The sequence below is a fragment of the Melanostigma gelatinosum genome, assembly GCF_949748355.1.
Source record: "Melanostigma gelatinosum genome assembly, chromosome: 13".
NCBI classification, from domain to species: domain Eukaryota; kingdom Metazoa; phylum Chordata; class Actinopteri; order Perciformes; family Zoarcidae; genus Melanostigma; species Melanostigma gelatinosum.
The window spans coordinates 7,263,525-7,335,613 of record NC_136646.1 but is presented as its reverse complement, the minus strand read 5'-3'; the positions used below and the strand labels follow the sequence as shown (position 1 = coordinate 7,335,613).

The 72,089-nt window shown below is 41.3% G+C and overlaps 2 protein-coding genes across 3 annotated transcripts; both read left to right on the top strand.

Moving 5' to 3' along the window:
* The first annotated feature begins 23,469 nt into the window (after positions 1–23,469).
* Positions 23,470–30,919, top strand: nags (N-acetylglutamate synthase). 2 transcript variants are annotated; one of them, XM_079281800.1, is made up of 8 exons: positions 23,470–23,934; positions 25,042–25,322; positions 27,176–27,389; positions 27,473–27,653; positions 27,829–27,868; positions 28,028–28,159; positions 28,266–28,448; positions 29,244–30,919. In XM_079281800.1, the coding sequence occupies exons 1-8, from the start codon at positions 23,566–23,568 to the stop codon at positions 29,401–29,403; spliced, it is 1,560 nt and encodes a 519-aa protein (XP_079137926.1). In that variant the 5' UTR covers positions 23,470–23,565; the 3' UTR covers positions 29,404–30,919. The 2 variants fall into 2 exon arrangements, with proteins under 2 accessions (XP_079137926.1, XP_079137927.1); XM_079281801.1 differs by having other exon boundaries at positions 28,266–28,335; positions 29,244–29,384.
* An 8,942-nt stretch (positions 30,920–39,861) lies between these two features.
* On the top strand, positions 39,862–42,287 carry coa3b (cytochrome C oxidase assembly factor 3b). Its single transcript, XM_079281402.1, has 2 exons — positions 39,862–40,042; positions 41,700–42,287. The coding sequence occupies exons 1-2, from the start codon at positions 39,874–39,876 to the stop codon at positions 41,804–41,806; spliced, it is 276 nt and encodes a 91-aa protein (XP_079137528.1). The 5' UTR covers positions 39,862–39,873; the 3' UTR covers positions 41,807–42,287.
* The last annotated feature ends 29,802 nt before the right edge of the window (positions 42,288–72,089 follow it).

Sequence of the window (72,089 nt, the reverse complement as noted above, 5' to 3'; positions counted from 1 at the left end):
ATTAATTTTCTCCCGAGTAAGTGTCGGCATCTTTCCTTTCCTGTGTTGTAAATGTACACCACTTCATGTCTTCTCGTGGATGTGTGTATCTGGCTTGTCTGTGTAAATGGGGTAAGTGGGGCGACCGTGGCGCACTGGGTTAAGAGGTCGTCTGGGAACCGGAAGGTCCACGGTTCGATCCCCGACTGGGATGTGTCACGTGTCGAAGTGCCTGTCATTGGCTGCCCACTGCTCCCTATATACAGGGGTGGGTCAAATGCAGAGAAAAAGTTCCCCCTTAAAGGGATAAAGATAGTATCTATTCTAAATGTAACCATTTCTCCTATGCAACCGCATAACCCAGTATATGTGCATCTGTGTGTGTGTGTGGTTTCTCTACATAAATGTTAGTGTCTCTCAGTTGCGCTGTTGTTGGCGCAGCTTCTGCTAACCCACTCTTCAATTTGGCTTTCGGAACTCAACACGCTGTCCTCCCATGTGCAAATCAAACCGGAGCGCTGTTTATGCCGCACCCGCTCAAGCCACCCAGATGCTACGACAGTTTACAGTGTGTTACAGCAAGTAGGTGTGGACGAAAAGACAAAAGTCTTAACAACCACATGATAGAGAAGAAGTACTTTAGCATGTCACTCACGGGTAAAACAAAAGAGGACGGTCGTGATATATATATTACTTTAATTTGTGCACTGTGAAATGGAACCAGGCTAAATAAAAATAAAAAAGCAACAATTTCAATCTGATTCGGACTAGCCAAATGGACGACTAAATGGTGACCATAGTGGAAGGTCTAGCAAACTAAAGGGCCAAACTAAAGGGTCTGGTTACTTTAGCGGCAAGATAAAGGAACGCGACATAAATGATGGCACAAGTGCACTTACGAAACAACATTGCTAATGTGAAAGCTGAGCGGCTGGGGAGTGGAGTAATTGTACTCAGGCGCGGTACGAATCAGTCATAGCTATGTATAAAACGCACTTAGTCTTGGGGGGTGTTGGCAAGCTGTACGAGTCTCTGCGACTTAAACTGGGCCGACACTGAGAGGATTATGCCCGATTTTCACCTCAAATTGGTCATCCGTGACTACTTTTAGAATCGGGCCGAATATGGTTGATTTGTCTTTATTGGAATGGTTAATATAAAAAAAAAAAGTGAATCTTCCTTGCAAAATTTACATTCATGGAAAACACCTAATGATCACACACTCGTACAAAACTCCCGCGCTCACATAAAACTCCCTAGAATACCAGAATCCTCTACATGACTAAATTCTCAAGAGGCCCTGGAGCTGAGTCACTAGTTTCACTCCAGCATCAACAAGCTTGCTCATGATTTAGCTCCTTCTTTCTGCTGTCTCGCTCTCTGACTTTCTTTTGGTCATCTCTCCCACTTCTGGTTTCTCTGTTTCACTCTTTGCCTTCTTCACTCTCTTTGCTCCAGTGTTCACACGCTCGTTGGTCACGACTGAATCCCAGAGTTAAAACTCTCTCGCTTGGCTTGAGATATGAATCAACAGCCAGTTGTATCATAACTTGTTTGTGTTGCATGTCTAATTAACTGACTCACTATGTGAGCAGGCAGCTGAAGACAGCGCATTTGCCAACAATTCCACTTTCAGCATGAAGGAGCTGGCAGTCTTAGTAGCATGCAGTAATCACTGTGTGGTACAGTGGCTGTAATGTTGGGGATTGTTATTAATATCATTTTTGTGCATCTGGAGAAATCCCGTTAAAATAAAAAAAAATATTATTGTGGCAAATACACATATACGGTACATTTGGTTTTTAGGATCTAAAGATGATGGGGTCCCAACTTTGATCTTTGAAGAACGTCGATGTGCTCACACCCTGACTGTGTCAGAATCTAAATTCCTCCGCGCAGGTCACTGAAGAAGATCTGAACAGATGGCTGATGGGTGGAGGTGGTGAAACTTTGTTTGCATGCGGCATGCGGGGGTCAGTCAGTCAGTAAGTTGAGGGGGAAAAAAATAAAGCCTTTCACGTGATATCACTCCTCTCTTCAATGGCTCGCTACAGCTTCTCAGGGTCGAGCCCTGATAGCACGCTAGCAGCTCCGGGAGGCTGTTCGTTGGCACAGTGCTGCTGTTAGCCAGATGCTGACACGCTAACACACTCAGTTACAATGCTGATGTTTGGCAGGTTTACCATGTTAGTCTAGCCTGTTAGCATGCTATCATTTGCTAATTAGCGCAAGGTATGGCTGATGCTGATGGGAATGCCATTAGCTTTGCAGTGAGGTTGCGTGCATGCTAAACAAAATAGAGGGAAAGGAAGTGACACAGAGCAAGACAGCCAACATCTGAAACCAGTAAGCGAGGGGAGATGTTGCCAACACAGGTAATGAAAGTTCCAGAGAAATGAACGGTGAAAAACTATGTTGTGTTCTAGGATTTGAGAAGAGTTCTGCTTTGGACTCTGTAGACTCCACACTTCTTTGGCCACTGATCCCTATCAACCAAACAGACGGCTGGCGCTCAGTAGCTCGGCTTCCGCAGCAATTACCTTTTTCCCTCGAGACAGCGGGAGAAACTGAGAGCATAGGCAGCTTCTCTGTGTGTGTGTGTGAATGAGTGAGAGTGTGTGTGTGCAGTGGGGTGTGATGTGTGGATGAGATGTGTGTGCATGCTTACAGTATGCAATTTTTGCGTGTGTTTGTACATATCAAACACGTTCCTGTGCTGAATCAAAACCCCAAAGCGGCCGTGTCAGAAAGTCGAGCTTACCCGCATAACCGAAAATACCCATAATCCCTCTGTGTGCCCAACAGGTATTTAGTTTCCCTCAACCAACGGTCCCCAGCTCCCCGCTATTTGAGGACTGAAAGCTGATGCACTCGGAGGTTAAGCCAGTGAGGCAGCGACCAGTGTCAGAAATATTTGATTTGACATAATCACACTTTTCCTCCGTTAGCCTTGCACAGTGGACGGGGCCAACCGGCTGGGCCAAGCAAGCCTCTTGATTGGTTGATTATAGCTAATTTGCCCGTAGAGTAGATCTGTCTTTGGCTCTGCTGTTGTTTGAATCCTGGCCATTGAAATTCAAAGAGTTTTAGCATGTGATGCACACACCCACCTGTATGTTCGCACATATTTTTAAAAGTAGCACATTTTAGTTCAATAAATTCTAGACTTCTTAGGGTATAAAAGTAAGAAAGTAAAATACAAGTCATGTTTTCTCTTTTTATTTGCCCATCAGGCGTCTTTCAGAAGGTAGATAAGAAAATTGATACCGCTTTCATGTTTGTATGTCAAATGTGAAGCTACAACCAGCAGGAGGTAGCTTAGCATAAAGACCGGAAAAGGGGGGGGGAACAGACAAAAGGTATCCAACTACAAGCCCCTCCAAAGCTCACTGTTTAACATGCTGTATCTTTTATGTTTATTCTGTTTATTCTGTACAAAACCTGCATGATTTTGCACGGAATTAAACCCATTGGCACCAGTGACAATCACTATAGAAATAGCCAATTTTTTTACTGATGGTCTCATAGGTCATATAGAGGCATCAGGCATCAGTTATGAATTGAGACTTTTTCATAACCAGTTAAAAGTAACTTCAAGCTAAAAACCCTACACCAGTTTATTAAAAAAAGTCTCAACCTTGTTTTCATTGCATATCTACTTCGTAAAAAAAAACGTTTTCATAATTATAGAACCACAACCTGCCTTGTTCATTCTTATTTAAATGTGTAAATGCACTCCAAGCAAATTCAAAACTGGTTGATTTCACTGCACAGTAAGAGTTTTAGAACTCAATTATAGACAGAAATGTCTTTCAAAGACTGAGGTTTTTGCAGATTAAACTCCACTTTATAGAATTATATATAGATATATTTAACTCTGACATGAATAAATCAGCTCCAGCATGCATCGCTGGTAACAATCCTATAATATTTATACACTGCAATGGCAAAAATGTTTTGCAAAGACATTTTTGCTTAAAATATCTGAATGCAGGACTTCTAATTGTATGGTGGAGTATTTTTAAATTGTCGTATTGATACTTTTATTCAAGTAAAGCTTCTGGATACTTATGGCCTGAGGCATTTTATTCTAAAATTCTAAAATAAAATGTTTACTCTCAGTATTGATTCAGCTGTGGATGGAACTCATGTTGTGCGAGTGAAAAATGTAGTTTTATGTAAGTGTGTATATGGTGGGAGTCAGTGGTGTATAGTAACGAAGTAGAAATACTTTGTTACTGTACTTAAGTAGTTTTTTTGGGTGTCTGTACTTTACTACTTATATTTCTGTTGACTTCTACTTTTACTTCACTACATTTTGCAAAGAAAACTGATACTTTTACTCCGATACATTTCCCCTGAAACCTTCGTTACTCGCTACAAAATCAAATCTATCTTGAGAAACAAAATGAATCATGAGACCAACGTCGGGACTGTGGTGGAACACAGACTGCAAGCAAGCAGGTTTGGTGAATCAGTGGTCCGAGCTTGCAAGTTAAATCATTGGTTAGTCACGTTAATGCACAATTGCAAACAAGTGCTCTCAAAGCCGCGGTGTTTTGATTCCCAGTGATGCCCAGGATGCTACATGCTATAAGCTAGCGGGCGACGACATGAGTATAATTCCACTCTACGATGACTGATTTCATGGTGGAAGCAGAAATGGAAGCACCTGCTACTCCCGCAACAAACGACGTTGGTGGCGAAGACCAACACCAGTGGATCGCTAGCGAGTTAGTGAGCTGAGGAAGTGTTGACAGTTGTGCAGCACTCGTTGGCTAACGTTAGCTGTAGCTAGCCACCACACCATAGGATTGACGGGAGCCGAGAGAGCGCAGCGTTAGCATTAGTGTTAGCATTAGCATTAGGGAAATCCTTCGCAGCTGTGCGCAAGCTGTCTGTGACGCTGAACACACCTCTACCTGCCTCAGCGGCCTGTGAAAGGCTATTTAGCATCGCAGGACTCGTCTTCAGCCCAAGAAGAGCGAGACTGAATTCTCGCAATTTTGAAAACCAACTTCTTTTGAAGATGAACAGGACATTTTTCAGTTTCAAGTAATGACTGGGTTGTTACTTTCGGTGCTGCTTTAGTGTTGATCATGTTTTGATATTTGAGTCATTTTGTGGATGATCAGATGGAGTTATGATGGTAGCAGTCGCCCAATTGCAGATTCAGCTTGAGCAAAACCTTTGTCTATTGTGTTCAAATCAGGCTCACAGGAGTTTACAAGGCAGGTGTCCTTTCTCTAAACACTGACCTGATGCATCAAGTGGATATTTTTTGCTGAACATAATATTATGCATTGGCCCTCTACATCCTGTAGTCGGAATGAGCAGACTTATAAACGCACTGTTACAACTCCTCCATAGTGTCATATTGCTTTTCGGAGAATTATGATGATAAGTTCATAGTAGATGCAAAAGTATACTTATGTACAATATATTATGTTGAACATTGTTGCTCCTGAATGGATCACAGCCAACCCAATTATGTTCAACACAGCTCCATGTCCTTGGTCATGGTGCCACAGCACTTAAAAAAATAAACTTCATAATTCTCAAAATGCTGACCCTTTGCTTTTTTATTGACAGCATTTACTTGTACTTTTACTTTCAATGAACAGGTTATGATGTTCATTTAATGTTCAGGTTGTGATGTACATTTAATATCAGAAAATTACTTTTGATACTTAAGTACTTTTGTACTAAAGTACAATAAATATCAGATACTTTAAGACTTTTACTCAAGTAGTATTCTAATAGGTGACTTTTTACTTTTACTGGAGTAGTTTTCCAGTAAGGTATCTTTACTTTTACTCAAGTATGGCTTTTGAGTACTTTATACACCACTGGTGGGAGTGCATATATTCCTGCATACCTACTGTATATCAAAGCATGTGCGTGCACTCCAGATAAAAACAACTAAATGTACAACTTGTCCATGCATGAATGCGTGTATATGTGCGTCCATTCACATGCAGAACTGTGTGTGAAGAGCATCTGTGTGTGTGTGTGCGCGCGTGCATGTAAGTGTGTTTTTCTTAAACTAATTGGAGAGAGCTCGGAGGCAAGGCTCAAGGATGAGATAAGATTGCAGAAACCAAATACTGCTGGGTTTTTTTCATTTCTGTGTTTTTCTCCCTGCGAATGTTTCGCTGTTGTTTGTTGTGCAGACTGAGACTCGTCAACCCCCGAGGTATTTTACTAAATATCCATTGCGAAAATTTCAAAACTGCATTGGCAAAAAAAGCATTTCCTTTTCCCGATCCCGAAAGACAGACTGACTCTGTGCAGATACGTGTTTTTTTGGTCCGACAATAGCGAGACGCATCTGGTAACACTTCTGTGTAATTGCTGCTGAGAAACCCTGAAGATCTGAGAGGAGGAAAAAAAAATTCCAACATGTTTTTCCTTCGTCCTTCTCCTGCCCTGTTCGCCTCGTGTTGGAATTTCACCAGAGTTTAGGCAAAAACAAAAGAGACGGGTGTTCTGAGTGTGTAAGAGAGAGAGAGAGAAAGAGAGAGCGAGAGAAAAAGGAACACTTGGATGAAATACAAGGAGGGCGTTTTCGGTGACTGTGTGTGTGTGTCTGAAAGGTGTTTTCTAACACAAAAAAGGTTCTTAAATGGTTCTTTAAAAGGCAGTGTGGTTCCATGAAGAACCATCCCCAACTAAAGAACCATTTTATCTATTGGATGGTTCTACATGTTTTTCATGTGGTTCTTTGGGATATTAAATGGTTCTTTGGGATACTAAAGGGTTCTTTGGGATATTAAAGGGTTCTTAATTCATGTTTGAGTTGTTGAATCGTGGGGGATGGGATAAATTAGAAAAAAAACTACATTGCATGATCTGGGTGTGGGGTAGTTCGCTGCCAGCTGATACGTATATATATATATATATATATATATATATATATATATATATATATGTATGTATGTACGTATGTATGTATGTATGTATATGTATGTATGTATGTATGTATGTATGTATATATATATATATATCTATATATATGTGTGTGTGTGTGTATATGTGTGTGTGTATATATATGTGTGTGTGTGTATATATATATATATGTATGTGTGTGTATGTATATATGTGTATGTATATGTGTATGTATATATGTATATATATATATACATGTCGGTGAATTGGCCCTAAATAGCCTCTTCCCATATTAATAGCTGTGTTCCAGAAAATTCGAAGGGGAAAGTCATGAATGACAACATAAACCACCAATCACGATCATGAGATATCTGTCCGCCCCGCCTACTTCCAAGTGACAGTCGTCCATCTGTCTGACTGACCACCAACGTCTTGTCAAACCAGTCGCCCGTAACTAACAGTGGTCGTTTAAGGTAAGTTGGAAGCTTGGTTATTACAGGCAAATTATTGCTCTTTTTTTGTCATGTCACAGCCATCTGTTGTCAGAGTGTCTGAATAAGCTAAGGTAATGTGCGACTTTTAGTTTCAACAATCCTTAGGTTGTTGAAACAGTTATGAGTTCATTTTAAAATAAAAGCCCCACAGAATGAATCCTAACTGAAATGCTTGTGATGAGCCTGTCATTTAATAACCGGTTTGTGTTTATCTAACATTATGATTCTGTCTCCTCTCCCCTTCTCCCCCACACCCCATTTCAAAATAAAAGCCCCAGAGAGTGAATTCTAACTGAACTGCTTGTGATGAAGCCTGTCATTTAATAACCTCTGTTTATGTGTCAAACATGATGATTATGTCTCCTCTCCCCCTCCCTCCCCCACCCAGTCCCACCCTTTCAAAATAAAAGCCTCATGGATTAACTGTATTTAAACGTTTCGCTCAAAATTAGGCTTTTTTGTTGAAATAATGAATGCTCTTACTAATACTGCAACAACTACTACGACTGCTAATATTTCTAGTATTACCACTACTACTACAACTTTTGCTGTTGCTACTATTACTACTACTGCTACTGCTATTACTGCTACCATAAATATTATTACTACCACTACTGCTATTACTACCACTACCACTACTATTATTACTGATACCACAACTGCTAATACTGCTATTCCTGCTACTACCAGTACTAATAACCAGTACTAATACTACTACAGCTATTAGTACGACTGCTGATACTACTACTTCTACTACTTCTTCTAATTACAAATACTTCGACGACAACTTCTACTACTACTGCTACTACAAATATCACTACTGCTACAACTAGTACTTATTCAAATGCTACTCATACTTATACTGCGAATAATACTTCTACTACTACTACAACAAATATCACTACTGCTGGAATTCTTTTAAGCTACAGAAACCGTTCGAATATCAAAATGTTCAGCTCTTTCAGGAGAGGGGTGATATAACTTCATATTTGTAATCTTTCAACTTTTTGAATTATTCAGCTTTTTGCATTTTTTTTAAAATTGGATATCTATTTTCAGCAATGTTTTTGAGATTCATTTCAGCTTTCAGCATTCCAACGCATTTTCAGCAGGAAATGCATTTTCTAGTTTCAGTTAAAATTCTAAAGATTTACTTGTCTTGTTTTTGGTCGTTTTTTAACTTGTTGGCTTAAATTAAAATCAGATTTTCCTCCCCTTTAGCGGTGAAAGTGAAGCCCCTGTGAGTCAGAGAGCCCTAGCAGCCCAACCAATGATCAACTGCCAAGTCCGGTTTCCTCCAACAGTCTTCACGGCACTGACCAACAAGGATGCAGCTCTGTTTGACCATTTGAGCCAAGACACAATGTCAGTTTGTGCCATAATAGAAGATGGCGACAGACACCAACACGTGTGATGCGTTACATCATGTAAGCAAACCATATACCTATCAACTGTGTGCTCCAGATCAGACTGGAGACGTAACCTCAAAAAACAAAATGTCTCAGTAGTACTTGCTATCTGGCATTTTCAAAGCATGTGACAGTAATATAAAACGGTGTCCGACAAAAGTTCAGCTCTAAACGGTGCACAGCGCAGTACCACTCGCGGCCATTTAGGACACGGTGTCATGGACATAATGAACAACAAAAGATATTTGAATAGTTTGAACTTGTTGGCCAATTTTGACAGCCGTAATGTACAGTAATGACATGTTATCTGCCTGTAAAACAAGTTTCCTTATTAATCAAGTTTTAGTTTTGTATGCCACAGTGAAAACTATGCATCATGATGACAAACTACACATTTGCAGACCTTTAACTGCTCTCTCTGATCATTTGAGTTCAGTATCTGTTTATTGTGCTGATCTGGAATGTCAATCTTGTATAACGCCTTGTGTTTTGTTCCTTTTGAAAACGTACAGGTATCCGTCTCATATTCAGTACGTGCAGCTCTTTAAGTCTGTTCTGCTCAACTTCCCTTTTCTGAAGGAAAGTTATGGATCTGGATATGTAAGTATTTTCTGATTGACTAAAAGAGTAATGGAGACAAACTGAATTTTATGCTTCATACTTCATGCTCCAGCTCAGTCCTAATTGTGTCATTATTTATTACTTAGCAAACAGATGCAATGGATGCTGGGGACGACGAAAGAAGTACGAGCCACCATAGTGCAACAATGAAGCAGGAGTGCCAAAAGACGAGGCCCAACTTGGTCATCATTCGCCAATGCCTCCAGAGAGTACAGAAGACACTGTATTCAACAACACTCTACTGCAGAGGTCTTAAAAGAATTCCCCTGCTTCTCTATTCCAATCTTGGTGAGTGTTTTATCTAATATATAACACGTGGTCCAGTGTTTCCCACAGGATTTTGTGAGACTGTGGTGGGTGGACCTCAGACCCTGAAATGGACAGGCACTGAACCAGAACTTAAGACAGAGGGCAATTTGGGAACAATTAGCTATTGGTTTGACAACGCATATGCCCCCGGGGGAAAGGGGCTATATTTCTGTGGTTCCAGTGTAGCCGGCAGATATCCAGGCCAGACTTCCTTTTCAGTGCGCTGTTTGTTTGTTTACAGTCTGATGAGCAACTTAAGATGTGAGACTGTGTACAACAAGATGGTTTTATAAGTAGCCAGTTTACAAATAATTTCAAACCAATAAATTGCCTCATGAATCCATTTTCCCTTTAAGCCTTTTAGAATATCCCATACACTGTGTTTTGTGTGGAAGTGCTCTAAAAAGTTGACTTGACGTTTACCTAGATACTGTTATCCAAATCAACACTCCTGAGGAAATTGGTATGACAGTCTCAAAACTTTGCAGAATCAGAATTGTGACATTTATTGAAAAATGATTTGTCATTTGCAGGCCAGTTGGTGAATGCAGCCATACTCCTCCTACCATCGGTCTTCAAAGAAAATGCATCACAGCTCTTTGCAATAGATAAGGTTAGTCATTTGTGTTTGTGGGGGGCAACTTGAATTAGTTTATTTAAAAAAGGGAAATATATTTTCAGAAAATTAGGATTAATTGCAATTTCATAAATATGACAACTAATCTCTACAAACTAGCATTTTATGTGCAACTAAGCATATCAGAAAGCTTTGATCTTTAAACATTACAGAATACAGCTTTAAATTTCAAATGTTTTGTTTCAGGAACTACTAAGCCCAACACCCACAATTGTCCTGAGCAGCAGCGATGGCAAGCCCCTGAGTGACGGCACAGATGTTTTTGTAGCAGTGGATGGACAAAAAATGATGGTTGACAATGAAGACACAGACGGTTCATTGGCCGTGGGTGTTGTGTTGGCCCTCTATCATCTGAAAAAAACATTTTCATTTTTGGAGGCATTTATCCTGAAGCTGGACACACGGTACCTGTAGCTGTGCAGAGAGTGGCAAATGCTCCGAACATTTCTTAGATAGGACACTGCATGTAGCACATGGATTACATTGTATAGAGTTGATTTCTGACAATAAAGTGAAGTGCAGTACATCTACAGGTGTTTGTTTTATCCAAAAATCTATTTGCCATCATTTCTGTGCATGTAAATGATGATTTTATAGATCATCACAGAAAGGTTCCTGGAATATGTCTACAAAAGAGTAGGAACCCTGATTCCATTGTTATGCTGTTTAAATGTAAAATCAGTTCTTTGAAGAACCATTTATTCCTTGGAAGAACCATTTCTAGCGAAAGAACCATTTGAAAAGGGTTCTTTATGGAACCATTTGGGACCATAAAGAACTTTTTTGAAAATGGTTCTTTAAAGAACCTTTTTTTGAAGGTTCTTCGAGGCACCTTTGTGGGTTCTTTAAAGAACCGTTTAAGGAAATGGTTCTTTAAAGAACCCTGTTCGGAAAGGTTCTTTGTGGAACCAAAAATGGTTCTTCTATGGCATCACTCCGAAGAACCATTTTCGGTTCCAGATGGCACCTTTATTTTTCTGTGTGTACGCCTGGATCCAAAGTTAAGCCGTGAGGGGAATTAAATGGGTACCAATTTCTTCTGGAGCAATCACTGCTCCTACCAAAAGACAGCGCGCTAACTGAAAACAAATGATTTTTAATGAATAATTGCCCCAGCTTGAAGCGGTATTCCACAAGCTCCATGTCTTTTTCTATTTTGGCCACTATTTTGGCGATAAGCGGCTGTGGAGTTTCTGCACTTCAATTCCCAGAGATCACCTGTCATTCAAAATAAGAAATAAGGGGGGTGGAAGTCTGACGTTTTTTTTTGACAAATAAAATAATAAAGCATGATGACTCATAAATGATGACACTCACTGATATTAAAAGTTACTGTGAGGAACTTTTAACTGGTTATGTAATACCGATGCCTTTAAACAAGACCATCAGCGAGAAGATTGGCTATTTCTGCAGAGTTATTCTCAACGTTTGTCGTCTCGGTGTCACCGTGTCGGAATCTATATATATATATATATGTATGTATATATATGTATATATGTATGTATGTATGTATGTATATATGTATATATGTATATGTATATATGTATATGTATGTATATATATGTGTATATATATATATGTATATGTATATATATATGTATGTATATGTATATGTATATATACATGTATGTATATATGTATATACGTGTATATATATATATACGTGTATATATATATATACGTGTATATATATATATATACGTATACGTATATATATACGTATATATATATATATATACGTATATATATACGTATATATGTATATATATATATACGTATGTATATATATATATATACGTATGTATATAGTTTTAACATGCTGGTATCGGTTCAGTACATGGTATCCGGCGATACTTAATTTCGGGTATTTGAATTGGGAAGGGAACATTTTTTTCAAATGATAAGGTTGTTGAAAAGAAGGCCAGAACAGAAATGACGGTGAAATTTAAGAAAATATCAATACACATTAGTTTTGTGATATCATGTTCTGTGATACTGCATTGATTTTAATTGAAAGCTTACGTGCAAAGATTCGTGGCGGACGGTGGCTCAGATTGCCCAAAAAGTAATTCTTTGATGTTGGAGTTGTGATAAACCGCAAATGCCGATCCCACTCTTCTGATTGGTCAACTTTTTTCACTCCGATTTTATGCGTATGGCGAAGTCTTCTTCATGCTATGACAGTTTTCCTAAAAATAAGATTGGAAAAATGCTATACATCGCCTTGATTACAGTATATCGCAATATATTGAGTTGTCACCCCCGTATTGCGATACGTATCGCATCACCAGCCCTACATCTCACTCAGGTGCAGCACATAAAAACAGTGTGGGGTGATACGAGGGTTTGTTTACTCCTCAGTAAAATATACTGCGACTGGATCCGAAAGTCTGTTTAGTTCACAATCTGCTGTGTAGTGACATTCTAATCAGGAGATCACATGGTTGGGCTGACTAGACCTGGTTACAACACAGACACTGACCACACACACACACACACACACACACATACACAGACAGCAAGCCATTACGAAAATGAATACTTTGTACCCACACAACCACAATTCGCCAACACATCCAACCACACCAATGAGCCCACCCTGACTCTGCATCCAAATCCACCGTCCCGACTGACTGTAATTTGCCGTTTCAAGTCTCTGTGTGGCACCGGGGTGGCAGGGTGGCACCGCTGGGGATTTGTGGGTGTCTACCCTGCCAGGGGGAGGGGGGGGGGGGGGCATGTGCCCACAAGCTGTCTGCCAGGCTTCAAAGCAGTCTCTCATTCTGTTTGGAGAAAAATGAGCATTTAACATACTGTCACTTCTACTGAGCACTTTGTTAATTACTGCTATGTGAAGTTTATTTTAATTTTTTTTAAACCCTCTAACGCTTCAGTTTGTGACTGTGCCAGCATGAATGGGAGGTGTGCAGGTATGGATACTGATAACTACCTCAGAACAAAGAAAGTGCTCAGAGATGGACTGAGACGAGATGGAAGGTGCAGTTTGAAAGGAACCCCGCTGAGAACTGAGGTGCTGGTCCTAAATTGTCAGATCTACGACAAAAACATAGATTATTCTAACATACCTCTAGTGGTATCTACACTGTAAAACATTAAAAGACAATCTACTAATCGTTTGTGATTTACGTAAATATATGTACTTCAAAAAAACTTAACAAACCAAAACATGAATTATTTTGACCTAAAATGATGAGTTGAATGAAGCTGCTGCTGTGAGTTCACTCAGCTCATTAAATTAAGCTTCTAAAGAGTCAGGATTGTACGGAGCTGCTTTTGTCCCGATAGGTGATATATATATATATATATATATATTAAAATCGTGTTAATTACTTTCTTATCTTGTGTGCACAAGATAAAAAAGGAAATCACCTTGCGGGACTTTAGGGGCTCCGTGTGATTCATATATTTGCACTCTTCCCAGCATGCATTGTTTAAATCTCTCCAGAGATCCCTAGTTTTAAGAAAGAAAAAAAATACACTGTGGAAACTCACTGTGTGTCTTTAATACATGTTCAATTCAGTCACGGTTGTTCATTTTCATTGTGATGTGAATCTGACTTTAAAGTGAGTCAGCTTTATAGCTTAAGTTTATATGTTGGTATCTTAAGTTCATTGTTATTTCAAGTTTAAACTTTTTCACAAGTCATGCAACAACTTTGAACGAATTATTGATCTTCAGTTTGGTTAACTCACTTTTAAGGCAGCGGGTCGATCAAGCCCCCAGGGTTTGTGATATCCACAATGGAGGTGAATGGAATTTTATTTGGGGTGGAACCTCCATCCACCCATTATCTGTTCCTGCTTTATGTCCAGATTAATGGGGACCTGTTGAGATTGTCAAAGGATGAGGGTGACGTTGCTGCACCCTAACTAAATACCTTCTCAGGCCGGTACTTCATCCTCACATACTCATTAAAGGATGAGGCTGGTAATATTCTATACTTTTCTCAACGTTAACAAATCCCATGAACAGACCAAAACCAACAATGTGTTAATCTAACTCAGTCATTTCGGACTTCCCCACCCCTGTCTCTGCATGTTGCACTCAGCCACAAGCCCTCTACTGAGCACTGGTACTAATATAGTAGTTTATTTTTATTTCAGTGTTTGGTAATGTCCTAAAGCCGCTGAGCACTGTAAATAATGGATTTTTTGGAATATTTTTTTCAGCGGTGGATTAATACTCATTTGGTGCTCAAGTGAGTCACTGTGTCGACAGTGTGTCTGATTGCCGTGTTTTAAACACACACACACACACACACACAATCTGGCAATACCGCCAGAGGTAAGAGAGAAAATATGGTTTCGACATGTAATTCAGGCAAATTGACTGTTTAGAATACAAGAGAATTATAAAGCCTCATAACTCAGTAGTTTGCACAGTGTATTACAGTAATCTTACAATAAGAAGAAAAAGTCATTTTTTGGCTGAAATATATCGATTTCTGCCTCTTCTCACTTCTTTTTTTCTCAGCAGTTATCTCACATCATTACTGTCATATTACAACAATGTTACAAATAAAAACCACCTTAGATTTCTACCAATAGCCTGAGTAAAAACATTTGAAACATCTTCACTGTGTGTTTGTGTTGCGGGTGTACTATAGCAGGCTTTTACAAACATGTTTTGCCCCGTTTTGAACCAAAACTTGATAAAAAAAAAAAAACATCAGTATTTAAACCATATGTCGTGCACCAACAAATCTCCCGTGTTTACTGCCCAGCAGACTGTTGTACCAGAGAGAAATAACACTTTAACACCCCGTGTTGATGGATTTGTACACACACACAAGATGCTGCCTGTGTAATCAGAGATGCTTTAAAGCTTTAATTCAATCTGCCCTCTTGCCCTCCGAGAGATGACGGACCACATACGGTCTGTGATTAAATGCCCACCCACACAGACAGGCAGACAGACAGACAGGCAAACAGGTAGGAAACAAGGAATGTGAGCAGGCAAGTAGGCAGAGAGAACGGGCAGATTAGCAAGCTTGAATAGAAACAAACTTTCTCATTGGAAGCGCAGCTAAATTCTCATTGGTTGAGTATATATTCATATACACATATATATATACATGTATATATATATATATAAATAATGGAAACTTCATTGACTTTGCAGAAAATTCACTTTGCTTCTCAACCCAGTGTCATGTGGGAGAAAAAAGCCTTTTTGTGGAAATCTGTGCACATGGATTGGAAAACCATTTAGAGCATAATGTTGCAAATGTCTCAAATTTGTCAAAATACTATCATATGCCATATTGTACATGTAGAAAGTACAGTTACAGCATGTTCGTCATTGCCGCTATGAGCTGTTCTTGACAAAGAAAAGCATCAAATACTCACGGTTGACAAGCTGGAACCTGCACGTGACTTGACGATCGACGAATCGGTTAATCGACTAATCGGTTCAACTCCACATACACCCATTTAAAATCAGGTACAGTTACACAATTCATGTGAATTGATGTGGTGAAACAATCTCGAAACTCACGAGTCCGCCTTCACAGCCTCATTGTGTATACCGGTACTCACGCTCTTGTGACCGTGTTGTAGTTCGTTTATAGCCTTCGCGTTAGCTTTTTACTTTTGGCAATTGCATTATTGCTTCAAAATCATAAAATTATATTATATTATAGATTATATGGCTGAACAAAATGTGTAAGTATCATAAATTTGTGTTTGCCACAGAGCTTATTTTTTGCCAGATTCCAAAATCCGATAGAAAAATCCCAATGACTTGTTGTCGAGGGAACCTGTGCAATGCTAACCTCCTCGTTGCCCTTCAAATATGTTCTCATCCCTGCAGCACTCTATTGTTGATGAAATACCATCTGACCTGACTCAGGCAGCAATGTGTTTTATTCACTTTATGTCATTTCATTCTAATGTGATAGCAGCAAGTAATGTTAGCTAACGTAACGTTAACTTGCTAACTTACCATCAGAAGAGTCGACAAGCTATACAGCGTATGCAGCTAACGCTACGGGGCTAATTCAATCGTGGGGAAGCCCAGCGCTATTGTCCGAAGGTCCAAAAATCGTTAACAAAAATACTTATAATACTTTATCAGAGTGGAGAAAGTTGCTGTAAAGTAAATGAACCGTACAGATTAGCTTGGTGGCTGGCATGAGCCACTTACCATCGTAGCACAACGTAGTAAGCTGGATCGATATTGAAATATATCAATAAATGAGGTCTCTGATGTATCATCTGGTGTTTCCTGTGTTTCCCCTGATGTAAGAGCAATTAGACTGGTAACAGGGGATGAGACACCATTGACAGGCAAGCAAATGAAATGCTCCGTTACCTCGAATATAATGACAGATTTCTCTAGGTTTGAACATGGTCAGATATATTTGGAATGAAGTCCAAAATTCAACAAAATAAATAACAGTGTTGTAGTTTTAAGACATTTCAATGTGGAAATGTTACATATTATACCTTTTAAATGACGGTTATCTTTTGAAGAACATAACATGACATGATTGCTAGGTGGAGGAGTAGTTGGAGCAACAGGTCCTACTAAGGATTCTTACCTCAAACATATAAATATCAAGAATTGCTTCGTCAAGAATTAAAAACATTTTCTGGGCCACATACTTCAAAATGCCAATTCTATCTACCACGCTGAGAGCGCTAAACTGCTGATGAGCCATAAGTTTGTCATTAAAATTATGGTTCAAAATCTGAGCAATGCTAATTGTTCACTATCGGAAAATGGTATTGTAGTCCGGCGTTTATAAAAACATGACTTTAAAATGAATGTCTCATCTCATAAAAAAAGTTGAAACTACATCTGAAGCTCATGTCACTTGAAAAGTAGCGAAAGCTGTTTTTGCTGGAGTATTCACTGAGCCGTATTATCAGGTTGTTGTCAGTCAAGTGGTGGTTGGTACAGATTCTAGAGGGAGATAGGAACACACACGCACACACACACACTCAGTCCTTGGCATCTACTGCCCTCTACTGTTTTTTAAGTGAACGAAGAGAAAAGGGTGAAGACCGTAGTAGTGAATGTATTAAGTTTATATCTTGAGTGAAAAAGCATCACTTTTAAAGTCAGGGAATTCATTTATTTGTACGTCTTTTTTGGTTGACTGAACACATTCAATCTGAGTGTCAATGAATCATCTTTAACATTACTGTAAACTGTTTTAAACTGATTCTGTGTGATTCCTTTGAGGTCATTCTCATTACTGGTGTCATTTTATTAAAAACTATACAGAATGTGCATGGACCTGCACTGTATGCTGCATTAAGAAACACATAGCATTTAACTGTGGATCCTCCTAATCCTGAATAATTCACCACAAATATTAGAATGTAATCCCATGAATAGTCATATTAAAAGTACCAGTAATGGTAAACCCTTCAGAAAAGTTTTTTTTTTCACTCATAAGATCCCTTACAAATGAGGCACAACTCTTTCAAATATGTAAAAGTATTTCCTAAGATCTGTAAACACATGAATCAGCAGAGTTCCTTTTAAAAGGAAGAGAGTCTGAAGAAGACCGAGTTAAAATGTGCAGACGCTCAACCTATTATGAAGGACAGAGGGAGGAATGTTTTCCCGTCGCACTCTTTGATCTCACACCCCCTAATCACTTCCTGAAGATTATACAGTACGTGCACCTCCGCACTGCCCTCACTAAGTGTGTGTGTGTAGCATGCATGCTTGCCTGAGGGCAACCCGGGCAGATGTAGTCCTCCGTGTCCTGCCTGATGATAGACAGAGATAGGGAAGAAACGGAGACAGAAGCATGATGTCATCAAACTGTGACAACCAAGCAGAGTTATAAATAAGTTTGGCAGTCATGCTGAAGTGCACAAAGCGTGTAAACTGACCCAAAGAGTCAGCACTTTTGTCTTATTTTTACACTGCAGAAATAAACAGATGGAAGTGCTGGTAAAGTCACTGAGCTCGTTGACAGGATGGTTTTGGCAGCTCTCTGAGTTAGTCTGGTTTTTTGGGGGCAGTGAAGGCGTCTCAGGCAAAGCCGAGGCAGAACTGGAGATGCAGAACTGGAGATGCAGAGGCGTTTGGCCTGGAGGATGAGCACTGCGTTGATATTTTGTCCTTGAATAAAGAGGATATCACATCAGTTACTATGACGGGGTCCAGCTGTGAGCCTGCAACAAGAGCATGACTTGTGCTTGTAAAGATTTACTTTTTAACTCAATATCTTTACAATGTTGTATTTTTACCTGCCGAATGGGGGATGTTCAAATTGGCACCAGAGCACTGAAGAAACCTGGTAGTAATTTAAGTTACCGTCGTTGCAGCTTCTTGATGATTTTTTTGAAAGAGCCAAAATGCTCTCCAGAGCGACACAGCGTTTCCTGATCTGACGCCACACAGCAAGCCGTCATCACTTGCTTGTGCCTTTCAAAACCGTTGTAAATCACTCTCTCAATGTTTAAGGTCTGGTTTGGTTTAGAGAAGATTATGGTTTGGGTTAAAATAACGTTATCGCAGTGGCAGGCCGTGCATTTTATACCTGGGCCTTCACTGCTTGTCCTGCAGCTGAAATACCACCTTATAACCACATTGTGGCGCCACAGCTCATTTTTAAGGCTGTAACTATGTACGTCTTCGTTTTAAACCGTTCGGCACGAGTCGTCGAGCATTTAGAGAATGCAAAAGCCTAAATTCAGGAAAATATAATGCTCTCAGCTGGTCTGGCTGTGGGATCCACTGTCATTCCTCAATGACAAGCCGTGACCCAAAGAGATTACATAGGATTTTACTTGCACAACTTGAACGTTGAACGTACTGCTCTGCAGTGTCTTTCCTCCTCTCAGCACTCTCTGTGCAGCTCAACTCAGTCAGAATGGATTTTGATTGGCTGAACTGCATCACGTGATGTGATTAACTACCTATCAGCCTCTGCTGGCTGTTAAGTTTCGTTTCACGATAGTCACGTGCTCACCAACTGACCAATCACAGCACACTCTGTACCTAGCGGGAAAGCTACAGACGAACACTGAGCGGCATGTAATGCTGACGTCATTATAGGCCGGCTAGCAGGCGCTGACACGTTAAAGAATACGCCCAACATGTCAAACTAAAGATCTGATTGGTTGCAATGTGCAATGAGAAAATAAGATAATGGGAAAAATATTTTTATAAATTGTAATTTTATAAAATAGATTTAAAAAAAAAATATATATATAGCTTTGTGATTCTGTTTAGGCCAGCAGAGAAGGCCTTGCAGGCCCTGACGGCCCGCCACTGCGTTATCGTAAGGGGACCTTCCTCGTTGCGATGGCCGCACCTGTTGCTTATTTCAATGTTGGTAACCCTTAGTTTTCTCTATAGTTCACACTTCCGACACGGTCACACATGCGCGAATGCATGCAATGGTTGCTGAATTTGGGTGGGGCCAAGTGAGGTCAACCACACTGTTACGCCCGGTCTAGGGGAACCGGGGTGCAGCATAGTAATGGATTTCCCTCGCTCTCCCAACAACGACCAGCGCTGCTGCCATACAGTCCATCATATTTATCCATTTACACAGTTGTTTTTAGCAATACGCGTCAGGGTGAGCCTGGCCCAAGACAATAGACAAAACAATCTTTATTAACATACTAACTTACCTACTCCAAACTGAACAGAAAGTACAGGCAGCTTACCTACCTCCCTAACTGAAAACAGGAGAAAACAATGTGAACAAAAGGGGCTTCTCACCCCCACCACTACATGGACTGTCGTTCGATTACATACAATGATTTGTCACCCTGATCTGTACAACAGCGACCCCCTTGGCTGTGCAGCATGGCCCGGTTGGGAGCCGGAGAGAAAAAGAGAGAGGGCGAGCCGGCTTCCACAGGTTCCTTCTTATCTCTGGCCTCATGAGTCCTCAAACCAGTCCAATCACCTGCAATCCCATAGATACAAAAACCACAGACACAGTATAAACAGCACCACCCTCAGGCAGGGAGGCACACAGCATTAATGATCATTGTATTATGACGCTCTAAGTCAGCGGTTCCCAAACTTTTTAGGCCACGCACCCCCTTCTACATCCCGACCGGGTTCACGCACCCCAATCCCCCCCCCTCCCCCACACCTTAAAAAAGAAAAAGCAACAGAGCCTATTTATAGCCGCATAAAAATCGGACCAATGAGAGAACAGTTTACTCGCGCGTGGCGTTTGTTTACAAGATAAAAAAGACAAAAAAACTTCCTGCACCGTGCCTTAGAAAAGGTAACGGACGTACACCAGAAGATTGGCCAGATTAGCCACATCTGTTGACTCGTCTACTTGCAGAGAGTACAACTCACTCTTCTTCACGCGACCGACTAATGTAGCGAGGATATCTTCGGACAAAGCATCGATGTGGCGCGACACAGTGTTGTTGGACACCGGGATCACGTCCAACTTGTTTGCTTCTCTCTCTCCAATCATACATTCCACCATCTCTCTGGCAGCTGGCAAGCACACGTGTTCGGCGATTGTGTGCGGTAGCCCCTTTCTTGCTATTCTGTAACCAGATATGAAGCCCGCAGTGCGTTTTTATAGAGCCAACACATGAATGAGACTGCAGTTGTTTTGGGCTGTTTTGTAACTCCTCCAATTTCGATATAAACAATGTAAGGGGCTTTTGACGTGCACTGGCATGCTTGGTGTTCAGGTGGCGACGTAAATAAGAGGGCTTCAGACTGTTAGCCAGAACCTCACTGCACTGTCTCCTAAAAATTACATTCCCCCAAAACTAAAATGCATTTTCAATTACGTTTGACCAAAAATGTATTTTCTCCCTGATTACGTATGTGTTTGACTTATTACAAATATGTCTATAATCAACATTTTAACCTTTTTTTCCCTCTCCACCACCGCCTCTCCTTCTCCCTATTACGCGGTCAGAATACTACCACAACACGCCGCCTGTCTCCAGCAGAAACGCGCTCATCCAGGCCGAGCAACGAGGAACATTACGCGGCTACAATACCTCCACAAAGGCCCGCGTGTAAAATCCGGGAGTAACCGTGACTCTCTTAAGGGTTAGGTTTGGGTGGGGACGTTTATGGTCAAACGAGAATGCATTTTAGTTTTGGGGGAACGTACTTTTTAGGAGACAGGACTGCACCATTACATTTTTCCTCTCGCGCACCCCCTAGAGGCACCCCTGGGGGTGCGCGCACCACACTTTGGGAATCCCTGCTCTAAGTCATAACATAATGATCTTTGGTATTGTTTGAGGCCATTGCCGAATGAAGAGAACTGGATACTGCATTTCAGCTAGTTCGCCATAATGCGGAAAAACTTTGACTTCCGAGTATACAAATCAGATAAAATGACCCACCATGGGCCGTACTAGCGTTTCCATTAACCCCGCCTCCTCATTTTCTGGCTCATTCATATGAATGGAGAATTGAAAATAACTACAACTTTTAGGAGCTAGTGATATAAATAAGGTCTATTCATGTGTTCGTACATGGAAGTTGTTTCTTTTTGGCCCAGAATTTTATTACATATTCTGAAATTTGTGGGTAACTAAAAACCCTCTTTTTGAAAATCCACCTGTGACTCAAGATGCATCCAAACTCTTTCTTTGGTTATTCTCTCTTTTTTCCCCTTATTTCTGTCATACATCAAACAAATCACTTTTTAAATACTTTTTTTCTCTTTTTGTTGTTGTCATGTTGTAAAAACGTTTTTGTTTGGAGTGGGCGACCATGGCTAAGTGGAGAGCAGGGCCATCCTTCAATCAGAGGATCGGTGCTTTGGTGCCAGGCTCCGCTAGTCGCATCTCGATGTGTGCAAGACACTCAACCCCAAATTGCTCCCGTAGCTGTGCCTACAGTGTGATATAATCTGAATTGGATAAAAGCGTCTGCTTTTTACTGTAATGTAATGAGTGCAAGCTAGCAGCTATGATGTGCCACCGATGTGCCTACAAACACTAAATCCATTCCTTCCTATAAATATCGTTAAGTATCCAGCTTTCTTTTCGAAAATGTCGTTATTATACTGCTTATTCGATTTGCACAATACACAATTAAGGAAAACTTAATTCAAAGTCTGAGGTTGGTTCTGTTCGATGTTGAATTGCTTCATATTTCTATCGCACACATTTGTAAGTGGTCTTGGATGGCCCACAAAGTACAGAACTTTGACACCAGAGTCACATCCTGCGTGTGGTTAGCTCACACACACACACACGCTCACACACACACACACACTGTTCAGATCGCTGAAGCTTCCACGTCCTACCTTTTATTAAAATATTTATAACTAATAAGTGAAAGTTATGACCATTCCGTTGAAGCAAAAGTGCACCAACTCTGGTAATTCATGAGCACTCATATTTGCATTAATTTAGTGCATACTGTCCATCCTAAATTATATCCATATATAATTTGTATATGTGCAGATGTGCTTTTAATTAAAATGGACAGTTCATGTAAAAAACATTTACACTGACATTTCAGAACACTTAAAAATATATATTATATTATTTCTGAGTCGTAAACTTTCTGGCCAGCAGGCTCTGATCGCTGTAATACCCCTTACTCTCCTCCAGGGGTCGACAAAGACCACACAGCTCTTACACTAGAACCGTTCACACAACAGTGTTGTGATACATTTCTAAACACACGCAGGGTGATACAAACTGCACAGTAGTTATAAAAGTGTGAGAGAGCCTGTGTTATAGAATAATAAACATTAACATCCAGACATTCAGCATTTTGCCCAACAGGCTACAATACAACATACCAATACACTGAAGTAAAACAATCCTGAGGTTGATAATGGCTGAACACATGTTGTAACATATGAATTAGCTGGTACGTTAATTGTGTAAATCGGCCTATTAGGCCGTATATTGAAAGTTTTATTTGGCATCAGAAGTAGGCTTCACGTTGGCATCATCAACATCATCCTAATGGGATTTGTAAGTTCATATTTCTATAACATGAGTTTTATAGACACAATCAAACTCCTTTCAAGGTGCATTTTGCTGTCCTTTTGAATGAATGCCTGTATGAGGTCAGTAAAACCCCTTTACCACAAAGCCGGTACCCGTGGTCCGCCCCACCCCGCCACATCCCAGTCTAGTGAAAATTGAGAACTGCCGACGCAGCAGCTTGTTTGAAACCCTCTCCACGCTGCTCGCACCCGGCGGGGGAAACTCATGCAGTCCTCCTCAACTACAGCGTTCAGCCCGAGAGACCCAGAACTCTTCCGCAAGCAACATGGCCAAAGTGACCAGCGGCGCCTCCGGTTGTCGAGCCATGGTAAAGGCAGGGAGGTACTTGTCGAGCCCGTCTCTGACTCGGTGTGACGGCGGCCTGCGGCAGCGGAAGATGTTGGGTTCACAGCGCCGAGCGATGGGCGCTGACGCGGCCGGCACGGGAGGAAAACCCGTGGCTTCGGCCCAGCAGGAGCAGCTGGGCGGTTTCACCGCCGCAGACAGACACGCCCCGAGCAACCTGAATCTGATTTACCGGGACGTGAAGGCTTTTCTCAACGAAGTTGGGGGAAACCCCCGGGAGGCTCGGTACTGGCTGACCCAGTTCCAGAGAGCGACTTCGGCTCAGTCTACTGCTTTTGCTGTAATCGAGGTATGCTGGGGTCCACTTTTAGTCAGTTCAACAGATCTGGTACATGTGCTGACGTAACGCTATGTGGATGTAGTATGGAAGCTCATTTACGCGAGTTAAACATGTGATAGTATTAATTAGTTTTAGTCTTTTTATTATTTATGAATTTGAATCAAATCATTATTTAATACCAAGCCATAATTATGTTTTTGGAGAAAAAAGTGGTGTTTTTTTTCTATGATTTTTTAAACAAGTGGTGTAAATTGATGTATTTATAATGACCATGTTAAAAAAAAAAAATCCAAAATTAGTCAGAGAAAGTATATATTTTATGGAAGTTGGTAAGTAGCTGAGGTAAAAAATATTATACTTCATAATTAATACGATACATAGAATATGGGAAAAACTATTTATTTGTTTGTAAACCTATGGGAGTTGAGGCGTCACCTTAAACTATACAACAAATAAGCAACGTAAAACAAAAAAAGACACAAAAAAACAACTAAAGACCCATCTTCTGAAAACAATGGGAAAAAAGCCACATTGAACCACTACCTGTAACGTTATAAACACAATAATAGTTTCGTATTTATAGAGCAATCTATAAAGAGTAGACATCACAAAGTGCTTCACAACAAAAGACAAAAACAGACACGAACTGCAGACATCAAGCTCAAAACATAAAAGACACTTAAAAGCAAACGAAAGCAAGTCTAAACAAATGGGTCTTGAGCTGCTATTTTATTTTTAAAAGTGTCCACATTGTCCAATGGGGGACAGTCTGCTTTTGTCTTGACTCTGTCCGTCCGTCTGTGTCTCTGTCTCTCCTGTTGCATTTTCTCTCCTGTTGCGTTTTTATTCAACAATCAAGCAAGTAGATGTATTTATGTGCTGTCCAAAATTTTCATGTCCCGTTGAGAGTGTAAGTGTTCCGAAAAGGAATATAACGTGTTAAATGTCTCTGTACATTTTGTCCGAGTTCAGTCTCTCTGTCTCTGACACGAAGGGAGTAGCCTGCAGGCATGATGTTCGTGTGTGTGTGCTAAGTTTTAATGCATGTATATTTGCAAGCAAGCAGAATATGATAATGTGTTTACAATTTGTACACGTTTTTCTCAACACTCCCAGGTGGACAGCTCAGTTTTCGCCAGCAGGGATGTGGTCCAGAGCCTGGCCTTCGGGCTCTCCTTCCTGCAGCGCATGGACATGAAGCCCGTGGTGGTGATGGGCCGGTCCGCGTGCGAGGAGACGGGCCCCGCAGAGCCGGTGGCGGGGTCTCCGTGCACCCGAGGGCTGGTGGAGCGGAGCCAGCAGCTGACAGAGGCTCTGCAGCAGCACTCGGCCTCCGTGCTGCCGCTCTTCTCCGCCGAGTCCTTCCTCCTTCTGCATGAAGCCCCGTGCGGGAGCAGGTGAGGGGGTTGAGACACTGGGGGGGGGAATTGTTTTTCACCAGGAGCTGATAATGTTCACTGCTGCGGGATTTCTGTCAGTTTTAACATATGCAAAAGAAAAAAAAGTAAACGCCGTAGAGTTGCCACCGGAATTCAGCAGCAGCTCGTTGCTATGCATGCTCTTTACCCTCGACCAGTATGTGTTTACCAAACAGTAACCTGATGAACCTCAACCTCAACTTTATTCTCTCCAAAGGGAAATTGGGGAAACATACCCGATAATACACTCCCCACTCAAGGACCACTTACTAGCCTTTTACTAAGCTACGCTTTCACATGGTCGTCATCAGCAGTGGAGTAAACTCGAGAAAAATCGAGCAAGTGGACCTGGACTTATTTTGACAACGAGTACTGTGAATGAACCTTCATGCTTGAGGGGGAACTTCAGTATCTTTCCGCTTGAACTCCTCAGCATCAATGCACTAAATCCACTAAAAGTGCTTGATTTTGCCACTGACTTCCTCAGATTGTTATTCTTGAGTGACTGAACTCATTGTGGAAAGGAGAAGTCTCGTTCTGAACACTCGCATACACATTGTCGAAATATTCAGCTGAAGCATTGGAAATCTTTCAGATAGAGCAAAGCGACGCTCTCTGTACTACGACGCAACAAACTTGTTGACAACACCGGCAACTCCTCCTCCTCAACTCTCACTCAGCTTTCCAACGTTGTCTTCCGGGCAGCAAATCACATGACACGTGGAACGTAGAGAATTTATCTTCAGCGTTGTTTCCATAATATTGTCAGCCACTTACTCGCAACGAGCGATTACATTGCAGCCCGTTGAGCGGCTGCCGTCTGCAGCGTTCTTGTTTGATACGAGACACTTCATACACTTAGACACAGAAACATGGGAAAATAGGATCCAGGTAACCAAAGTTACCCTTTTAATAATACTATGTTATAGATATAGAAAACGCATGCTTACATCTACCAGCTCAAATAGAATACATCCAGCCAATCATCGATTACCACTTACCACTTCATATGGAAGACTCATCATCAGCTGTCACATTATGAACATCTGACATTTTGATGGCTCAAGTGTCTAATTGCTTAGCTGCAAATGTTCTTTATAGATTTAGGAACTTCTTGTATTGCTGCTCAAGAAAAACTACATGCAAGAATAATAAAGCAATGTCGATTCTTTTCTTAATTAAACACAATATAATCAAAAAAGAACCGATAAGAGTATCGATAAGGAACCGAACCGATAAGTCTAGTGTCGATAAAATCCGAACGATACCCATCCCTAAAAATAAGTGGTCAAACTATGTGCAGCAGAGGCTGAGATATCTTGACTTTTAGTCACTATTATGAGTCAAGCTCCAAAAGTGCTGAGTCTTACATTTCCCATATTGTACCTGTACCAGAAATGCCAGGTTCAAACACAATGATCACACATGCAAAACATGTCGATTTAGAATCCGAATGTCAACATGATGAATGAAGCGTTGAACTACTCGGTGCAGCCCTAAATTTAAGTCTCAAGTTCATGTCAATATGATGTGGGTTCATTTTCTTCAAACTTTAGAGAGCTCCGTTGGACAACAGTTTCCACAGACTGAGGAGTAAACGGAACTTGGCGTATAACATTTGTGGAGTGCCCTTTAAAAGTCAGATATTTTAAAGACCTCGTTCTCTGCTGTCTGGATTTGAATGGGAGTGAAGTTAATGACGAACATGAAAGGTCTGCTAAAGTCATATCGCAGTGGACGGACTGCTGCTTTTGGCGAACACATCCGTTTTACCGCCTTTTCCTCAACCCTAACACCCATCTGACCTCGTCTTCATCGTCCTCTTCCCGCAGCGCTCCGCCCTCCGTCACCGTGGACACCAGCCTCCTCCAGTGGAGCCTGAACTGTGGGACGATCCCGTTGGTTTGCCCGGTGGGGAGGGACGGGCGGGGCTGCTCGGTGGCGCTGGACCAGACGGTGGTGACGGCGGCGATCTCCCGAGCTCTGCAACCCCACAAAGTCATATTCCTGAACAACTCTGGAGGTCTCCGCAGCCGAGAAAACAAGGCACGCTCTGACTAAGCTTCCACTGACACAGTAGATATGAAGTTTGTGTGTCCGCACATTAATCATTTGTATTTGTGCTACAGGTGCTGGACACAGTGTCGTTGCCCAGCGACTTGCCCATTCTGTCCACGGCGGCGTGGCTGAGCACCGTGGAGCGCCGCAGGGTGACGGCCATAGCTACACTGCTCAATCAGCTGCTGACCGAGTCCTCCGCGGTGATCACCTCCGCCAACACACTGCTGACCGAGCTGTTCAGCCACAGAGGCGAGACCACCGACTCACTCGCTCACTCTCTCCCACATGCACGGAGAGCTGTTTATTTTGAGGTGTAACCCGAGAGGGCACTGGAACATATATATGTGTGTGTGTGGTGATCATCAATGATTACCATGAGTGTACATCTAAATTCTTGTTCTTTCTGTCTGTATTTGTGGTTCAGGTTCAGGGACACTCTTTAAAAACCAAGACCCAATACACCGGCAAGTACTTGTCACACATACACGGGGAATCCGACCCGTAACCCTAAATTCCCCAAAGTCATGGTTTCTTTCTTCTTCACAAATTTAAAGGTACAGGAGCATGCCGTGCATTTGACTCACCTGTTGGATTTATAGTGAATACATGTTCCGTGTGTGCAGGTACAGCTCCCTGGAGGGCATCGATGCAGAGCGCCTGCTGGCCCTCATCAACGTGTCGTTTGACAAAACTCTGAGGCGAGACTACATCGACTCCCTGAAGGGACGACTGCACTCCATCTATCTCTCCGAAGGGTGCGTGCAAAGCAACGTCCACAGATAAATCCAGATCGGAGTCAGCAATGCAATCTGTGTCCTGTCCTCTCTCCTGAATGTCTTTTCTATCCCTCCGTCCCTCCAGCTACAGCGCGGCGGCCATCATCACCGTGGAGCCGGTGAACAGCGGCACCCCCTACCTCGACAAGTTTGTGGTGAGCAGCAGCAAGCAGGGTCAGGGCACCAGCCACATCCTGTGGGAATGTATCAGACAGGACCTGGGCAAACTGTTCTGGAGGTCTAGAGCCACCAACAGGATCAACCCCTGGTGAGGTGCACACACATTTGAAAAACTCTCATGTTGGTATTTACATTACACTAATTTGTCCAAAGCTACTTACAGTGTGTGTATTCTACACCACGCTGGAGCAAAAATTGTGAGTGTGTTCCTTTTAAAACAAATGACTGAAAGCATGTTCGGTGCTACAACTCAAGGTGAAGTCTAGGAACCGTGACCCCAGAAGTTCACGAGCACCCTGAAAGTGTGGTAAACCTGAACTGGTTATCATCTGGAGATGTACAGACTCGGGCTGGGCGGTATACCGGTTCAACCGGTATACCGGTTTCAATTTCCCGTACGATATGAATTTTTCAGATTCTGTTGCTCTTCAACAGGCAGCAAAATATATTGTTCGGAATCCGATTGAAACGGATCCGATTGAAACGGCTTCACCAGACGTTTCATAATTTAGTTTTATCGTCAATGTAATAACTGTTAACATGCCACCAGGTTGTGGTGCCGTGTCTTCACATCGGGCCACTCTGCTGTTGTCGGCATGCCTCCCTGTGATTGGCTCAGCTGTTTCAGAGCTATGAGAGCAACGATGTGACCGGCCTATTATCTAACCACCACACCCTGTGATCTATATTCCTCTTCACTGTTGCACTTTGACCTACTGCTCATACGTTGACCAAGATAGCAGGGGCGTTCGAAGACACCTGCACCCTGAGACCTACCGCTTTGCGTCTGTTGTTTAGCCATTAAAACGGGGCCCTTAGCCTTGTTACGATATGATTTCAAAAGAAACAACGGCACCTGGACGTTCTCTCTCTCTGTGTGCAGGTACTTCAAACACTGTGATGGCAGCTTTGTTAACGGGGAGTGGACGGTCTTCTGGTTCGGTCTGACAGACATCAGAGATTCCTACGAGCTGGTGGAGTACGCCAAGAACCTCCCCGACTCTTTCCACGTGTCCTCCCACACCGCCTCCGGCGGGTCCTGAACCACCTCCTCCCAGCCGATGGCTGTGTGGCTCCTTAACTCAGCTATGAATCTATCAATATCCTTATCTTAAATTCCTTATCTTTGCTCTGACTCGACTTTTTTTCCTCTTTTAAAAACTTGAACGCCAAATCTGCAGTGAGAATTTCATACTTGCGGAATGTTTACAAACTTTTAATCATCCTCTATTCTGAGGGCTGGGGTTAGCTCTAAAGCTCATAGGCATCCTTACTTTGCTAAGAAACACCACTAAGGTGTTTTTCACTACATTTTAAATACAATTTTCTTTCTTTCTATTTATTAATTTTTTTAATTCCAGACGGAACTGATGTTTTTCACACTCGTGATGCTGTCGAGAGTGGAGGAATCTCAAAACTACGGTCTTATTTACCAAAGACTGTTGGGCATTACAGAATCGTTCCTCACATTTGGAAACACAAACGGGGTGTAGTTTAAGGGGAATATGTTTTATGGTCATATGTTTGCATCTACCGGTATAACTTGAATACACACATAAAACCTACCCATAAAAAAGCTATGCTATTTTATTATTTATGTACGGCATATTGATATTTGATAAATTGGGGCCCATATGTGAAAGGTATTAATGTTATATGTACAGATATGATTTATTTGGCCCAGGACTTACTTGATCCTAATGTTGTGATTGCAGTATTACCTTTTCAGAATGTTACACAGTGCTTATTTTTTTTCTTTAAAAATACTGGATGTGCTGTTTTTCAGTTTTTTTGTTTTTGTTTTTTTTCCATCATCTTTGACATATTTCCTACGGACTAGTTTTCATCACACAGCAGGTTGAGCTGAAGATGGAGGATAAAGGACGATGTATCTCTGAGCTCCTGGATTCTTACTAAACCGGTCCATCAGTCATGTGACCTTTTCTTTGGTTCGTCTCTTGGCAAACCGGTTACTGAGTAACTAACTGAGGCTTGCAGTATTTAGTGGGAGGGGAAGTTGCAAAGAAGTGAGTTGATTAGATTTGTATGCTTACTGGTCACTTTACTTCAACCACAATGTTTTGTTATTGCAAATGCAGTGAGGGGTGTGTGTGTGTGTGTGGAACCTCCTTGAAATACACTGGTCTACTGAGGACAGTTTCAGGATTAAAGGAGCCTTCACCTGCAGTTTAGTCTGTTTTTATTTTCAAGTGTTCATGAGTTGGGATTTCCCCAGAAAGCCGGTTCTAAATGGGAACCGGTTCCAAATTAGTGGTGTTGACAAGGTCCAGGGTAAACGGTTCTGCTATCAGTACTTTAGAAGTTACTGAGTGAGACCTCCTCCTCTTAAACCTCCTCTCTCTGTCTCTCTCTTCTCGCTTCATGGCAGAGAGAAGAAAAAGATCCAAAGTGTGGCTTCATTTTACTCGTGTAGATGCTGAGAACTCTCTTCACAAATGCAATAAAACCCTTTAAAGTAAGGGAGGTAATACCAGTCATCAAAACATTCGGCAGAACATTTATCTGCAGAAATGCTCAGTTTTTCTACTGTTTGGTGAGCAGCCGTCCATCTTCGTCCACTGCAGGTAACGTTAGCAATGCCATCCGGAGTTTGATCATAAGAATAGGCTAATAAAGCTTGATAAAGCTAAATGCTAAGTTCATTCTTTAGCTGCAGAGGTATTTAATGGATTTTGGAACTTCTTGTATTGCTGCTCAAGAAAGACTATTTGTTTACCTACAAGAACAACAAAGCAATGTCAAGTCTTTTCTTAACCGTCCTGTCGTGTTCAGGTCAAATCTGACCGATTTACAACTTTAATCAATCATACATATTGTGTTTTACATCTGATTGCCTCAAGGCCTCATGATATCCTCCACACTAGGCATTTGAACATATCAAATTGCTGATCACCACTTTCATTGAATTTTTTGTGGTTTGGTCAACTTTGTAACACCCATGGTGTTTCCGGTCAAAAGTGACCGCCATAGGAAATGAATGGGAAACACTAGATTATGTCCATTCATCAGATGGAAAACAGCCCCATACACACCCACACAACCACAATAACACCAACACACACACACCTACCTGTGTGAACACCTGTTCACAGCCCCAAATATAAAGTTGTACACATTTCAAACTTCAAACAAAAAAATCAGGTGTTTGTTATGGGAACCCATCTCTATACCACGCTTATGTGCCCATCCCCCCACGTGAACCACACCTTCCAGACTAAACAATGTTTCATGTCTTCTCACTTTCCCCCTACATAAACCTTTATTTGTGCCTTGCTCTCACTTTACTCTGTGAGCACAATGTCAGAGAGGCTCTGGACCTGATTTTTGATCCAGATGAAGAGGAGATTGAACCGGAGATAGACGAAGATGTCTCAGAAATTGAAGACAACATTGATCCTGATTTCAATCCGGACTATTATGAGACTGACCAGTCAACAGATGGCGAGGAAATGGCACCAGAGAAACAGGCACCTGACATTCCAGACCAAGGGTGGCAACTTGCTCTGGTATTCATCCTCCCAGGACAGAGGAGGCAGAGCGAGAGTTGAAAACAGAATAAGGATATGCAACATCTCGCGTGGATGACATCAAGTCCAGCTTCCAACTCTTTTTACCAGAGTCCATTGAGGGTATTATACTGGAAATGACAAACCTGGAGGGGAGGCGTGTGTTTGGGGACAAGTGAAAAGCATTGGACCAGACCTCCAAGCCTACATGGCTCTGTTGATTCGAGTATATCGGTCAAACAATGAGACCAGAAAAAGTCTGTGGGATGCGGAGTCCGGGAGGCTTATATTCCTGTCAACAATGTCCTTACAACAGTTTCGTTTAATTTAGCGATACATTTTCAGTGTCTATTATTTGTATATTCACAGCAGTTATTCATGTACACCACTAGTCTGAGACATTGTTTACAGCTTGAAAATGTGTTAAATAAAATTTGGTGGTGATTAATGGTTTTTGTGTTCATGTAAGAGCAGTTAAAACAGACAAACAGTAAAGTAAGGGGGGAGAAACGAACACCACAGGAGGGTTTTCTTAATTGTGGTTTTCGGGAGTATCGAGAAGGAACTGAACCGAAAAGCAAATCCTAACGATACTCTTGCCTATTCAGTGTGACATGTTTCCTCCTCAGTCTTCACTTGTTGCGGTCCTTGCTGCACCCACCCTCGTATGTAAACAATGTGATGCTATATAACAGTTCAGATGATTTAATGCTGTTCGATATCTTGGATTTCTGCAACCGATGATGATTTCAGCCCTGTGCTCCGTGCTCCGGGGGTTGGGAATGTGATGGCGAGACAGCGCTGATTATAAATGGAGCAGAATTTGAGTTGAGATTTGAGTTGGCTTAAATCGTGATGGCTCACTAGCACAAGTGGCAGACCGGGGTGGCGGTTTCCATTCTTAAAAAGGGGGACCGGAGAGTGTGCTCCAATTATTGGGGTATCACACTGCTCAGCCTCCCCGGGAACCTTTATTCCAGGGTGCTGGAAAGGATCCGATCCAGGAGGAGCAATGTGGATTACATCCTGGCCGTGGAACAGTGGACCAGCTCTTTACCCTTGCAGGTCTGTTGGAGGGGGTCATGGAAATTTGCCCATCAGTCTGCTTTTAAACTTTTACTTGAGTAATATTTTGAATGCAGGGTTTTTACTGGTATTTTACACAGTAGTATTTTTACTAAAGTGCAGATCTGAGTACTTAGTCCACCGCTTTATTTGATTAGTTTATTGAAATATTAAAAGTGTTTCCTTTTACACACACAATTTTCAGATACAGTTGATGCAGGGTAGCGCATGGACTGTAGCTCTCCTTCTGCTGTCTGTCTTTCTCTCTCCAAAGTACGTTCACGCACAACAACACTTTTCACCTGTATAGAGTAAAAATAATCATTTACTCCGTTTAGTTCATTTTGTAGCCACGCTGCAAGAAGCCCAATGCAATGCAACGTGAGGTTTGGTTAAAACGGCACCTATTATTGTTCAGTTTGAAAAAAAAGTATCACAGAATGATGTGGAACTGGTTTGTCTGCTGCAGGATAATCTTTAGAACATACACACTTCTGCATTGGCTTCACTTTTCAGACCCGGAGGTTGCTGCCTGGTAAGTACACCTTTCCCTGGTTCATGAGGAGCGACTGTTTGTTAAGGGATAAAACCCACGTGATGGGGCTAAGAATCACCAAATCGCCAAATTGAAAATGTCTTGCATCGACCTTACACTTAAAAAAATGTGTTTTGTTGGTTTGGTTTTAACTTTAAAACCTCCTCTCCTTGCATCTCTTCCTCACCTCCTCTGCTTTCATCTCAGATATAAGGGACTAAGATGCAAGGAGAACAGGCGGGAAAGGAATCAAGGATGTATAAAATGAGAAATAAGCAAAGCCCATGGTGTTCCTAATGGTACTTGGAGTTAGTGGTATTGTAACTGGAGTCCAGGGTGTGGCCTTCAGACAAGAGCAACATATTTGTTTTAGGTAGGTGAATGTTGTCATGCTGATGAAAATGTCTTGATAAACTTTACTCTCTTTTTTCCAATCAATCAACATGAAAAGGTAATGTGCACAACAGTTTTCAGCTCATTGTCGTTTTTAAAAACGAATTCAATACTGTAGGTTTATTTATTGAAACATTTCAAGCTGATTTTGTGTTCACAGTGGATAATGTGGGTAACATTAGCATGTAGAATGTAGACGTGTAATGACACTCTTATAAGAATTTAATGATTTGATAATTCATATTAAATGTTGATATATATATTTGAATATAAAGGGGACATATGATGAAAAATCACTTTTTCATTGCTTGTGCACATCTATTTGGGTATCCAGTGTGCCTTCCAACCCACAAATTGTGAAATAAGACAACCCTCTAATTCTTTTCTTGGCTGCCTAGACATGACTAAACATGTGATTCAACAAGCCATTCAGGTTTAGCTTGCCATCTTATGTCATGTGCATCGTTAATTAGCATCTCCACTCAAACATGTTCGAGTAGAAACCCCAAATATAAGTATGAACTTGAACAATGAGCATGATATTTCCTCTTTATGTTGTTCTATGTTGCTGTTTTTATGCTTCCAGTGTTTGATCCACCACAAAGGAGCAAGCTTTTCAGAGCCACCATTCAAGCCTGCAGGTCGTCAGTGTTCAATACTCAAAAGTCCACTCAGTCGATATTCCGTGTATTAATAAGTATATATGTAACTTAAGTACAGGCTTAAAAAACACATTATGAGTGTGAGAGGATAATTATTTCTAAAAATATAATCAGTTTTATCTTAAGTGGGTTAACTGAGAACCGTTAACTTATTTTATAACTAGCTTTTTAAATATATAATTTACATAATTAAAAAATATTATTCATTCCACTTAAATGGGAACTTCAGTCTTCTGTTGCTCTATGGCAGGGGTCTCAAACTCAAGGCCCGCCAAGTCATTTTATGTGGACCGCGCAAAATTAAAAGTCAGACTTGATCATAAAAATATCCCCGTAGTCGAAATTATGAGATAGAAAGTCGAAGTTATGAGATACCTAAACACACAGTCACAGAAGCAGCTCTTTGGCTGCTTACTGTACATTTGAAATGTATTGTGATTACATTGAAGACTTTAAACGTGGCTTTACAACACATGAAATACTTCATGTGTGATTGTGCAAACGCACCCTTGAAAGGATTTTAAGCATTGAACAAAGTTATTGTAATAACTTGTGTTTGATATTTGTCTTTGATATGTTCTTTAATAGTTTGATCTTTGATAGAGTAATGTGGGTTTCTTAACCCTAAATTAAAAGGATTTAAGTTATAATAACAGAAATGTGCTGAAATATATTTTTACATTTATATAACTGCATGTACAATATTTTAACACTTGAATAAACAATAATCAAATGCAGAGACAGTTATTTACCAATATGTTCGGAGAAGTTACATTTACAACCGGCCCTTTGAGGGCGACCATGATGCTGATGTGGCCCAGAGAGAAGATGAGTTTGACACCCCTGCTGTATGGTCTACTGAAAAACAATATGAGTTGCATTATGGGAAATTCACCCCCTTGTGTTTTAGAACTTCACCTAGAAGGGACTAAAAGTTAGAACATGCTCTGATCTTGACCATTCTTGTTTAAATCTGTCGCTTATGAGACTCCCAACATTATGGAGTTAAGGCACTAAATCACTGGACTACCCCTTTAACAAATACACACATCATGAATACATTTTAGTTTATATTATCTAATGATTATTACATTAAGCGTAAATGAGTACAAATTTAAGTAAAATGAAGTTAAACTGAATGCTCTATCCACACACTCTTGTCACTGCGCAGGAAAGCACATTGCTATTGCCAGATGAGTGACAACATTGCACTAAAGCAGCGGTGGAATTAGCAAGCTAGCTAACTAGCTGGCACGCTAGCTACACTGGTTACAGAAAATTACCCAAAGAGCGGGCTGGTGGCCAGTGGCAGCGCTGGGTCTAATCTCCAACATTGGCCCTTTTCTGTGAAGTCAAAAGACAATAGAAACAATGCCTGTTTTAATCCAATTCTGTTTCTATGGGTGTAATGGTATTTCAGCAAGAAGAAAACATGGCAAGATGTGGAGAGCTGCTGGCAACATTGGAGGATTTGGCAGATGAAGAGTTCAGAAGGGATGTGCAGGAGAGTGTACCAGAAAGAGATTGTCCTGGGGATGACAGAGTCAGTGGGGGTCCCGGGCTTTGTTGATGAGCCCAACTGAAGATAGGAAGAAACTGTTCATGTGGCGTGAGGTCTTGGCCCTGATGGACCGCAGTCTCCTGCCAGATGGAAGGGGCTCGAACAGTTTATGTCCAGGGTGACAGACCAGTTATCAAGCTTTAAACATTGAATGAAAACTGTTGCAAGCATCAAAATGTCTGATTGTGTCATGTTCCATTATTCCATATTCCAACAGCATGCTCAAGTTTTACAGAATTCCAAAAGCATCACGACCGTTTCAGAGCAAAAGATGTTTCAGTTTAACTTGTGACCGTGTTAACTGGTGACAGCTGAATGTGTCCGTGGTTGCTCGTAGCACCTTACGTAAATGGTTGGCGTAGATAATAAACACAGATGAATATGTATTTAAAATTGATTGAAGGCTTTAACGAGGACACCTACGGGTCCTGTTTGTGTTTACAACAGCTGCCATCAACCAGGCAACCACGGACGCATTTGGCCGAGAGTCACCAGTTAGCATGGTCACTCGTTAAACTGAAACACAGGCTGCGTATGTGTTGACCACCACTGGACTGATCAATAATGCTGGTGTTTGAAATGCCCATTATTAATCTCAATAAAATCTAAACTCTAAGTCTCTATCATTTGACATTCTGTTTGCATAGCTTGGTAATTGTACTCCACTGTACTAAACGTCATCAGTTTACTACTCTAAAATGTTCTATAACAGTATGTTCTACTGCTTTGTGTCTCTATATCAGATGCCTGTGAACTCACACTGGACCCAAACACAGCACACAGAGAGCTAATACTGTCTGAGGACAACAGACATGTGAAATGTGTGAAGGAGGAACAGCCTCATCCGTATCATCCAGAGAGATTTGATCACTTACAACAGCTGCTGTGTACAACTGGGTTGACTGGTCGCTGTTACTGGGAAGTTGAGACTAGGGGAACGTCTTACATGGCAGTGGCTTACCGAGGAATGAAAAGGAGAGGAAATGCTGATGACGGCAGGTTTGGAAGGAATGACAAGTCCTGGAGTCTGGACTTCGATATGTGGGGTTGCAATCTTTGGCACAATAACACAAAAACACGCTTACATACCCATTTCAAAGAAACTCCCAGAGCAACAGTGTATCTGGACTGGCCTGCTGGCACTCTGTCCTTCTACAAGATCTCCTCTGACACACTGACACACGTCCACACTTTCTACTCCAGATTCACCGAACCCCTCGACCCTGGGTTTGGTTGTGTAACGGGCTCCTCACTGTCTCTGTGTCAGATAGATGAGGGAACGTCTGCCAGACAGACTCCAGAGGTATAATCTCTTAAATGAGGAAATCGTACAGAAAAATAAAATACCAGAGTAAGGGTGAAGAATGTTTGCATGAACAGAAACTTAAAGGTGTGATACGCAGCATTTCACTTAAAAACATTGTATCGACTAATGCGTGCAGCGTAATGTCTCAGGGAGACATCGATTATTGTTTCAATGTATGTTTTAAATCTCCTTTACTTTTTACTACTGAATTTTATTTCTTACACTGTTTCTTTAATTGTTTTGAAATCTCCTTTTCTTTTGCCTTATGTTTTGATGCTTTTAATGGTTTTATGTGAAGCACTTTGAATTACCTTGTTGTTGAAATGTGCTATACAAATAAACTTGCCTTGCCTTGCCTTGCCTAATGTAAAAATAATCCCTCTCAATCATTATTCATGACCCACTAGAAGTGTGTCACTAGACTTTTTCTCTTTTATTCTTCTTTTGCCGTGTTCGGGGCGTCAGCAAAGTTATAATGAAAGTGAGACCGTGATGCACAGAGTGGACAGGCCACAGTGACAGGGTGAAACGAGCGCTTCAGCTTCATGCATTCACAATCCGGCAACGCTGCACCAGTCGGCAGGGTTGTGCGGAATTGTGGGCGTGTTTATTTGTATCTTTATTACGGCTCTGTTACAGGAAACAAAGAGGAATACATGAGGCTGTTGTCAATGAGATAACATTTCACTGGATCACATGCATGCCTCGTTTCCTGTTAATCCGTTGTGCATAGGAAGCGATTTGATTTATTTGGGGGGGTTATTGTACCATTACAAGAATACACCTTGACTTCTACACTGGCAAATGATGACTATATGGCTTTGTTTGATAATAAAAAAACAACTGGAAAAGTCTTCACTGGAATCATGTTTTATTTTTTAGAATTAAGGTGAAATAATTAGTTTCCAACAAATGATTGCAGCTTCGTCTGTTGCAACAGAGTAGAAGTAGCATAATATAACTTTAGAAACCTGAAGGCACAATCCTGCAAACATGGATTTAGAGCGTGCTATCACTCACAAACTGACTGACTGGTAGGGCGCTAGTTCATTCATTATTTTACACAGCATCATAAATGCTTTTTGTTGACACTTCTATGCTGATGATACCCAACTCTATTTGTCCTTCCCGATCTGGGATTGTTCCTCATTTGTACGTCGTTTTGGATCAACGTGTCTTCCAAATGAGTAAATGAAATCGTAAATGTTTGTTGACTCACACCAAAGTTATTGATAATGTGATAACTCTGTTTTTGTAAACATTTTCATTGGAAATCAAGACTGCTTTAATATATACTATATTACCAAAACCTATAGTCTTTTTGTTGTCATGGTAAGATTCTGCCACTTCTAGTAGCTATTACATTCTAGTGTTCACAGGAACCCAATTATTACATGCTGAACATCTATTGTAACCTTTTTTCATCTGTTTTATTCTCTCTGTTATTATTATTTATTATTCTCACTACCTTCCCTCTTCCCTTTGTCATTAGTAAATAGTCATCCTCGTTGCAAACATGCCTCACCTAATCTTACATGTCATGTCACAAACACGACCATAACTCAACCAGCCAGTTCAATAGAAGCTGATACTGCACTGTTCTTGTCTTTATGTCCTTATGTCCTTATGTCTGTATATGTTTTTAAACTGTCCAATTGTCCTTTGTCTTCCTATTAGAATATATTGCAACAATTGTCCTTTATGTTATATTGCACTAATTTAAAAAAAGGAAGTAGCCAAGAATATAGTGAAGCTGGTTTGTCTGCTTGAGAATCTGCTGCAGAGGTTGCTGCCTGGTCATTACACCTTGCCCTGGGTTTATGAGGAGCTACTGTTAGATAAGGGATTAAACCTGACAAGTTGTGAGGGAGCTAAGAAATACCCGAAGCAGAACTGTGTGTGTGTGTGTGTGTGTGTGTGTGTTTATATGTGTATGTATGCTCAAGCTCAGCTTGAGACCAACACCATTGTACGGTACATATTGGGTTTTAAGGAAGGGTTTTAGGAAACAAATGTCAACAAAACTCGAAAGTTAATATGAATCATTTAATTTGTAAAAAAAAATGATATTAAAATGTTGCTGTAAATTTGGATTTTTCATTCAAAGGATTCCCAAAGATCAACACCTTTCAGTCGATTCAGCAGTGTACAGTAACCTAAAATGTATTTACTAAAGCCATATAATGTACTGTAACATGAAGACAACAGCTTTCAGTTTGACAGACCACGTTTAAACGAGAACATAGAACGAGTGCAATCATTTAAACAGCAAACAGACCAATAAAGGCTGAGCGGAAAATGAGCTGGTAGACATTTTTTTTAAATGAATATGTATTTACGCTCGGATCAGTCAACTCAGCCATTCTACACACTCCCATGCAGAATGTGGCGGTATGCGCGTTTCTTTATAGAGGAATGCTTCCGGTTCATGCGACTTCCTCGCAGCTGATTATCCAAACAAGTCATGGCGGCGAAGGGAGCTGAAGGATCCGCGAAACCTGCACTGACAGCGGCGGAGCAGCAGCTCTTCCGCCGCCGACAGGAGCTCGACTACCGGAAGAAGAACGCAGCGCGGCTCCGCGGCCGGAACCTGCTGACCGGCCTCTTGATCGGGGCGTTTGTGGTCGGCATGTGTATCCTTCACTGGTGTCCTCAGATAGATGTCAGAAGCTATTACACAAAACATACCATACGCTTCGTCCTTCATTCAGTTGCTCCAAGGATATAAGAAGTTTAAATCTGCAATGAAATATGAGCTGTGAAGCAGCATCATACTCATGAAGTCTTCTCAAAACAGTTCAATCAACGTGAAGATCTCATCAAACTGAAATAGTTTTTCCCTTTGGAACCAAATCTAATAAATTATTAACTTTTTTTCATTATTATTTAAAAAATTCAGTCAATTACATTTGTTTTCATTAAAACCCGTTTGTCACCAGAGGGTGCCAAAGTATTGACAATGCCGATTCATTTCATTTACGTAAGATTTCAAAATTGTTGCTGAAAAAAATGCTGTTAAATGCACTAAAACTTTAGTGTTACAGTCATCATTTTTTTTCTCCCAAAGCTAAAGATTTTGAATACCTGTAGACATTTATTTTGTTGATTTTTCGTTTAGAGACAATGACCGAGACGATGCAGAAAACTGTTTGTTAAATGTGCATTTAAATACATCAATTCTAAATTGTATTGTATTGTATTGTACAATTCTAAATTGTATATCAAATGCGAATAAAAACATTTGCATTATATATCGTCGTTCTGCTCTCTAAATATCTGCATCGGCACTTAGAAAACCCAAATCGGTCGACCTCTTGCTTTTTCTTACTGTCAACAGATTCCATGAAATGACTAACACCAACCACGTGTTAGTCTGAAGCTGGATGCTTTCCGACTCATTCATTCACTCATTCATCTCGTTCATTCATAGTGCACTTGTTGATGACTGTTTTTCCAGCTGGGGATTCATCCACATTTGTTGCTCTAGTGAGCATCTGTGGTAGCAGGACTGTGTATGCGTGATTGAGTCAGAATAAACTACACTGTGTACATGGTACTGAAGTGACATGTCAGCCAGCTCAACAGTCATCGATCAGTTTTTAATCGTTTTTGTGACGACAGTGGAGCTTCCTGGCACAGAGGAAGAAGATACGTCAGGCACAACACGTGTCAGTGAAATCAAGTCAGGCAACGGGTTTTGGTGTTTTCATGGGATTTGTTGACGATAAGAAACACAGAAAGTCACCAGACATTCAAACCAAGACGACATGACAACTGCTTCATGAAGGCCAATATCAAGTCATATTGCTCCAAAAGAGAATTTAGAATGCAATTTGTCAGGAAACATAACTTTATTTATGAACCCTTTTTGTTAATAAAGAAAATATGTGTAAGTAAATATGTCAAATTATTTTACCCTCGTTTTTGTTCTGAAAGATATTTGGATCCTCAAGAGCAAGAGCTGAATCTGTTCACCGTCTCTCTTAACTCACAGAGCACTACTTCATGTGTTTAATCTGCGAGTCATACCGGATGTGTAACCGTGGGTTCCCCTGAACGCTTGCTACCGCTTATCAAATGTGACGGGTATCGGCCCTGCAGGATGATTAGCCATGCAGCGTTAGGTTTTCTTTTTATTCCCAAAAGGTCTCAGTGTCCAGTCCAATAATAATTCAATGAATACAATTTTAAAAATGAACAATTAACATCTACACACCCAATAAGGTAAACAAGGTGCACGGCTGTTTGTTTCATTTAAAAAGTGTTTTTCTTTGACCTATGATCGTCCAGTTAGCTACACCATCCTGTCCGTCAAACAGGAGAGAATCGTGGAGGAGCTGGACGAGGAAGTCAAGATCAACCACATCAGAGGGCCAAGAACCAGCGCCAACTCCTGATGAGGCTGACCACGAGCCGCGCTGGACCCACACTGCTGCCCGGCCCTCATGCTTGACCTCCGTAGAGCACGTGGTGACATCACACCGGCTGTAATGAGTCATGTCCAGTCATGTCCGCTGAGCTTCTCGTACTAAAGGGGAAACCTTGCACATTTTCAACCTGATCTGTCGCCGGTAACACGCAGGGAAGCAGTGAAAGGTTCCTTTGCCAATACCATCCACATCGCAGCGATACCAAGCCGGTTGAAAATGGGGAAAATCTTCGTCGTTAAACACACTTGCATACCACCTATACTCTTCATCACAAGTCTTATGCAAATGTCAATACAAATGTTTTCTTTGCTCCTTTTCTGTTTTGAAATACAAACAAAACTATTGTTGAAATTGTTGAATTATTTTCTGCATGAATATAAACTCTGAATAAAGTGTTGCCTCGACACACTGAGGGGGAAAAGAATTTAGCAGATTCATAATTTGTAAATAAATTCCTCATATTTTCTGACACATTTCTTCAAAGAATTGTTTGTCATTAATTAAAGGGGAAAATAAAGTGATGGTTCATTTGATACATTTCCAATTATTATTTCTTGAATTCATGTCGTCAGTGCACAGCTGCTCAGGACAACATGCAAAAATGTTGAACTTGTCTAAACTTTGCACCAAACTATTCACAAATATTGCAATTTATTGTCATCTCTCAAACCAGAAAAGAATGCAGCATATACGTGGTACAAACGCCTTTTACAAATCTTATATATCCATCATTTCTCAATTGAGCAAATTGATATCTAATCCATTAAGGAAAAGTTTCTTCCTTATCTCTGTGGGTTATAGGATATAGTGTGAAGAAGCTGCAGTTCTTGCTGATGTTCTCTGTGTCTGTGGGGAGCATCTTCCTGCATCCAGTGACGTCGCTGGAGGTCGAACTACAGCGTGCTACGTCAGCGTTGGCATATTTTCACATCCTACTCGGGTAGCCCAAATGTAAACTCATGTGAAAACAATATAATAAAGGCAATTTGATGCAAATAAGAAATGAAATGCATTAACATAATTTATCCAGCAGGAACTGGATATGCCTGTACACATGAGAGCCATTATATCAAAGTTACCATTCAAAATGAGGGATCAATGGAAGACTACAGCTCATGGCATTATAGAGACTGCTAACCACAGAGCTCACTTCATGGATCTGGTCACATTCATTGAGCGTCGTGTCAGAATTCTTTGTGACCCTCTGTTTGGTGACATACAGGACCCATCAACCAGTGTTACTGGGACAAGGACTTATGACAGGTTTAAATCCCAGCCCAGCAACAGAGTGAGGGGAAATGTTGTTGCCACTACAGTAACCTCTATGGACTGGCCTGAGGAAGCTATGGAACCAACATCAGATACAGGGAAGGCCGAAAAACCTGGATGCCTGTGCTGTGCCCATAATCACCCATTGGAGGAATGCAAACAGTTCAAAGGAATGAAGCACAATGAAAAACTTGACTTTCTTAGGGAACAGGGAGTTTGCTTTGCATGCTTGTGTGTTGGTCACATGAGCCGAGACTGCGAAAGCCGCTTGTCCTGCAAAGAATGTGGTAAAACTCATCCCACCGTGCTTCATATCAGAGGGCAAATACCAGCTTTGGAACAGTTAAAGGAACCACCTAATGACCAGCCAACTTCACTGAAAACATGTGGACATATAGGGGCCGGTAAGGACCGTTGTGGACTATCGATTCTCCCTGTAAAGGTGAAATCTGCAAAAGGAAATCACATTATTCAAACGTATGCCTTCCTGGATCCTGGTAGTTCAGCCACATTCTGCTCAGAACATCTCATGCAGAAGCTGAATATTACAGGCAAAAGAACCAACTTCTTGTTGCAGACAATGGGGCAGGAAGCGGTTGTTCCAGCGTACACCTTGAGTGGTTTGGAGATATCTGGTCTGGACAGTGATGATTTTTATACTTTACCAGATGTTCTAACACAGAGGAACATGCCAGTCACTACTGATAACATGGTGTCACCTGAAGACCTAACTAACTGGCCGTATTTATCAGAAGTACACAACCCAAGCATAAAGGCAAGCGTTGACCTGTTGATTGGAACTGATGCTCCCAAGATATTGGAACCTTGGGAGGTCATCAACAGCCGTGGAAATGGCCCATACGCCATCAGGACAGTGCTAGGATGGGTTGCTAATGGTCCGCTGAATGGAAACAGTGGTGCTTTAGGGGCAGAGATTTCCTCTGCTACGGTCAACAGGATAATTGCGCAAACTGGAGAAAATGATGACCAATCATGAATTCAATGAAAGGACTGACTCAAAGGAAATGTCCAGAAAAGACCAAGTTTCCTGAAAACATGAACAAGCTCATCAGTAAGGCAAACGGTTTTGACCGCATACGCTACACATTTAACTTTAAAGGATACTCATGTTTATTACAACTTGGGAATTGAGTATAAAAATAATAGGCAAAATGTAAAACTATTACCCAAACAGTCACTTTGGTGAGTACACTGCTACCATAACTGATAGAAATATTAGCAAAAACTACTAAAACTAGACCAAATTTCAATGTTAAATTTTAGCATAGATTCAGGGTTGGAAAATAATTAGGAGCTAGGAGGGAAGGGAGGCACGGAAGGACCAGAACCAGGACTGAGCGAGGCAGACTGTCAGACCCTGCTGCAGTAAAATGAGAGGTTTTCTAAAGGGACTCTGGTGCTTGAAAGCACGACCACTTTTGTCCACAGGGACTGCCAAAATCAAATACAATTTCCTTGTAGTAGCTTTATATTTCCTTCCTTGTTACCCTTCCCTACTTTTAAACTTTAAAGATTATTCTTACATATATTTTACATATGGATTGATGCAAAATGTTATTCGTAAATTGTTACAAATATTACCAATGTGTCTTATATTACCACCACCCATATGACACCAGAAGTGGACGAGGACCAAGAACAGATAACGACCAGGAAAAACTGGAACTCTCATTCCCGATGGTCCAAGTAGCAGGTCCGAATGGAGCAATGATGGTCCATAGACCCTGGACTGACAGAGACATGATCGACGCCCTGGCACTACTGCCAGAACCCCAAATATCAGGGACAAAGTTCGGTGATTGTATTCTGCCGCGAGTTAAGTCCCACTGAAGGAGAACTCAGACACCTCCTCATGAAGAAATTGGGCCCAGCCAACTATGCCACGGTTCGAACAGCCTGTCAAGGCAATGCCAGACAGGAACAAACTAACTGGGATCACGCTGACAATGTTGCATAAATTGTCTGCCTTACCCCCTTCTGCCTCCAAACCACTCCACTCCCTCCAACCAGGAGACTGCATTGTGGTAAAGGACTTCAGGAGAAATCACTGGCAAGCTAAGCGTTGGAAAGGACTGTTCTATATTCTCCTTACCACCCACACGGCTGTAAAGATGGCAGAACGAGCGACTTGGATCCAAGCAAGTCACTAAATTATTGCTACTCAGATTGCACCTACGACAGACTCAACCACCACTACGTCATCCTTCCCTAATACCAACAACCTAGAGTGATGTTGGTCCAGATTGTGGTCCCCATTTCATTTGTATTTTGCATGAATCCTATGTGTCTGCACGTGTGCCTTGCCAAATGGATACTAGTGTACTTATGACTGATCAATGATGTGATCAAAAGGGGGGATTGTGATGGCTAATTGACACTGACTTATCTGTCTGTTTTTATTGTCTGACCACTTAGTGTTTTGGCCCTTTTTGTATTAACAAAGTTAATCAATGTCAGACATGGTCATTAGGGGTCCTCTCAGGTTGAGTAATATTAGGTGTGTCTTAATCAAGGGCATGATACTGTCAACTTAGATAGAGGGCTGAATGGGGATGCAATCAGTGGACCAATCAGTGTGTAAAGATGCCCGAGTGGCCATGGAGGCAAATTAACAGTTTAGGAGTCCAGAGAGGTTTCAGAAGAAGCTTCTTTTTATTTTTAAAAGTCAACCATTGCCCCACCGTTGACATCAGTGTCTAGTTGCCACCACTAACTCCCCCACACAAACAAAATGAGGACCTTATATACACCTGGTCCAGCTAATTGGCCCAGCCCTGCCATCTACGGGTAAGTATATTGCTAAACATATGTGTATAATAAATATTTACCAGAGTCCATCCACACCACAAGTATCTATAATAATAAACATCTAATTATAATGCCTATAAATAAATAAAGTAAATGATAAACACCATCATTTATCTAACTAAACACAGCAACACATATTTTCACTTGCTTATTTTCACATGCTTATAGCATCACTGGGAATCAAAACGCAGCGGCTTTGAGAGCACTTGTTTGCAATTGTGCATTAACGTGACTAACCAATGATTTAACTTGCTGCTAGGACCACTGATTCACCAAACCTGCTGGCTTGCAGTCTGTGTTCCACCACAGTCCCCGACGCTGCTCTCATGATTCATTTTGTTTCTCAAGATAGATTTGATTTTGTAGCGAGTAACGAAGGTTTCAGGGGAAATGTATCGGAGTAAAAGTATCAGTTTTCTTTGCAAAATGTAGTGAAGTAAAAGTAAAAGTCAACAGAAATATAAGTAGTAAAGTACAGATATCCAAAAAAACGACTTAAGTACAGTAACGAAGTATTTCTACTTCATTACTATACACCACTGCCCATAGACCTGACTTTAAGTTCATAAATCTATGATTTAGAGAATAGATCTCTCGCTAGTTATATACAGTTTTTCTTTTTGTTCTTTGCATTTTTCTTTTTTCTCTACTTTGTATATATGTGTATAACTCAAATGGGCATCATCTGAAGATCTGTATGTATCGTATACATTGTCTGAAAGACATCTGTAAATGTCTGATTGATGCCAACTATCAATGAAATGTAAATAAAAATAATAAAGTTATATTAATTTATTTATGGCAGGAAAGTGCTGTTTCTCTACTCTGTGCTAGAACCGTATGATCATCGAGCCGTATGATTTTCTTTTTAAAGCATAAAAGCTGCCGTCTAGTATATTTACTAGTTTTCAGTTTTCAAACTTAACCTACAAAAGATGCCGGAAGATGAAACTAACTGTCTTACTTTTGGATAAACTGCTGTGGACCGGTTTTTATTAAGTCCTTACATGTGTGCTGTTATCAGTACCAGCTTGCATCATTTCCATTTTCTCTTTTCTTTAACTTCTCTTCTCTGTCAGATATCAGCTCTCACGTCACCGTCGTCACCAAGACGTTCGTGCGCTACACACAACTCAAGGTGTTGCTTAGTAGCATCCGCCGTTTCTATAGCAACATAGAAGTCGTCATCGCAGATGACAACTTTGAACCGGAGAACATTACTGGAGAACACATCAGACAGTACATCATGCCTCCAGCACAGGTACACACACACACACACACACACACACACACACACACACACACACACACACACACACACACACACACACACACACACACACACACACACGTATTGTTGGTCATCACTGTTTTTAAATGTATTGTTGGTCATCACTTTTTTTAAATGTATTGTTGGTCATCACTTTTTTCTCAAATGTTCGTGAGGTTTCACCGAGGAAGCTGGTCCTATATGTATAAAGGATAATCAGTTGTACCATAGCATCACATGTAATTATATTTATTTAAAGTGTAGAAATAAATATATAAATAAATATATATGAATAAATGTGTATGTATGTGTGTGTGTGTGTGTGTGTGTATATGTATGTATGTGTATATATGTATATATATTCTAGTTCAGATAAATTTCAGTTTTCGTTACCATATAGTGTATATTTTTCTGAATTTATACTGCATACATTTATTTTGGGGGAAAACTTATTTTGGTCAAGGAAATAGATCGAGAAAAAAGGCTGGCCTCTTTCCTCGCTCCCTTTATCATTGGCAATAGAGCTGCTTGTAGAACTGATCTGACAAGAGCCAAATGCTACAGGTATCAATATAAGTAAGCGTCAACAAAACACCTGATTTATTTGCACATGATCTTCTGATGTATTCAACTAACTTGAATTCATTCATTTTCCCGTTGGTTTAAACTTTTGGCAGAATGACCTTTTATGCTTTTCATTTTGACAATGCAACTGTTATTTGATATTCTTTGTCAATGCTCTGTATTGCATTGTGTGACGACCCTCTCTGCAGGTGTGGAGGTGGGTGTGGCAGAGGGTCGTCAAGTAGTGGAAGCACCTGAGGCCATTAGCAACACTGGCCCTGTGTGCCTGAGCACCCAGTATAAAAACCCTCTGGATTCTCAGTTGGTCTCTGGCTCCTTCCTGAGACACCCGTTTTGGTTTTGGTTATAGTTTGATTCTACTCTATACAACACTGCATATACACTTTACACGCACCCACGCACTTATACTGCTGAAATGACTGACTTCACATGTAACTGTTAGTTTATGTTTGTCTTTTATATTACTTTAAACTTAATAAATAATTGATAAACTGCTTCATTGACTCCCTTTTTTGTCATGGCCGTTCGGCCCGGTTTGTGACAAGTGTACTTGTCACCTGAAATGAACATTAAAATAACGTGTTTTGTCCCTCAGGGCTGGTTTGCCGGCAGGAATCTGGCTGATTCCCAGGTAACCACCAAGTACCTTCCTGTGGGTGGACGATGACTTTGTGTTTACGGAGGAGACGAAGATAGAGAAGCTGGTGGAGGTGATGGAGGCGGTCCCCGAACTGGATGTGGTGAGAATAAAAAGGGCTCGTGTCTGAGGGGTCAGTTGTGTTGATTATTTCAAGTAAAGCAGCGACAGAAAAAAAGTATAGTTGTCAGGTGTTCCCCAGATTTCTGCTCCTCACTACATTTATTTCTGAATACTCTACATTGATTTTTGTGTGGATTTGGTAAGTTTGAGTTTATTTTCTTTTGGAAAAAGGTTTTCTATCTGAGGTTCACATCAGGGCAGAGAGTCCAGTATGTAAAAGACACACTGTCCTTCTCAAACATCACTGTTTCTCCTCCTCTGTCTTCTTGTTGTTTTTGTTACAACTACAATGTCTCAACTGGAGCCGATCCCAGTATGTAATGTGGTTGCCAGTTTATAATCAGTTTTCCCGATCTCTCTCTTCTCGTCAGCTGGGCGCATCAGTAAAACGGCAGTCCACAACCCAATGGGTGACGTCACCGTGACTACGTTCACGTCTCATATACAGTCTATGATCTACATACATGTGACTCAAGTAAGTCACTAGTGAGTGTAGGCACGAAAATGATGTCAAAGTCAAAATAACTTCAACCATTACTCTTATTTTCTAAACCTCAGTTTTGTTGCCTAAAACCTAACTTCCTGTGAAGACTGTAGTTTACTTTGACACCATGCATTGAACGAGCGTATACTGAAACGCCGTCACTGAAATGTGTGAAGAAGACGCTCGAGGGGTACGTAGAGCATCATAGTTTGAAGCCGCTGTGCCACTGACCGAGCTATGTCGTTTAAAAACATTGAATGTGTCGGAAGTTACTGCAAGGTCTGCACAGTCGGTCTATAAATGAGGCACATCCAAATGCATTACATTAGACCAGGATGGACATGTGTGATGAACATGACAGGATGTCTTTGATGCTGATTCCCAGGAACTTAAAACTATTCACCTGATCCACCTCATCGACATGAACAGGGGTGTGTGTCTTTGCCTACTTTTTTGCTGAAATCATCAATTTAGGATATGCTGGCCGTCAACATCTTACAAGTTCAAGTGGACCGACAACACATTTGTTTGACAATTTTTGAAAAAGAGATCTAAAAAACATTCTGAATTCACAGCCATGTTGCTCCACATCAACACAGAAACCCCCCCGATTATGTCAAGGAACAAGACAAGGCGAGTGAGTGAAAAGACATTTGACACGCAAATACATTGATTTGAATGTGAGGGTGTGCTTGAACGTAAACATTCAAATTTGTGTTAATATATCTGGTAGATTGAAGTGTTGTATATAAAACAACAAATAAATCCATTCAATCAAAGAATAATAAAATGACAAAAGACATATCAAATATGCTCTTAACAGATTATAAAAAACGACCAGTTCATAACGGCACACTCACTTTCAGGAGGCCTAATTTCACACACCTGTGCCAAGGTGAACGCATTTTATGCGAAACCAATGAGTACAGAGGAGTTCCATGCAGGCACCTTTCAGCCATATAGCGCTCGGGGCTCTTGTGCATTATCACATGACTCAGTGTTGAAATTCAGTACTTTGCCTGTGCTGTACATTTCTACTGTGACTTAGTTTATGTGCCTTCCTCAGAATCTCAGAAACATGGATTCTTTGCTGATTCCGGCTGCAGTCTGTACGACGATGAAAGCCTTCCCTGGCCAGAGAATAAATACTTTAAAGACAAACTTCTATCCTCAATGTTTCTTGTTTCAATATTCAGTATTATAGGACTCACTCGGTACTATTGAATAGTGTTTTTCCACCACTCCTTCAATACCGAATGCGCTTTTGAGTCCATTAAAAACACAGGGTAATGGATGGCCTTCAAATCACAGAACCCTATTTACCTTAGGCCTTGTTCTCTTTTCTACAGTGACCTCAAGTCACGAGCTAGGATTCCCTGATAAAAACAAACAAAAACATGAAGACGCTTTCTATCTTTTGCAGATATAAAATGATCTAACCCTCCTCAAGAAGAACAGCCTTGACTGAGCCTTCATCAATACAGCATCAGTGTTTATTTGTACAGTTTAATTTACTGTCCAGGTAGACCCTACGACATTTGTATGACTGGACAGGGAGACCTCCTTATTCCTTTTGAAATCCATAACAAACTATTTGGTCTTTCCAACATTTCATTAAAAATAAATGTGCATCACATTAGCTGACAAACAATTCAGTGCCTTGGGCAAGTAGACCAACTGGGGCAGTCTCTCTGAAAGCTTTTGGATTTGACAGGACTCCTGGCTGCGCACACAGTCAGTGGTATAAAGTGAGACTAAAAAGACGGATACAATCGCGCCCTGCTGTGCTCGGCTTTTAGTTAAGATAGTGTCAGACAAACTGAGGCTGAGACAAAAGTCAAAATCAAAGACCCAAGCAACAGCCGTATTGTGCATTTTGAAAATTGTTCATTTTTTTTAGCTAAAGGTGTGGTTGCATTAAAATCACTACAAAAGTCGAAAAAACATGATCCAAACAGAGCTGGGGCAGTTGTTTACAAGATGGCTGAAAATACTGTGAAGCATAACAAGTAGTGCATCACTTACTCCCACGACCTATGCAAATTGCAAGGGACCTTGAGCCCTGTCTACTCAGGTGGCCCAGAACAACACATTCAAAACAGTTCATTATGTGCAACGTCAGGGCTGTAAAATGCCTGATTTACATTTATTCCAGAACGAAAAAAACAGTTTGCATTATTCCCACAGCCAGTAATCGTTTTTGTGCAGTTCAAAAGACCCCTTGAGTTACTACTGGACATGTGTCCTTCAAGCCTTTCCTTACATTTACAATTACCGTGTCGATAACTATAGAAAAAAATAATAAATGATCATAATAACGCTCAATAAAAATGTTTATTAAGCGTTTTGTCTCTTTCTTTAAAAATGAATCGCACTCAAAATACAACTGTAGGGATGAGGACAGAGAATATATGAAGGTAAATGTGTCAGTGCACTGATGTAATTTGGGACAATAAAGTTGATTGTTGAACTGTAAAATATCCTGACTCTATTACATATTTTATGTTTGAGGGATCATTGCAAAAAATGTATTAAAATACCTCCAAAAAGTAGTTTGACTGCTTGTTAAACCCAAAGTGTTTTTCTGCATGTGTTTTCTATAGAAGATGCAATGTGTGTGGATACTGTGGAGTTCTGTGAATGCAATAAAGTACGTTCTGTTGAGTAATGAGTGCGAAGTACAATTAGCAAAATAATGCAAATACTTTTACAACGAGTAATTGGCAAAGTGATTGATTACATTTCTCACATTGCTCATTTCTTTTTTGTTTTGTCATATCTGATTTTCCATTGTTTGCCAAACGTACTGCATAACAACAAATATTACTACATTGTGTAATGGCCTCCAAGGACCAAGGACTAAACACCAGGATGTTAAACTCTGCTTTGCATGGCTGCTGGGTTTCTGAAAAGGATTAACCACGAAAGCACAAGTGAGATTAAGACGAGAGAGAGAGGAAGAGAGAGAGAGAGAGGAAGAGAGAGAGAGAGAGAGAGAGAGAGAGAGAGAGAGAGAGAGAGAGAGAGGGTGGAAGAGAGAGAGAGAGAGAGAGCGAGAGAGGACGAGAGAGAGAGAGAGAGAGAGAGAGAGAGAGAGAGAAAGAGAGGAAGAGAGAGAGAGAGGAAGAGAGAGAGAGAGAGAGAGAGAGAGAGAGAGAGAAAGAGAGGAAGAGAGCGAGAGGGTGGTAAGGTGTCTTGTGACCTGTAGCGAATGCCATGGGTGGCAGGATTACTTCTGATTGGTCTTGTCAAAGTCTATCTGAGCCGTGATTGGTGTTGTTAGTTTGTAGCCTTTTTTTCGTGTGAAATATAAGCTGACAACACAGAGATTCAAACCAGGTGTTCCTGCTGCCATCGTTCAAGGTGAGTGCTGCTGAGTGTTACACGGACTGCAGATGGCATGTCACACAAAGTGCACTAGATTAGTGTTTTGCCAAACAATTTAGCCTGTTCATTTGATATTTACCGTACCAACTATTTTCCAAAAAGAAAAACGGAAATTCTGAATGATTTCTTCCACCCAAGCAGCAGCTGTTTTAACTGTCAGGCATTGAAAATGTTGGAGACGTATCAGTAGCAGAGGTGGTAGGAAGATGTACTAAAAGGTAAAGTACTCATTGAAGATCTGTCTTTGGTTATTGAGGCATTAACGTTTACGGCAATGCGTCATGTGGTCATGATTGTGTCATATTGTTGCTTTTGAGGGAAAATCTTGTGATTTCCAAGTGAAATGATGAAAGGCTACTTTTAACCCACCAAGCGCATAAAAGCTGCCTTCTAAAAGTGCCAAAATATCAAAACAATCAGTTTGAATTAGTTTGAATTACTCCACTCACCAGTGTGGTGAGTGGAATTCTGTTAGGCAAAGCATAAAAACACTCATTTAAAAATAACTCATCAGGAACCCTTTCAAGAGGCAATGTTTCAGTGGCAATCTGAATAAACCACAGACCTCATTATTGACAGTTATCAAGGGGACTATTTAGCTAATTTAGCTCAAATGTGATAGTTAAAACAGTATAATGAAAGGTACATAAATGAATGTCCATATATAATCGTCCAGCCTTACAAGCCAGCTCCATCAGTTGATTCACATTTGAAAAAGGTTGCATCGTTCAACGAAATATGAATGCTCAAAACATCCACATGTACTGTAACTTCAGGTGTATGGAATCCTTCCTGTGGACAACATGATGAAGAAAATCTGCATTCTATTTCCCCTGCTGCTGGTCTTTCCTGCTGTGTGTGGGGGTGCACAAGGCCTGAGAATTAAGTTTATACACCACAAGCTCATGCTGTCCTGGAAAGAGGCACAGGCCCACTGCAGAGAGGACCATACTGACCTGGTGACCATCAATAGTGACAAAGAGAATCAGGTCTATGTTCGTGGGTGGATCGGATTATACCGCGAGGATTCAAACTCTGAGTGGAAATGGTCCAGAACAGACAAGATAGCTGAATTCACCATCTGGCAGCGTGGTAAGTAGGGCAAGCATGTAACTTGCATATATATACTATTTTCACATCATTTTTTATGTTTGCAATCAATCATTTTGTTACGTGCCTTCAGTTCTTGATTTGCCAAAAAAAAAATTTCCCTTAACATATTTGGTGTTATGATATAATATAGAGCTTTTTTGGCTTGCGAGCTACTTTTAAAATGACCAAGTCAAAATGATCTACCTACATTTAAAATGCTGAATATCTATTTATATATATATATATATATATATATATATATATATATATATATATACATGTACGGTGTTTGGACGTAATGTTCTTCATGTGGGAAAAGGCTGACTCACATAAATGAGTAGAGCCGAATAATGCAGTCAGAAAGGTATCACATGTCCTCATGTTTGGGGACTTTTCCTCTGTGAGAAAACTGTCCATGAGCCCTGGACTTCAGCTGAATGTCAGCTTGCAGTGTCAGAATCTCATCCTCCACTCCAGACGAGTTCAGGTGAAACAGCGTTGACATTTTTGATGCGAGTGAATCAACCTCAATATCTTCCCGAAATGTGCAGCACATAAGTGTAGCAACTGGCTCGAGTAAAGCAAAGTCTCGAAAGCGTTTGTCAAACTCTGACAGACACTTGTCAATCTGCTCTGTGTAGCGCGCACTGTCAAGTTACGCACACACCTTCCGTTGAGTCTCCAGTTCTGATGTGAGGTTTTGGAAGTTTCCCAAATCATGGCGCTACAGCTTTAGCTTCTTTAGTACAAATAAATTGGAAGGCTAACTAATTAGCTCGCCGGAGTTTTGCAGTAGCTCGCGCGGTTGACCGCGCATACGTGGTGACCCGTGTGTTAGAAAATCAAGTGGCAAATGCCATGCGGACATCTCATTGTTTTTGAATGGCATGCGATCTACCCGCACTACCTCTGCGATCGACCTGTTGGGCACCCCTGATGTAGAGTATTCAATTATTCACGCACTTGTAGTTATTCATAGCTAAATTAATAGTTGTGTTATTTTAAGATATTCAGGGGGAGGTTTAGCAGTTATTGTCCTAGTCGAGGGAGAAGGTTCAAATTCCCATTCTGAATGTTTTTGCTTGAAATACTCACGAGTTAACGAGTAATCAAGGATATGACATTGTTCAAGGGCTACCAGGTGGTCCGGAGGCCGGCCACGTATTTGCATGATGCAAAATGCACAGGAAAATGTGGGATGTAAATGTTGTGACTCAAACTCTTATATTTGAGACTTGAATCCAGTCAAAGTGCCCTCACTTTTCCAACTGATTGCAGATAATCCAACCAATGGCGAGGACTGTGCTTTTAAGTACGGAGATAGGGAGGAATGGGAGAGCGAACGCTGTGACGTACTCCACAGTTACATGTGTTACAACGAGACGCTGGTTCTGGTGAAGAAGATGAGGACTTGGGAGCAGGCATTAAAGCACTGCAGGGCTCTGGAGCCGGTGGACTCAAGCAAGCCGGCCACTGCTTACCAGAACCACCGCTATGACCTGGCCACCCTGCTCACTCCAGATGACCACGTCTATGCATGGGAGAAGGCACAAGGGGCAACTACTAATGCGGTAGGGCGGTATTCTACTCGCGCATGCGTGTGTTTTCAAGCAACTCTTCCTGTGCGCTTACAGCTCTCTGATTCATGTTGGCAGGTGTGGACGGGCCTGCGGTTCCTGGCTGGTCAGTGGCTGTGGGTGGGAGGAGAAGCAGTGCAGTATGAGGATATTCAAAGCTGCCAGAGTCAGAGGTTCTGCGGCGTCCTGGTGAAGAACAGAACCACGCTCTTCGAGACAAGGGATTGCGAGGAGAAAAGGAACTTCCTCTGTTACAAGCGTTTCTAATGAGTCTCATTCTTCATCAGTCTTCTTCTTCCTCTAAGGTTCATGTGGCAATATTGTTATTACTGTAAGCTTGGTCAACAAAGTAAGTGGATTGTGTGCCGTCTCCTTTTTTAAGTTTTTGATGAAGGTAGTTGTGAATAGTTAAAGAAAAAATGCACTTCTTTCAATAGATTTAAAAAAAAAAAGCATGTGTATGAATTTAGCACTTTTTTTCTGTGAACTATAATCAGAATAAAATATCAGGTACAAATTGTGAAAATGGTCAGAAGTTAATACATTCAACAATGTGCTTTTACTCGTTTGCTTTGCAAGTATTTGCGTTTTTTCTGCATAGCAACAATAAAGCTGCACTGTTGCCACAGTGCCTGTTCAGGGTTGATTTTGCATCCGTTACCACATGCCACACTCTGGTAGACATCTGTCCGCTCTGGCGAGCAAACATGACGCATAATGCTCCAGTGCGAAACGGCAGCTCGTGACATTAGCGGTGATAGTGCTGTTCTTGACTTGATGATTTACAGTTTATTTCGTTTTTTAATCCCTCTGGCGTTTTGGAGAGTAATGCAACGAACAGCGAAATTTGCAACTTTGTGCATGCTCGGAACTCGTGCGCCATCTGCGGAGGCTCTTGCAACAGCGCCAGGTGCGAGTATAAACAAAGGTTTAGCCCCCGCATATGCATGGAGGAAGTCTCTTGGAGATCTGTCAACTTCCTTTCCAGCAGGCAGCTGTAGTTGCAAACTCAGATAATCCTACTGTTCGACGGCGAGCCGGTGGATTTAGTGAACGATTTAGCAGCTAAAGAGCCTGATAATTCTCTCAAGAGTTGGTGGGGACCAAAAACAGCTAAAATAAGAATGAACATTGGACTTACATTGGTCAGGTGGACAGAAACAAGATTACGAATGATTGCTTATGTTGCTTTTTGTCTCCTGGATGTGTTAATAGGCAAGTCGTCTCTAACATGGTAGCCATAACAACGTGAAAGGATGATGACAATAAATATTTTGAATAATACGCTATTTGTGAGTGGGTAGAATACATTAGCAAGTGGCCAGATATTTAGTGGCCAGATATATTCATGCATTTGGTGAAACAAAAAATGTAGCTCCTCAAACAACTGAAATATAGCTCGAGACATTTAGACTCCAGAATGCTAAACTCTAAGTGAAATTTCGTTTTTTTCCACTCAAATATAAATTATAAATCAACCAGGACTGAAATGTTAAAGATTGCCAATGTAGGTAAGTAGTAGTAAGATGTCTTAGTAAGACTAAGAAATGTATCGGTAATGTTATATGTAATAGCGTAGTGCAGGAATGTGTTCTAACCCGGAAATGAGTTTCCACTTTTTCCACTTCCGGATCCCTCGTCTCAAAGTTCAGTTTTTTTTGGTTTGATGTCTGAAATAAGGTCTGTAGTTAACACAAGTTAAAGAGATTTCAACATTTTGTTCTAGGATATGAAATACGTCAATAAAACCCACTTCTGAATTTTGGAGCTTTTGCGTTCCTTTATGAATACCGATTGCTACCAAGTTGCAAAATTAGACTCCTAAAAATGATCACGCCGACTAATCCTCATGCGACCGTGGTGTAGTTTGTTTACAGCCTAACGTTAGCTTTTTACTTCTGCCGATTGCATTCGCACTTCAAAAATCATAAAGTGTTTTTTATTTTTGTTTGCAGAACAAAATGTGTAATTATCATCAACGTTTGTTTGTCAGAATGTATTTTCTGCAATAATCCGAAATTCAATGGAAAAAAACATTTGTTTTTTGTCGAAAGAACCAGTGCGATGCCAACTTCCGTGTACAAAAATACATCATCCCTGCAGCAATCGATGAGGAAAACATCTATCTCTCCAAAGTTCTCATCATCTCTCAACAGCCTGTGTAGAGTTGTATTCATTGAACGAACTACAACGCTTGGTCAACAATGCCTTTTTTCACTTGCTGGTTGCACTCAAAGTGGCAAAGTGACACTGTAAATACGGTAGTTATTTTGTTCAACAAGTGTGAAATCCAATGAGTTCATCACATTCATTTTGCATGGTCTACAAGTGTTTCACCCGCTGTTGAACTGTTAAATACATGCTGTGATATTATATTTCATGATCTGCAAGTATAGTTTCATGAATATGCCATGACACACTTGATCGTCATTTGGGTTTTTCAGGGAAACAGTGCTAGAAACGTATTGTAATCTTCCAACATGGCCGCCAGGGGACGCTATGATGCTTCAACAAATCCTCCATCGGTGTGATGAGATACACTTCTCGATTACAGACTGCTGCTGGAGATTTCATCACCTGGAGCTTCAAGACACAAGCTTATCTGTTTGCCTGCAGCGATCAATGAAATCCAGTCAGATCACTGCGGAAAACACAGGAATGAACATTTAACCACGATGTGTTATTTACTGTGAGGAGAGGGAATATGTGTTTTACGTTGTGTGCCTGCATACAATGTTGGAGCGGGTTGAGAAGATTAGAATGGTTTTAACAACATAAGGAGCACATTTAGTAAATGAGTCAAAGACTTTAATTTGAGGCCCTGGTCCATGACAAATAACAAAATGCATATGCAAAATAGTTACATATTATTCGGTGTAATAAATAAATGCCAAACGACCAACATATTCTAATACGACATACTTTGTAACTCCAAAAGCCATCAACAAATGACAAGAGCCCCACCCTTCCAAGGAACACAAGACCATCAGACTGAAAGAGCCGTAAAATGTCTCTTTGGGGTTATTTTGCATCTCTATGTAGTTGTTTTGTATCTCTTTGTAGTTGTTTTGTATCTCTTTGTAGTTGTTTTGTATCTCTTTGTGGTTGTTTTGTGTCTCTTTATAGTCGCTTTAGATTTCTTTGTAGTTGTTTTATGTGTAATTTTAGTCATTTAGTTTCTCGTTGTTGTCATTTTGCCTCTTTGTTTATTTCTTGTTTCTTTTTAGTTGTTTTATGTCTCTTTGTAGTCACTTTGCGTATCTTTGTAGTCACTTAATGCAGAAGTTCTGCTACTCATGAGCCCACTAGCTATGACCTTCTGGTTGGGGCCTGTGCCACCCCTGGCCACCCATCTGGCCCTGCCTCTGCCTGAATCTGTGCTTAGATATTTGGGTACCTGGGGATTTTTATTCCCACAAATCTTTTGGGATAAGAGTACATTTAAACCACATCCGACTCAGAGCACAGTTGGTCAACTACATTACATATACGTAAGATCACAACAAGAAAATGAATTCCCTCAAAAGATCTATTGCCCACTTGGCCACCACGCTGTTTAGCAATCACTAATATATTCAAATATCATCAGAATAAAAGCTGGTAATGATTTAAAGTCCTCCAGTGGAATGAATGTCTCTTCTCTGTCTTTTCCAGTTCAGAGTTGGCATGAGGAACTTTAAAAGTCAATCCCTGGTTATGGTTGTTGGCTCTGAACTCCGATATAAGGATCTTTAATATCCCAGCATCTTAGATAGCGAGACCTTATCAATGAAGACACAGATATGATGCCAGATTAGATGATGACAGTCCAACCTTGTCACATATGTAACTCAGTGGTGAGTTTTTTCGCTAGCAGCATGAGAATACAGCTCCATAATCCCATGAAGACAGCACAGTGGATTGTTTGACAAGAATCCATTTGTAATTTTTGAGCAAGACGTTGAACATGAGCTTCTGATGTCCAACCAAACTCCTAAATATGTATGATGCTGTACGATACCGCAGAGGGAATCCAATTGACACAGTACAGTCTGAACTGTATCAATGAGATATCCATTTAGAGCAGTTAGAGCAGGTTTAGGAATAATAATGGCTCTCTTGTATAGAAAAAAAGAAGGAAGAAAGAAAGAGATTCAAATCTATGTGATCCTTAGAAAGGGAACTGTGTGTGTGTGTGTGTGTGTGTGTGTGTGTGTGTGTGTGTGTGTGTGTGTGTGTGTGTGTGTGTGTGTGTGTGTTAACTGTATGTCTTTGCATTTGTCTACTTTGGATGTAGAATAAAGCTAGAAAGGCAGAGTTGAGAGCTAAAACTTAGGCATGTGCGGAAAACCACGATACTGAAAGTAGACTTCCCTGTGTGTGTGATTACTGCAACATAGAATTACACGAGGCTGGTCTGGTGTCGGATGGGTTTGGACGGCTGAGGTCGACAGCACATCCAGTTCAAACATTGCCGAGCTTCAGCCAAGTGACCTCGTTGGTCAGAGTCTATTCCACGCCATGCTGAGAGCTCCCATAATGCACGGCAAGAATGCCAACTTTATTTTTTTCCCCCGGCTGGAGAAAACAGTACACGTGTAACACCAATAAGTAGAAGCAATAATCCACTAGAGGGAGCTTTACATTGAGGTCGATTGAGAGACATCCAGACTTGAAGAAACAGCCACTCAGAGACATGCTCACTTCACTTGCAAGGTCCAGACGGACAATACAGAACGCAGCCGTGAAACAACATGTGGCTTGTGTTTATGTGGTGTCGCATAAAGTTTATTTACAGAGAACAGTTCACAAAGTGAGGGGAAATTCAAAGTGCTTTATAAAAGAAATTATTTTGGGCGAAACTGACTTTCACACATATTCAAAACAAGAATCAGAAATAAACAAAGAAACTACGAGATCGAACAGCAAGTGGTATAAAAAGGTTGCAGATGTCTTGTAAGAAGTGTTGCTCTGGTAATGTGATCCACGTATGGAGCTCCTATGGAGTTTTTTCTCATTTCCCATTTTCTCATAGACTTCTATACAACCAGAGGAGTCGCCCCCTGATGGCCATTAGAAAGACTGCAGGTTTAGTTTTGTGGCTAGTAGGCGTGGGCAGAGTTGCTAAACATTTATCAATCATGACCAGATGCCGGATCCACCTGATCTAGTTATTTTCAACGCAATGAAGCAGCGACAATACTTACTTTCCATATATAATCTCATCAGTTTTTTGGTCGCGTTTTCATTGTGATGTTGGCATGACTAAGCCACTCTGCTTCTCTGTGTTTATAACATAAATGATCTAATACTCATTGGTGTGTCAGAATGTCCTGCACCACTGTGTGCACGTGTGTAATCCTATATCCACAGCATAATGCCTGTCCAGGCTTGTCTGTATGTGTGTTTGTATAGGGAGAGGTCAAACCAGTGTAGCTTAATGGGCCTTCAGGTGTGTGTGTGTTTTTTAAAGCTTGGGTGGTCATAGAGTAATCCTGGCCTCTAGGCAACATTAAGTGAACATGAATATAAAAAAGTTGTAGCGTTTCAGTATTGTTTTATCCATCTTTTGATTTGAATAAAGCCAGGAGAGGTGCTGTAATGCAAAAAAAAACACCTACAGGAAGAAAAGAAGAGAAGAGAAGCAGAGAAAAAGAGGACAGGAGAGAGGGGGAGAAACTCTTCGGAGAAACGGGCTGGAACTTGAGGTATGCTGGATGCAGGCACGGGCAAGATGACTGAGAGAGGCAGAGAGACATAGAGGAAAGAGAGAGAGGTGTTGAGGGTTGTATAGAGTGCGAAAAGAGTGGCGTGCTGCATTTAAATACAAAAATAACTACATTTCCCTTACACTGCACTGCTACACTGGGACTAACATGCTTTGCACTGCAATACAAAACTAGCACAATTCATATCGTTTTCCACATGCCCATGAGCTGGTAAGACTGCTGACTGCAGAGAGCCAACCTGGCGCTAACGTTAGCTTGACAAGCAAACTAGCTACAGCTAATCTTCCAGCAACAGAAACACAAAGCATCCTGCTGCATGTTAAACAGTCACAAGTACACATGAGGACATGCAACGCCCAACAATAAATACAGGACATTATAACAGTTATGTCCCCTGTACATGTGTCAATAAAATGATATAAATAAAGATTTTTTGATTCACTCCCTAGTCACCTCACATTCCTCTGAGCGCCAGTGATGAAACCAGTGTAACGATTTGTATCATAGACTGTATATAAGAAGTGGACGTAGTCGATTTTTTTGCAGACTGTCGCTTTGAAGCCTCGGGTTCGACATATTGGCCGTCGCCATCTTCGCAATCCGCTTCTGTAAATAGTTCCCAACACATAAACCTAGTCTCACTACTAACTCGTCAAACACTGACACTTGGTCACAGGGCGGGCACGAGAGCTTGGTGAAACAGGACTTCCATTCAAGAGACTGACGTTTGTTGCCAAAACCTAATTTCTCGTAAAGACGGAAGTTCATTTTGAAAAGACAAGCGAATGGAAAGTGACACGCCGTCCCTGTCACGTCCAAAACTGACAACAAAGAGGCACGTCATAGTTTGAAGTGTAGGGCCACTGACCAAGCGTCGGTATGCGATGAGTTGGTTGTGAGAATGTGTTGAACAAATGCACGATTTACTGCTCTTTGAGTTAAAGATGCTGTACTCAATTACAGGGGCCAGCTGTTTTTAGGAAATTACTAACTTGTTTTCATAACTGAAACTTGGACTCGACTAATTTGACAGACTTATTTATAATATATATCATATACGTCATTTTTATCATAAATCTGTGCTATTGGTCACTTTTTACCTCTGCCTCCTGGGTTTTACAATTATTTAATCAATGAAAAGTGTTTGAAAAAAGAGCTTGTGACTAAATCCCTCGCCTGGATGTCGGCTCTGATGTTGACATTGTGATTGTGGATATGTTTGCTGAGGAGACTAGCCTAGCTAGCTAATATAATGTGATGCGTTTACTGACTGAGATGCAGCCTTTCTAATCATTCACCGGAAATAAAAACATTTTTCTCAACGTTTTGCTGTTCAAAAACATGGTAAGCATGATTTTGGTAAACACATATTGCAGGATTACTTGCAGGACTTTTTCATAGACACAATTTGATTGCAACCTTTGTGCTCTGCACCATTCAGCTGTAAACCCTCGTGCAGTCTATTTGTTGCTTATGTATCAAATATATATTTGTTTTATGAAAATGACAAATGAAATATATGTTTGTGTGTGTGAGTGTGTGACTGTGATAAGGCACCAAGCTGAGTTTGCTTTGCAGTCGAACAGAAATATCCCCCGCCCCCCGCTTCAAGACAGTGTTTATTAACACAGGACTCAGCATGATAGTTTATGTTAAAATGTGTGTGTGGAAGAGAGAGAGAGAGAGAGAGATCACAAAAAGGAGGCTAAGTAGTGTGTGTGTGTGTGGTGTGTGTGTGTGTGTGTGTGTGTGTGTGCTCTCTGCTGGTCTGGACTGTCTCAGGATCTACTTCAGAGGGGGCGGAGCCATCAACAGGAGTGTGGGGGGGAGCGCTGACTTAAAAAAAAAGTTCCTCTGCTATTGATGTGGCGCAGCGGGCAACATCAGCAGGCCAGATGTGCATGTGTGTGTGTGTGTGTAGATTTGGGTTAAGCCAAAAGGCAGGGGAGGTCTTCTCTGAGTGGCTGCCTGTAGATGACGACGCAGGTCACCGAGATGCTTTCTGGGCAGAAGATGTGTCGCTCTCTCCTTTTCTCTACTTCGTTGGACTTTTTCTCCTTCCTCTCTTTTGCTCGCTGAGAGTTAGACAAGTACACACACACACACACACACACACACACACACACACACACACACACAAACACTCCTCCCCCCTCTGTTTCCTCAGAATGGAAAAAGCAGATTCACCAACAGGTCATACCAGGAAATGAACACAAGCTGGTTTTGCTTGGTGTTCTCTTAAAGTCCAGACTGCCATTAAACTTTCTCACCAAGTAATTTCGGCGCCACTGAATTGTAAAAAATAAAAGGCTAGGTGTAGTAACGTGAGGCTTCAGCCTCCACCTTTTCGGTCGGTATAAACTTGCTTTGGTTTGTCAATCTGTCAAAAGTAATATCCTTTTTTTTCAAGTATTTGAGTTGTATAAGTTGGAAACAACCAAATTAAATTAACTTGAATAAAAGTAAACCAACTTTTCTATTGACACAAACACATCGGAGTAGCTCAGGTTCAATAGTACCTCAGTGGTAAGAGTATCTCTCAAGCTAAAAGCCGATTTGAATCAATGCATTGGAGAGGCCACGCACGCGTGCTGCTTATATAAGCATGTGTTGCTAATCAGTGCATGGCCACCAGGTGATGTGTCTTGTACCCAAATCAGCTGCCGTCTCCGTACATTTGGAATATATCAGGTATAGAGATCATCTTTACACGATAGAGAACACGATATCATGTGATGTATCATTGTCTCAGTGAGATGTGAATGTGATCCATCACCACTGCTTCTTCAACACCATCAATGTGCAGTGCCCCGACCTCTAAGACCCGCCCACCCTTCCTGCCCTCACTCTACCTCATGAGGCTATATGCCTACGTTTCAAGGTGTGTGGCAAACTGAATAACCTAAAACATTGAGTGCCGAGTACCACCAGGCCCATCACCCATCCACCTCCTGAAAAAAAAGTCGATTTCCGAAAGACAAAAAGACAAACGCCTGCATAATTAGTCAGTAAAGTGACTTGTCCTCCCTCGGTTCCCTTTCCTCAGTTCAGATGAGGGAAAAGGGTTTCAGTCATGAACCAAAGCGTTGAGAGTGGAGGCTGACGTATAAGTCTCCTCCCTCCCTCTGTCCTCCGTTCTCACAGGGCGTGTCTTTTCACCCCGAGCTAGAGAACTCCCCTGGAATGTGGGATGAAGAGAGACGACCAAATGGCTTCACAAGCTTTTAATGTATTTCTGTTCTGTTGTGTGTGTGTGTGTGTCTTCAAATGAATCACCGTAGACTTCTTCGGTTTTTCCCCTTCATCACACTGTTTAAATATGTTCCCTATTTACAAATCCAATATAAAGCCAACATGTGAAACATTAAACATATAAGCAGGCAAACATATGAGACAGAGTAATAGACTTAGTCTTTTTGATTTCTAACTTCAAAACTACAGCTAGCCACTCGCCAATCATCTAACTGGAAAGATTGAGTCACCATTCCTACAAGATGTCAAAATCAGTGGTGGAAGAAGTATCCAGTGGCCATACCACACTGTAAAAAATACTCAGTTAGAAGTCCTGCATTCAAAATGTTACTTCAGTGAAAGAATGCAAGAATGAGGCTTCGTTCTGACTGCAGGCGAGTCCGATTTGTTTCTTAAATCCGTTCTTTAAGACAGACTGTCCGCACTGTTACTTGCAAGCGAGCAGATGGGATGTGTGTGTCCAGAGGTCACAACCGAAACAACGCGAATACGCTGGTGATGCAGGCTTTCCGGGGAGGAAGGTCGAGGATGCAGTAACTCCTCACATCGTTGAGTTTGTCTGGTGCGAAGGAGGAGGCTTGGTATACATTGTGAGGGGGAAGCAGAAAGTGGAAGCAGACTTAAAAGTCAAAGTGCCAGCAGAAAATGTACTCGTTCCACGGACACGTTTTGCATCTTTGACACCTCGCCAGCACACATCCAAGCACTGCTTTCATTGCTGAGCCACTCACTCCATAGAGTTTCCTGTTTGTTTTCAGTAAATCTCTTGTGTGGACTCCCTCCTTGTCACATACCCTGAGCCAGTTTGTGACAGCAGTGTCTTCTGCCTGTGATCAGGATATGGTCTGATTCACTTGAACATGTATTTGTCCATCTGTATGTGGAGGCTGCATGTTCCTTATGTGTGTTTTGGCACATGAGGGTAACAGCAGGTTGGAGTGTTTCGTTCTGCCTTCTCTTGCCTTCCATACAGGAAACGGGACACCGCTTTCTGTTTCCTTAACCCCGCCCTTCCTCTGACAAGCCACGCCCCCTGCTCCCTCCACGGCTCTAACCTCAGCCTCCCTTCCCTCTCTCCCCCGACACCCCAACATCGACATTGTTTTTCTCCCACGTCCAGGGATTGCTCCCCTTAACCGAGTAATCCAGTGCGTTGTCTCCTTTAGTTCCACCACCAGTAAACTCGTCCACCAGTGAGACCAGTAGTAGTGGTGGTATTGCCAGTAGAGCAGCAGCTTAGAGGAGCTGCGGGGATCCAGGGTCTGTGTGTGTGAATGGGAGTTCTGGTTGTAGGAGTGCAGTCACCCAGGGTGACCACCAGGGGCCGCCAGGACAGTTCTGTCTGTCAAAGTAGAGCTATTGAGATCCCAGGTCCTATTAAAACTACAGCAATCCCTTACCCCTTAGTACAGTCATGGGCAGAGATGTAACAAATAACAGAATGCTTATTGAAGAGCTTATGGCAATAGCCTTACTGAGCAAAGGCTTGTTGACCTGAGGCCTCCACACACCTTAGTACTTAAATTGTTGATCATCTGCATAGTTGTGCTATGTTGCTTTTGGGTTAAAACAGCCTAAAGGGAAAACAATGACGTTAAAGTGCAACTAAATGTGTACAACTTTGTGTGGTGAATAAGTAGTGTTTCACAGACCCAGACTGGTTCCAGACCTTTGAATCACTGCCCACATCTTCTTCTTTTTAACAGCGATTTCGATAGGTCTGGTGGTGCGCTCACTGACAGCAGTTGGACAAAACCACTGAGCCAATCGGAGCGTCAGAGGCGGGATGAAGAAGTGTGGATGAAATGGAAGCAGCTGTACAGGTGGTTGTACGTCAACTTACAGAAACAGCAAAGCTCCTGAAAACAAAAACCTCATGCATGTCTCTGTAAACCTAAGCATTCAAGAGTCGTTATGCAACAATCAAAGTTAGGTCGAACAAGAGTGATACCAATGTTATTTTCTAACTCTTGGCAAGAAAGCAAATGGCCTTTAAGAGCAATGTTTGATATTGATGTTTGATAAGAGCAATTGATATTGATATACATTTTGGAAATTCCTGCATTACATTTGGTGTGGCTGACGTTCGATACCTTCTTTCTCCCTGTAATATCTGCACACGGCTTGGTTAAAGTACCGTTAAAGTCCGGCTCAGACTAGGAGGCTAAGACACTTGGCCAAGGTTCAATCAGAAGTTAAAACCTCACACACCCTTTCACCGGCCAGACCTCAACACCGCACTGCAGAAACACACTGCACGATTGTTAAACGTGACCAGCGTCCAATATGGGAGAAGTTAAATATACAAAGAGGAGGCGCCCTACAAAAGTAGAAAGCACACGTCAGAGATGATTACAGTGTCATAAAAGAGGACCAGGTCCACCACAACTTTAATAACAATACAACAATGAGCGTTACTTTCAGAAAACAAGGTGACTTGGATATTGTGACCACGCGCCATTTCTGTCGGAAAGAACATCTTTGACAGAGCAGAGCAAAGAGTGAAGATTAGAGGGACAGACTATCGATAAGCACAGAGAAAGTCACAGAGAGGAAACCAGGCCAGTGTAGGCAGTGATGAGTAATCCATTGGCTGTGTGTGTGTGTGTGTGTGTGTGTGTGTGTTGGTCCTCTGCAGATCTCATCAACTCCCTCAGATTCCAGCAGCTCCGATGTCTCATTGCGGCCGCAGCCAACGGGATGCAACCTGCCTTGGTATGGACCAATCAGGGCCCGTCAGTTTGGAGGTGATTGGTGGATATCTGAGCTCCCGCCCAGCAGCGGCTGCAGCTCCAAGGCTTCTTTTTCTGATGGTTTTACAGGCTTAAAACCATGAAGATGTAGAAAAATAAAAGGCTGTCAGGTAGCGCTCTTCAGTTAACAATCTAGCATGTATTTCTCTGCATACTTAAAACTTTATTTAAATTGTGACATACGGGAAATTAGACCTCTACGTTCAACACATTCTGAGCATTCTTAAGAGCAGTGGGCTGCTGTAAAGCACTCGGGGAGCAACTCCCGGTTCAGCGCCTCTCTCAAGGACACTTGGACTTTGCGGACAGGAGGACCCATGAGTCAAACATTGTCAGCCAGCCCTGTGGTTAAAGGACGACCCGCTCTAAAAACTGAGCCACAAACCTACGTTTATTTGTTAAATCGAAAGCGGAGTGTGGATAATAAGAAAACGAAGCAGCACACATCTGAGAAAGACAGATGTTGGTAGAACTGTAGATGGAAAATAAAATCCAAGTGTAGATAATAAGAGAACTCTCTTCCTTTCTCTCTATATATTGCGGCTCTGAGAGAATTCCTGTGTCACTCGACTGTCCATACAGAGTCTGAAACATTTCAGGAAAGTCCTGTTGTGTGTCTCCAATTGCGACCTCTGACCCACCATTGTTTCAGCACGGCAACCACATTTCCAAAACATAAAGTTAAATCCAATGCGAATTGAGCGTATCCTCATACAACAGATTTTATCTTATGAAAGCTTCTCATGAAAGATCTTATGAAAAGTAGTTTCTTAGAAATGTCCAGCAAACATGAACGATCAGAGCACCGCATTCAAGCTCCTACTGGCAACAAAACTACTTAGGTGAGGTTTAGGTAAAGATCGTGATTTGGATTGAAATAAAGTAACAAATAATTCAACGATGACTTCTGGTTTCGCACAAGACACGGACGGAGGTCTCCTGGGTGAGAATCCAAGAGTATTAGACCCATTTATCCACCCAGACTTCAGGACGTCACCTGTCCTGGTTCACGGTTACAATGATTATGTACGGTAGTAGGATTGTAGAGCTACAGACAGTGTATGAGAACAGCCTGAATTGAGGTAAAAGAGTTTCAACTTTTGCACACATTGTGTCAGATTGCAGCACGATAGGACATCTCAAAGCCAAACTCCAACGACTGCGTCTTCGGCAGGGTTGGGTTTTGAAACCCGGCTCTCCGGCAACCAGCTTCCTGACAAGGAGGAAAATAAAGTGCCCCACCATGAACAAAGCAGAAGGGGGCAGCTATAAATGTTTGTAACGTAAAGCCCCAGAAATCCAATTTATAACACCACCATAAAACTTCAAAAACGTCCTCTTCGTCCCTATAGAGCCTGTTTATCCATAACCCCCTGCTAACGTGGCTAAGTGCTAACAGAAAACAGCAGTAGGTTTGGAGGTGTGCAGGATTGCGGGGGGGGGGGGGTTAATAGGCTTTTAGAGCAGCTAATATGGAAAGAAGGACTATTTAAAAATTGCTGAGAGGGAGAGAAAGAGGGACATGAAAAGAGGAGAAGAAAGGAGAGGAAGAGGTGACCTGTGCCCACCCCCCCATGTCATACTGGAAACCGCCAGAGGGGAGCCATTTTAAAACCCCTCCATAAAGACGTTTAGGAGTTTGGGGGTTGCCAGCATGGTAACCAGTTAGCTGCTGATCTTTCAGCCCGATGTGTGTGTGTTCGTGTGTGTTTACCCAGGTACTACTGAGTTGCATTCAAAGATGGCCGTCCTTTGGCCTTGTGGCAAGGGCTGATGTTGGATTTTGGCATCAGGACATCGAGATGTAATCTACAGCTGAGGTTGGAAGTTGGTCAAGTTGACAAAGCCAACCTTGCATCAATTTTGATTCCATCTACAATTTGACGCAGAACTCTTCCTGCACATGGAGCATTACTCTGGAAATTGTGTTTGTCGACGGTATTTATTGCAAAGATTTTACTCACCTTGCAGCTCTGTTTTGGTCTCCTCCTTCTGATAGGGTTGGGTGATTATTCTCGTTGGGTTCATCACGACATCACACATGATGTTTTGATCTCTTGTTAACGTAAAAATATTGATTAGTGCAGCTTTAACGTTGGGATACATTTAGTTTATTACAACTTCAGTTAGCTACGATACATTGTACTCACCAAAGATCTGGGAATACAGCGACACCGCTAAAACAGGTGGATGGGTCCAACAAACAGCGATATTTCAGCCAGGAGATCGCAGTCAACATTGAAGTTTCTGTCACGTAACTTGCGTACTTTAGTTGTTATTTTAACCCAATCTATTCCTAAACCTAATTTTGTGGCGGTTTTTTGCCCGAAAACTGTGAAGACCGAAAAACCGTACGCATGTGACGAGTGTTGCTGAATGTCGTAGGGTACCGCAGGAATAATGTGGAGTAACTAGGATATCATACAAACCGTTGTATGAGGATATATTGGGTAAGTACAAAGTTGTCTTAACTGACAGAAACATTGATAAAATGACGAAAGAAATTCAATAAAAACATCCTGTCTGTTTGTCTGTACTGTTGAATGTCCAAAGCAAAGAATCATGTAAGTAAGAAGCGGTAAGAGGAAGAAGAGTCAGCAGGAGAAACAAGAAGAGTATAGCAAGATAGCAAACAAAGGTAAACCAATGAAGGTGAAACATGAGGATAAAAAGTAAGAAAGGAAAGTTAATTAATACACGCTTAATTCACATTTAGGTGAGATCATTTTATGCTGGGGTCTCGCTGACTTTACAGAAACACACAGTAACAGCCCAATAAGACGTTCTGTTTCTAAGGAAGCAGTAAACACACCAGGTATCCCATCATGCCCACCGCTTCTCCTCCTTGATCTTTTGGCGTGTAAAACAACCCAGCGACACCAGGAGAGTGCACACGCACATGCACACTGCGCTCGTAAAATCAGTCCCAGTTTTTTTAAATGGATGTTCAGTGCTAACATTAACAAAACGGTATCAGTAGCAGAGATTAAACGGAGCATTTTTTTATCCTTCTACACTTCTATTTTTGATGTTCGGCGCACTTTCACCATTCCCAGAATGCCTTGCATCAACAAGCTGTATTGAGAGCCAAAGGCCCGACGTCAGTCCTTCATCTGTTTTAGTTTTTTTGATAAAAGCTACTTTGATTCAAGCCCTTTGTTACGTTAAAATCGTAATCCAAAATAAAAAAATGATATATCTTGTTTGCATTTTTCTCAGTCAATGTTAATGTTTGTGCATTTTGAAATCACATCTTTATATATTATTTTTCATTTTTAGTGGCAGAGTATTCACAGGAAACCATTCATAATCTAGCCTAACTGTTTTACTGCTCACTCCCTTAACAAAATGTTACGATACCGCTAATGCTAACCCAACACTTCCTACTGCCGCTTCACATTCGAAAACTTCAACTGAATAAAAAAGATGTAAATAATGCGAAATATGTTTTTTAAAAACTAAAACTACACCTCCCATGATATTTTGATTACAGTGCGTGTATTACATACCATCTTAACTATCCGTAAAAAAAAACAGATTCATGAGGCATTTGGTTTTTGGTCATATCAATCATTTTAACTTTCATTCATAAGAGAAATGCTAAATTAGAAAAAAGTTAAAAAATACAAAAAGACAAATAATTCTGGAAAACAGAATATTAGTATTGTTTTCCGCTTTTCTATCCTGTAAATCTTCTCAAGACCCCCCATCCTTTGGAGCGGTTTGTGGTAAACAGTGTTTGAAATAGGGCACTAAAAACAGAAAAAATAATAATAATTTCACTTTACTTTATTGGAATTTGCATGATGAAACATGTGAATGTGATTTGAATCAGGTTTTTATGGCTCCTCAAAGGCGATAGCTGTGGCTGGAGGCATTACATCTGTCCATCCTTCCATCCCGTTTCACGTGTATGCGATGAACACCTGGGGGGGAATTTCTATAAATCTGGCACAAACGTCCCCTTGCACTCAAAGTTGATTAGAATTTGGTGGTCAAAGGTCACCGTGACCTTTGGGAACAAACCCGTAAAGTTCTGGTTTCACTTTACCCCTTTACTTTACTTCTCAGAGAAGAGAACAATACGACTCAATGAGACAGAAACGTGGTTCACCTGCAACCAGTCACATTTCTTACAAAGGCGAAAGCTGTTGCTGCTGGTTTTAATGTAACTCGCAGCTGATTTGTTCTGAGTTACATTAATAACTGATGTTTTGTAACCCTTAAACATGTCTTGCTCTCAGACTTAACGGGAGCTACTGGAAATATCTGGATGTGATGTCATGTAATGTATGTAGTGGCCTCTTTACCCACAGGCGGAGGAAATACACACCAAACTACAAAAATGCAGCCAGGAAGATAAAGAAGCTGACAGCTGTTTTGAACCGAGTTTTCGTGAAGTTTTCTTTTAATGGAGGAGCACCAGCGGCGGTAATGTCAATGGCAGCTCGGTGAACGTCTGCTTTACCACACACACACACACCGCTTTTAAAGGCCTCGACACACCTGCTGCCAAACGCAAAGCGGCGGCGGCGCAGAGAATAAGGAAGCTACGTGTTGACAGACAGTTTTTATTCCTCAATGGAGGGGTTGAGAGGGCATTTTCAGAATGAACATTCTTCGGCTTTAAAATAGTGCCGCGTCGCTTTCTTTTCTTTGGACTCATCTGTGCCAAACAGTAAACGGAAAGATATGAAGTATGAAGGAAAGAACGAAAGAAAGAAAGAAAGAGAGCAGCGGTCAGTCGCAGACGCAAACATTGCAATCGACTGTTCACAAACTCTAAACCCAAGGACCATTAGTTCCCCCCCACACAGACAGACACAGACACACACACACACACAAAGGGAGTCTCTAATTTGATGTATATTTATAGCAGTCTGAGTGGCCTGGACGCCACGCTCGATGGAGGAAAAAGCAGAGGCGTGATTACACGCTGCTATTCCCGGCCCTCCCCCTCCCTTCCTGTGACTAGTGCACCGATTCTTTGCTGTTGGGGCTTTTATTCTGAAAGGTGACGGAAAGCAAGAGCAATGAGAAACTTTACAATACCAGCTATATGCTACATTAGTAGCAGTGATTTAGTTTTACGAATACTAAATCTAATATTAAAAGTCCAACAATAAATCCCATGTACTTCAACATGCACTCCTTTATTACTCCTTTATTTATTTTCTTTATTTTAATCAGACTCACAGATGGTCATCCTTCAATCAGAGGATCGGCGGTTCGATGTCTCCATGGGCAAGACACTCTCCCGTAGGCTGTTCCTGCGGTGTGTGAA

Bases quoted from the DNA above. Each gene is read 5' to 3' on its own strand.
- coa3b (XM_079281402.1), top strand. From the start codon at position 39,874: ATGGCGGCGAAGGGAGCTGAAGGATCCGCGAAACCTGCACTGACAGCG. The intron at 40,043-41,699 runs GTATCCTTCACT...ATGATCGTCCAG, and splicing joins GGCGTTTGTGGTCGGCATGT to TTAGCTACACCATCCTGTCC.
- nags (XM_079281800.1), top strand. From the start codon at position 23,566: ATGGCCAAAGTGACCAGCGGCGCCTCCGGTTGTCGAGCCATGGTAAAG. The intron at 25,323-27,175 runs GTGAGGGGGTTG...CTCTTCCCGCAG, and splicing joins GAAGCCCCGTGCGGGAGCAG to CGCTCCGCCCTCCGTCACCG. The intron at 27,869-28,027 runs GCAAGTACTTGT...CCGTGTGTGCAG, and splicing joins AACCAAGACCCAATACACCG to GTACAGCTCCCTGGAGGGCA.